General features: G+C 44.3%; 1 protein-coding gene across 11 annotated transcripts; it reads right to left on the reverse strand.

Annotated features, from left to right (window-relative positions):
* Window positions 1–689: 689 nt before the first annotated feature.
* LOC135373623 (uncharacterized) lies at window positions 690–31,985 on the reverse strand. 11 transcript variants are annotated; one of them, XR_010416526.1, is made up of 17 exons: window positions 24,603–24,823; window positions 17,187–17,259; window positions 17,067–17,117; window positions 16,588–16,638; window positions 13,821–13,857; window positions 10,805–12,612; window positions 9,300–9,514; window positions 9,080–9,235; window positions 8,997–9,029; window positions 8,910–8,939; window positions 8,740–8,802; window positions 8,597–8,674; window positions 8,462–8,524; window positions 8,319–8,396; window positions 8,184–8,246; window positions 6,079–6,222; window positions 690–2,469 (listed from the first exon to the last, which is right to left on the reverse strand). XR_010416526.1 is itself a non-coding variant. In XM_064606714.1 (16 exons), exons 7-16 carry the CDS (start codon window positions 9,505–9,507, stop codon window positions 2,405–2,407), a joined length of 786 nt encoding a protein of 261 aa, XP_064462784.1. In that variant the 5' UTR covers window positions 9,508–9,514; window positions 10,805–12,612; window positions 13,821–13,857; window positions 16,588–16,638; window positions 17,067–17,117; window positions 17,187–17,259; window positions 24,603–24,825; the 3' UTR covers window positions 690–2,404. The 11 variants fall into 11 exon arrangements, 10 of the variants coding, with proteins under 10 accessions (XP_064462784.1, XP_064462775.1, XP_064462782.1 ...); XM_064606714.1 differs by lacking the exon at window positions 6,079–6,222 and having other exon boundaries at window positions 9,080–9,184; window positions 24,603–24,825; XM_064606705.1 differs by lacking the exon at window positions 6,079–6,222 and having other exon boundaries at window positions 24,603–24,824.
* Between the last annotated feature and the right edge of the window lie 40,104 nt (window positions 31,986–72,089).

The raw sequence follows: 72,089 nt of genomic DNA on the forward strand, positions 1-72,089 counted from the left end.
TACCGGATTGTTCGATTTGAGATGGAACTAGCCAGTACAGTGGTTATGTCCAGAAAAGTTGTCCGAAGATTGAGGTTTAGTTGCGCATATTTCAGCAACGCATTAAGTCGGCCGCAAAATAGCGCAGTGAGAGGGTATACCACTCTCCTCCTGATCGACAGAGCAGCTGAAAAATAAGGCAACGGTAGCTTTCGCATCCAGCAATCACAAACCCGCTTATCTGCATATACACGGCGTCTCTTGTTCCCTTTCCTCCTTATCTGCAGCTGTTCTGTCAGGTGGATAGTGATATGCCTTCCTCATGCCGCTGTTTTGCGGCCGACTTAGTACGCTGCTGACAAACGTGCAAATAAAAACGTAAATTTTCGGACGACTTTTCTGGACATAACCGCCGTACTACATAACATATTTTGCGGTTGGTTTGGCTATTTCAACCACGGTCTATGTGATTTAGCAAGAAAAACGTTACATGACTAGGCAAATTTCCTAGTTCAATTTAAAAAATCCATGTATTTCAATTAAAAGTCATTAAAAGTAATTTTAGTAGGTGGAAAATGGAATGACTGGAAGGTAGCCGCTTACCCCATATTTTTCTGTTGAGCCGTTTTCTTACACGGGTCAAATGACACGTACATGACGCACCCTGTATATATATGCACGAAAAATAAAGCACATGAATACACTGGAAAGTAGGTATAGGTGATATATAAATCAAAGCATTTGACTAGGATATGACAAACATGTATGATAAAAATGATAAGGATCTACAAAGACACACATGTTGGCGAGCAGGGTTTGGATTCGGCAACAAGGAGCCTTGCTCGAGACCCCACAGTAATACATAAACTCTAAAACTGGAATAAAAGAAATGTAAAAGAATGCTTGGCCTAAGCACAGAATTGCTGCCGGAATTCCTGAGGGAAAACAATGTGGAGCAGAGACACAAGGCATATTGCAAAGACCACAACAAAAATGTGATTCTGACTACATCAACGATGCCAATGTACAGGGCGTCCCAGCTCACATGGACCAAACCTTAAAAAAGATGGAACGCATCTGCACGGACCAAACTTTTTGTAGGCTGTCCATAGACTGCCGTACACTGCCATACTTTATTAAATGTGCCAAGCTAATTAGTTATGGATAACTCATTTGCTAACTTAGTTCAAGTTTAGAGCCTAGGAATAAAGTTGTGGAGCCTGTGGAGAAACATCCAACAGAGTTGATTCCGCCAACGTATGTCTTGGTCAGACTTTTTGACAGCTTACGAAATTGGAAAATGTGCCATAGAACCACCCGCACACACAGCTCAAGTGCACTTCAGTCGTGCAGCCCTCAGTCATGTGGTGAGAAATGAACTGTCTTCAGCTTATATGGGCTTGGAGTGGAGAGACAGCTCCAATTTAATGGCTGACAACTCAATTAATCTTGATGGCTGTACAACCGAAACACAGCAGAGCTGTGCCTGGAGGTCGTTATGTGGTATGATTTTGTATCTTGAGCGCTTTATTCTAGCAGTAAAAAATATCTATGTCAGTAATTATTAAGAATTAATCAGTATTAATGAGTATCAGTATTCAGTATTAGTAATCATGTTTTTCAACACTCTCTACACCTTTGCAGTCTGCCCTAAATGAGTAATTAGAAAGTTAGCAAATTAACTGTGCATAACTAAGCGGCTGGGAACATAAAATAAAATTCAGAGGTTGTGACCAGAACTGTTCCCACAAACCGTAGCCCATCAACTGTTCGATCCATGTAGAGCTCTCCATATTTTTTAGGCTTGGCCTATGTTAGCTGGGACACGCTCTGTGTGCCTTGCACACGACAACAGGCAATGTAAAACACAAATTGCACAAGGTGGAATACGAATAGAAAATGAAGACTAGCCTGAGCACAAGGTGGCTACTGTAGAGTAAAACACAATTATGCAACATGAAGGTTACAGTGTTATAGTTACAGTGAACAAGTGAACCAGAAAATGTTAACGAAATAACCAAGTGAACCATTACTGTTGACCACGAAGACAAACCGCAAACCACATACATATGAATGCAAATGGGCAATGACACGCACATATGTGCGTGTCATTGCCCATTTGCAATTTGCCCAATTTGCCCAATTGCACATTCCCGAAGCGTAGAAGAATGTCATAACAAATTTCAAGGGGCTAAGAGGAAGCAAAATGGGTAAGGCACAGGAAACTGATTTTCGCCTCAAAATACAGGAATGTAAAAATAGTACAGTCCGAATGCAAACATTGCACACAGTGTGCCAAGGTCCAGATGCCACCGAAATGAGGCTGCACTCAGTGGTTTTGGTGTGGAGAGCGAAGGTGATGATGCTGAACAGAAGAGAATTAACTTTCGCTCAGAAGTGAACCCGAGAAGTGAGTCATGCCATTTCACCCTTGCAGTTGGAGTCCCCTTTTGAGTTTGAACCTGCACGTGACTACCAAGGATTGTCGACCTGAAAATAAAAACTAGTTTAAGAAAGCATAGAAGTCACCTGGAAAGAGCAATTTTATATTGCTTTTCTAATGCACTAATGGCTACTGTTTTTCGCTGCCAAGAGGTGGACACAGAGCTGCGCTATTGGGTGTTTCCTTAAGTGCTGCAGAATTTTTATGTTGAGACTATGAAAGTTGAGCGGATACTGTTCCCGCAGGTGGGTTCCATGGCCTTGCGTAAAACATCTGAGGGATATTTTGTGAGTGCAATTTACGAATCAAAGTTACGAATCGTTTTAGTTAGTGCTTTTCAGGGAAAGCTGACATCCTCATTTAACCACATCTCGTTTTCGAAAAGTTTTAATACCTGCTCATAGCCCGCGGGTTAGCCGTATCCCACATATAAGACCTAAACTATTGTGAAGCTGCACATATGCAGGAAGTGCAAGGCTCAGTGCCGGATGATCACGTGCGGTGACTCAACTATACTCGTGTTCAACTTAAGGAAAATAAATCTAGTCCGTCATCTACATACGCCGTTGGGGATAAGGAGACAATAGCGCGCCAGGAGAAACACTGCAGCGCCGCCATGAGGGAGGGCTCACGTAGTGTCATGCAGCCAGTTTTAACAGTCAATATGTAAGCAGAGTGATAGATTACATCATTTGGCAAAGGAGGGAGAGTGATGTCTCTGTGCCCTGCCATCCTATCTGCGGCGCAGTAATATTTGAGAGCCCCCTGACAGACTATATTTCTTTTCTTTCTTAAAGAAGCATGGAAGCATGGAAGTGACATTTAACATGACTCGAAGCCCTGCTTCATCTGTGAAGCTGTCCACAAGGAGTCACCATGCAAAATATGTTCGCTCTACAGCGTGTTGTCACTGTGCAATAAAATATACAAAAGACAGTCGGAAAAAGCAGTTGCGGACGAGAGACACGAGCCCCGTATGACGTAGAAGCTGCTCAGGGCCTTCTTTCTTCGTTTTTTCTTCCGGGTCACCCGCGGCTTACCCAGGCTTGAGCTGTGCCGTCGCACGTCACGTGGCGGAACCCGTGGTACTCCCGGAACTGGTACCGGAGCCCGTGGTACGTCACGTCGTCTTCTCCTTCGCCGATGCACTCTTTGGATGTGGAGAGAGCTTTTTAAAGGTGTGCAGAACACTGCCTTGCGCACGCTCTGTAGGTTACTTGCGCTCATCGTTCTTTCGCAGGAGCTCATTTTATTCGAAGACATCGCAGCGAAAAACAAAACATATTTCGGCAGTCACTTTCATGCTCCTTTAAGTTGAACATGACAAAGGAAAAAATGCTGCAGCTAAAACAGCATTCCGTATATGGCTTAACCAGCCAGGCTCCCTAGCCTTTCAAAATGACCATTACCAGATCAACAAGCAGCATGCACATTTCTTCACAGGTGAAGGCCAATTAACACAATCTTAAACAACAGCAAGGTAATTTCACGCAGAATCAGGTAGGGTGGTCCGGCTGCCCTCCCGGATTTATTCTTTCGAACATATATCGACACCTAGTCCCTATGAAGTATACTGGCATTGAAAGCAGTTGAATATAGTTCGTAGTTATTTTATTATTAATTATCGTTCATATCCGAAAGTGTCGACCACAGCGCATCCTAGGAAGTTTGACGCTATGTACCTTCATAACCACTCAACATATTCAGGTGATTTTCACATGCTGTCAGTGGTGTTTCGCATTGTATCCTATTTTCTGAAGATTCTGTGGTCTGCGTTTGTCCAGCTATGAAGTCGAAGCTTCCTCATTTGTAAAATTTTGCACTTTTTCGGCACCTCACTGATCTTTCAATTGTGATACCGAAAAGTAATTTGTATCATTATGTTTGTCTTGAAATGTCCGTTCTTCTCCTAGCAAGCACGTCATTGTGTGAGGGGCGGTCTACCGAAAATGTGTTAATTCAACAGCGTGCTTCCCATATACTGCCATGCGTGACGTCGTTCATATTTCTCACAAACGCTGCTCATGACGACTCAAAAGAGCACATCATATGGAAATCGCTTCAGAGATGGGCGAAGTGACGTTTCAGAGGTGCAAAGTACCCCGCAGTGTCATCTGAGTAAAGGCCGCAGCAACAGGTAATGCTGTTCTGCTTTTCCTGGAGCTAACTGAAAAGCGCACTCTTATGTGAAATTAAGGCAAAATAGGGCTTCGAGAGCAGTTACTGAATAAACCACATCAACTTTGAAGAGAAAAAATTACACACTGTACAGAAACATGATATGTGTGACTTCTGTGTGGGAGGAAGAGGGTAGAGTTTGATAAAGTCCGAAGAGGACTGCAGATGCGTCAAACAAATTTTAAGACTCTCTGCCAACGCCATTGAAACCTGTAAAAAGAATGAAGGGGACCTTTTTTCACGCTACGAAAAATTCTGGAGATATTTATGGTTGGAGGAAAATCGCTCCATTGCATCAGCAATTACCTACATGTCGGATAGGGCAGTTGCCCATTTCAAGAATCTGTACAGGCTGTACAAACTTTTAAATACAAACTATGGGACATAAAAGTGGGTGTTCACTGCAACTGGGCATGACTAGAGTGCATGCAACGGAGTCGGAGGGGTTATTAGGCAAAACGGCAAACGCTGCACAGTCTTTAGCTGTTGCTGCACCTTCTTCTGTGAATAAGTCGCTGCAGGGATACTTTGCACCTCTGAATCGTAACTTCGCCCATCTCTCAAGCAACTTTTTCTTTGATGTGCTATCTTGATTCATCAACAGCAAAGTTTGTGAGAAATATGAACGGCGCCACGAATGGGAATATACAGGGTGTTTATTTATATATAGTACAACAGAATGCTTTGTTGGGCTAGTTGGTAATTCATTGCTAGACCAGGAAAAAACACAGCGCGAAAACGACAACCACGGGAGGGACATAAGACACACACGGGCGCTTACTCCAACTAAACTTTACTGCACTGAAGGGTGCGCAGCTACAGGAAAGAGCAAAAAAGGAAAAGCAGGTAGATAAGAACAACCAAAACAACTTAAAAACTTTACTAGAGAATCTAGTTCTTCGCCTGTTCAAGTAACCGCCTCTCACCCGAGGCAAGCGAGATAGATGTATCGCTGATACAGAGAGAACCTTTCTTTCCGATAAACAACGCCTCCGAAAGTTCACGGGCAAACTTATCTCTGCTCCTGCCCAGAATCCTAATTGATTTAAAATCGGGGCCACATTTGCTTTTTTTACAGTGAGTGGGTAGGTGCAATTTGTCCATACTTTTTAACGATCTTTCGTGCTCCCTAGCTCTATCATTGATGCATCTACCTGTCTGTCCGATGTAAACTCTACCACAGGAGAGGGGAATTTCGTACACGACACTTACGCGACATTCCGCGTAAGGCGACAAACCTTTTGTCGCCTTACGTGGAATGTAAGCCTCGAGACGGCTGTGCCTCCAACACATGAGGGCCACTATAATTTCCCATTTGTACGGATCGATTTGTACGGATTTGTAGTCGTCCCGTAAACAATGCAGGCCTGGATGTGGAACACACACACGAAATCTGTACCTCGGCCAAGGCATACACCCATGGAAAAAGCAGAACCCAATACACAGCGTGACAGAGAACAAGGCCAGATAATGCGTACCGGCTTTTTCTCGGTTTCAGATGTGAGTCCGTTTTCAAATTCTTGCAGCTGCTCGATGGAGTCAAGTGGCTTCGGAACAACGAGGGCGTCGTCTGCCACTACTGCAGCAATCTTTGAAGGCACAAGGCTATGAAGAACGTCACCCTATTGAAAAAAGCACCAGAATCATTCTGGTGCTTTTAGTGGCTGTGATTTGGGACATTCCTAGTGTTTTCTTCTCTGATGTTAACATCAGAATTCCCTGGTGTTCCTAGTGCCTTTTCTCTGATGTTCCTCACGAGGATCCCTGATGTGTGTGCTTTGGAGTTGCACACCAGGATCCCTGGTGTTTTTGTGATGCTCCACTGTTGAACATTATGATGTCTCATGCACTCAATCCCGTGATGGACTTGGTTCCTCAGGACCCTCACGAGGCACTAAAAGCTGGGCATAGTTGAAGACTTCAGATAGAGACGGAGAGAAAAGAAAAACACACAGGACAGCACAAGCGTGGCACCACTACGAACACGGAATTTGTGCTGTCCTGTTTGTTTTTCTTTAAGCGTTCTCAACTACGCACCGCTTTTGGAGCCTCGTGAGGGTGCTGAAGAACCAAGTACCTCACGGGATCGAAAGCGTGAAAGAGCATAATGTTCAAGAGCCAAGCATTAGAAAACACAATGAATGGATCCTGGTTTGCAACATGCATGCATGAATGTGCAACATTCAACAAACACGCTTCGCTCGTTATTCCGTTGCTAAAGCTAATTGGGACGTACTCATTAAGGTTTGCGACTCATCGAATCAGTCAACAATACAACAAGAAATCAAAGGTTTGTTTCTACTACAAAGGTGCCCCAAGAACACAGACAAGTACGTGTAACAAAAACTGTCTATATTATGGCTACCATTGATGGTACACATTTAAGAGAAGCATGCACACCACAATATAAAAGTACAAAAAAGGATGCAATGTTATTTCTTCTGCATGTGCCAATGCACCACATGCGGCGCAGGTATAATTTAGAAGAACATACACGATCGATTCTTCGATCAGATTTTCCGTCGTCTCTCCTCGTCCATATACAATGAATAAACACAGACCACATGACGCCGGCCGAAACTCACATTCAAAGATGTCACATAAGCGGCCAGTCGTCACATCTGCCCCGAATGCATCGCTTGTACTTTCTCATACTTCCACTCGTGCACAGGTTGGAAAGCAAACTACGACACAATGGACAACCTCAGAAACACATATTCAAAGTTGCTCACATTTGTGCGCCGTTTTTATGTTGAAAATATGGACGGAACGCAACCCCAACCACATCGGCCAGCTCGGCGAGTTCAAAACAGACACTAATGCCGATGGCGCTGTCGCTGTCTTATGTGACAAGGGCAGCGTAAAGTTTCGTTTTCAAACTGGAGTGAAAGCCGCGAAAGCGTGTCAATTTTTACACCCAAGGGAATTATTTGCGAAGCGAATTATCGTTCATTTCGCTAACGACCTCATGATAATTGGGAATTGCAGTTTTCATGGTAACAACGCGTAGTGGTCGTACTCTGGCGCCTGTAGGTCTGGTGTCTGCGAACCACACCAGCCGCTCTAACGGTCACATTAAGACACCACGTCTGTCTAGTGCCACACCAAGCATTCTAGAAGGCACCAGAATCATTCTGGGATCGTAGTAGGCCACTCTAGTGTTGACATCAGGAGAATCCGACACCACCAGATCCACCCTGGTGTCGCACCAGACAATATTGATGTGCACGTTAGAAACACCAAACGAGTCTAGGGTTAACGCCAGGAACACCAGGAAACACCATAATAATTCTGGTGATTTTTTCAATCGGGCATCTTGTTGCTGCTGGTTGAGTCTAATAATGTTTAGCATAGGAGCACTTGACGTTGGAATTCTGCAAGCAGTGAAGTAGCCCACCTTACTGTGTAATAATTTCATCAAAAAACAAGAAATCACTAGCTGGCAGAATAAACCTGCCTGTACAGCTGCTGTTTTCTTACCACCATCGTATAATGTGAATTGTTCATGCAAAAACAGAAATTATAATGCGACAGTTGAAGACAGATTCACTGTGGTAAAGATTGTGCACAAACGAATATTTACCATGTAGGGGCATTGGTCTTTCCTCTATGGTGGGAACAACAGGCTGTACAGTCTCACTTCGAGCTGCAATGCAGAGTATGACAGGTGAAGATGAGAATTCACTATGCTAGAGAATGTCCACAAATGAATACATACAACGCCGGGGCAGTGGTCTCTCCTCCATGCTGGTCGCCAACCTGTGCATGGTCTCACTTTGTGCTGCAAGTGAATGTGCTGCCGAATATGACAAGTGAAGATGAAAATTCACTATACCAGAATGTCTACAAACGAATACATACCACGTAGGGGCATTGACCTTTCATCTATCCTGCGCACAGAGGGATGCACAGTCTCACTTCGAGCTGCAATGCAGAGTATGACAGGTGAAGATGAGAATTCACTATGCTAGAGAATGTCCACAAATGAATACATACAACGCCGGGGCAGTGGTCTCTCCTCCATGCTGGTCGCCAACGTGTGCATGGTCTCACTTTGTGCTGCAAGTGAATGTGCTGCCGAATATGACAAGTGAAGATGAAAATTCACTATACCAGAGTGTCTACAAACGAATACATACCACGTAGGGGCATTGACCTTTCATCTATCCTGCGAACAGAGGGATGCACAGTCTCACTTCGTGCTGCAATGCCGAAGATGAAAATTCGCTATACTAGAATGTCTACAAACAAATACATGCATACAACGTGTATGCCGCGAAGTTCACAGACTTATATTTGACAAACTTACCTGCAGTATCCTTCCATGGATGTGTGGTAGCTGTAATGATTTCTTTTTAAACTGATGCAAGACATGAAGATTGGCTGAGCAACTTACCAGGCAGATGTTCACCTTGCCTCGTCGTGGCCTCTGTAAGGTATTAGGTGTCACACTTGAAGCATGCACTGAGTAGCGAATACCTTTAGCAGCCAAGATAAAGCTCCCGGGCACAGGTGGGAAGTCGTCTTCACTTTCGATTACTTTTGACACTCTCCTTCTCTTCGCCGGAACATCCGAGTTCATGTCTGAGGTTAATTCAGAAATAGGGAGCTTCAACCTTGCATCACGGTACGACACTGAAATTTGATGACATGAGAACATTAACATCAACTGTACATCACTGCTAGGTGCTTAACCCACCGAATATTCCTTTAACTTGTGCGTTGTATTCGGCACAGTCCATTCCCGGGGGAGACCCCTTCTTAACCATTCGCACCACTTTATTTGATGGCCGATTTGGCCACAGGCACTTGTTCCCACGGATCCATGAACATGGGACGACTTCAACTTCCTTGGCTTCAACGAACTCAACAATAGCGTATTGCATCTGTAAGACAGTCCTCAACATGTGCGGACTGTATGCAAGTATGGATAAGCATGTAGTCTCCAATGCACAGGCTAGTCCTCAAATCATGTATAGCAATAGAACACGTTACAAATGAATCAGAGGCAGAATGACGCTTCCACTCATGGTGAGGGAGTTGAACAATCTTGCGGACTGTTTCTAATGGCCATGCTTTTAGCTTAGATGGATTAGATGCAATCACAAGTGATGATGATGGCAGTGGTTTATCAAACAGATCGCACCGTGTCATGAGTTCACGGCCAATCACGCAAGGTTGCCTGGATGACTGCAGTACTGCAAAGTTGACAATCTGAACTATTTTACCATCTATCATGCAACAGCTATCAGCTCCTGTGCATGTAAGCATGAAGTCAGAAACCTGAAGTACAGCACTATATTGCGGCGGAGAGCAGGATGCAAGCAGTGGACCGCGATTATGAAGCCCCCTGAACTCTGTGTTGTTACTGTTGTTTAGCGGCTGTGGAGTTCTATCAAGTTGCATTTCCTTCAAGCGATTGTACAGCTGACTCAGTGGCGCCCCTGGTTTCTTCAGCATTGGCTTCAGTGCTTGTATATTATTTTCGAATGGAAAAGCACTGAAGGAATCCAGGGGGCCATACTCTTTCACATCATCCGCAAGGTGTAGGAGGCAGTGTACATTGTAGGAGACAACATAGGAGACAACATGTGACAGAAGATCGCCCGTGGGGTGGGGGGATTTATTGGCACAAAAAAAAAAGAAAAGAGGGGAAAGGGGATGGGCATCGGATGCTGTTTGCTGGTTTCACATACCGTGTAATGTGCATCAGCGGCGCACAATGATTCGCAACTGCTCGCGACGCTGGATATTTATGGGACATAGTATAGACGTCCACGGCAGGGCACATTTTTTACGACTGAAAACAGACCTCCCAACGACACCTATGCGACATTCGGATGTCGGGGATGTCTGAGACGATTTCGGGACATCCGTAGGACATTGGTGGTGTACTGGGATGCCACTACTTTCTTCCGAATGACGTCTTTGATTGAAATAAATTAAACTTTCGTGTCCAGTCTGTCTTGTGTGTCAAATGACCACTTGTATTCACTCTTGGTATGATGCAATAACTTTCAAATTTTAAATGGGCTAAACTGGCGGTCAGTAACTACTACTGTGCGCGACGTCGTGGGAGTATGGTACGCTAAGAACAGGTTGCTCAGATGTAGATTGAACAGATGTGTTCCTTTTTAACGCCAGAAACGTTTAGCAATAGTTTGAACTTTCAGGCATGTACCCTGCAGAATAAAGACTGCTTACCCCAAGAACACACGCGGTCCTCAGGATGTCCTCAAAGTGTCATCACGTCCTCGTCCGTGATGGGATGAACGGAGGAGGTCCGCAGGCTGTCATCATAGGAGCTTCCAGTGATTGTCATTTGCGTACATCCTGCGGTCGTCAACTGAAGGACAAGCACAGGAGAAATAAATTATTTTAATACTGCGTTGTGCATTTTAATACCTGCTAGCCAGTAATCAACTTCCCGATTTATTTCTCGTTACCCAATACAATCAAAGAAGGAGTGCTCATGCATAAATTAAAAAAAACGAACAATAATATAAAATAAAAAGAGATATAGGGGCGCAAATACTGATCGTCGGATTTTAAAGGAATCCGTCCATGTGCAGCGTTTGACGTGCACTAAAATACAGTTTGCTAGACCTTTCACTGCGGTCTTGTTGCATGAGTGTCCGCAGAGGGTCCCTGGCAGGAGGTTGCGTGGAGCCTTTTATTTCCGAAGAGACAAAAAATAATAGCGTTTCACTGCTCAAGCTTCACTTACTATGCATGCATCAAACCAAAGCAGTAAGAAACACGGACACTACCTCGATAGCGATTTAATACTCCAAGGAATTTCTCACTTCATTGTTGGTTATGTGCGAAATCAAGTTAAACTAGATACCCCACCCTTTGTTTTGACTGAGATGCGAAGAGGACTCCCGAATCTGCTGAAGTTCGGAAGACAAGCAATAACTTGTATCTGTTCTGTCTTGGAAAGGAAATGCTGCTGCATCATATGCCTCTCTAAGTGGTTTTGCAGGTTTTAGTGACCTAGGGGCCTTTTATATATATCTCTTTTTTTTTGCCTTTTAAAACTGTGACACTCATTGTTTGTGATGAGAAATACGGTGAACGAAATACAGATGAGAAACCACGAATGGTAGCTGGTGACCGAGGTTTAAAATATATAAAAAACACACACACGCTGACTGGGTGCTGCAAATGTGCCCTCACTTCCCAAAATAAATAATTCACTAAGGTATATGCTTGCTCCCAGAACTGTACTACCCGCGTCATTTGGTAGCTCCCAGAGGAGGTCCTGAGGATATGACGGGGAGTCTCACTTTGTCACATTTCTAACAAATTGAGGACCTGGTAGGGAAGTCCTGGGGATGTTATCCCTGTCCACTGATGACTTTCCTCGGACATACTTAGGAGGTCATTGTGTTCTTGGGGTAGTGGGAATATTGTACGTGCTTTCTGCACACAGGCTAGAATTTGGAGAGAGAAGAGAAGGCAGGTTTCCCTATACTGTCCTTGGCCATTTTCTAATGATAGTTGTTGCAACGAGCTCGTCGTATAACACAGATGCCTTCTGGCCACATCCTTCCTCACAGCGCGACTTACGTCAAGTGGGTGACAGCGCGTCGTGTTCACAACACTTCAAATCGATGACTACTCCAGAATATGAGCGTCCCTTTGCAGAATAAAGCTGGCCGTACCCAAAACTTGTGGTTGCCTTCGGTGGTTCACGTGCACTGTCTCCGCGCTAAGTAAGGTTTCCCATCTCTAAATTTTAAGCAGGCGGCCTTAAAGGGCGTTGACCTCTCTATACCTGTGTTGCGTGTAGCAGTTCTATAAATAACACATCCATCGACATTCTATTGAGTTACAGTGTACACACACGGCAGTTGTCGCAGGCTGTACCTAGGCACTCAAATTAGCAACACTGAATTTAGTAATCTCTCCATGAGCTGTTTGCTTGTATGGTCCAGTCGACATGACGAAAAAGAGCAAAAATTCATTTCCAGCTTTATTACCAGGTGCTTTTATTGTCGGTTGTCACTCTGCAAGATAGAGGTTACAGGCTTTAGTTTGGACATGTCGTACAGTACATGGTTGTGATACAGTTATCATAGACGCAATATAAAAACACTCGTCGTAGTATTTCTACCACTCAATACTGAAAGATACAAAAGTTCGCAAAGAAATACAATTTCCGTTATACCGATGCCCCTGATGGCAGGATGCTTTGGCACTGACTGCAATCTTTGACGAATTGAAACTGGAAGCCTTTTCTTGTGTTTTCCAGCCCTTTATCTCGGAGTAGACGCACACACACACATTCTCTATCTCTTGACAGTACACCGTGCATAGTTGCCTCACGGTATCAGCAGGGCGGAATAACAAAAGAAGTAGCAGGAGTAGAAGCAGATAAACTATGGTAACTAGAGTCGTGTTCAACTTAAAGGAGCACTGAGGTGACCCCTTCGTTTCTTTTTCGATGCAGAGTGTTTTCCAAGGAATGAAATAAGTTGCCGCGAAAGAATAATGGGCGCGTGTGACCAACAGAGCGAGCGCAAGGACTCTGTGTCTCGCCCCACGTCGTGATGTATGCTACTCCCTTCACTTGACCAGTGACGTACAGCGGCACAGCTCAAGCCTGTATAGAGGTCGCGTGAGCTGCGAAACAAAAAGACAAAAAGCAAGGCACGGGGGCCTTCAATACGTCACGCGAGAATCGTGTCGGCTGTCTGCGGCTTCTGTTTTTTTTTTTTTTCATTCTTTTCTTGTAAATTTGATCGCACACCTATAACGCAGCGAGAAAATATTTTGCATGGTCACGCCTGGTGTGTAGCTGGACAGATGAGGCAGAATTTCGAGCGACATCAAGTGTCACCTCATTGCTAGAAGGAAATCTAGTCCGGGTCAACTACACACGCCTTGGAGATAAGGAGTCGCAATAGCGACCCAGGAGAAATACTGCAGCATCACCACGTGGTGTTGTGTCATGTGGCCTGTCGTAATAGCCAATACGGAAGCTGTATGAGCATAATCCCGCTGAAGCGCGAGCATGACTTCTCTGTGTCCAGCCATCCTATTTCCGGTACAGTAATATTTTGAGAGCTGACTGGCTAGATTTCTTTCCCTTCTCACATTGAACACGACTCTAGGTTCCGGCTGTAGGTGGCGCCCTCTTCTCGAGGAATATGACCTGTGCTTCCACATGGGCAGTCTCTGTTGCGTCTACTGAGGAGAAAAGGAATATGCTCACCTTTGTGGCGTCTTCTCTCAACACAGAAAGCAGCGACCTGCTCCCGCGAATGGAGTAAAAAAAGTGACTCATTATTTGTTCCCCGTACACGCGATACACTAATAATTCCCCAAATACGCCTACATTTCGAGGCGCTGCGAAAGAATGCACTTAAAATATTTCCTCACAACCCAACTAATAAAAAGTGAACTGCGGGGACATTAGTATTACAATTATATAGGGGGTCAGCTTTTCTTGGGAGAGATGTGCGAGGGAATAATTTCTAGCAGTATCGTCCTTGGTCAATAGGTGGAATCTGTAAGTTTAAAAGAAAACGGGAGGAAAAAACCCAGTGTGTCGGCGAGTTTAACCTAGGTCATGAACCTCGGCTGCGCACTGTGGACAAAATGGCTGGGTATTCGTTGATCGTGAACTGAAGTTTGTGGATTACATATGATTTACGCTGTTGTCTGCTGAGGTAGGAAGGGAAACTCGATTGTAAGATGAATCGGCTAACGTCTTTAAAAGAATGGCCAGATTCACAAGAGTCAGGAGAGGTGGAGAATTGGTTTGTCTGTTATGTTCGATTTATTGTTATTAAAACGAATCCTGAAAGCGGTTTCAGTTTGTTCAGTGCATTGTGCTTTACAGAGATTACATTGAATATAGTGCAAAGGCCGGGAACATTCGTGTACGTTACTAAAAAAGGCACACCCGCATTACAACATTAAAAGATGTAGAAATACTGTCAGGCAGACGATTGCCATCGTGATCATCGTATATCCCGCACGCTCGCTCGGTCCCGTTCTACTGGAAATTCCAGGACCAGCCCCAATAAACAGTATCTCCCTGCCAAACCTGTTTCCTTGCCACATTCGGTGGAGCTTCGTTATGGCCGCTCCATAGCCAGAATGCCGACCCACACCGTCGGTGGCGACGTTTGTCCCGTCATTGCGCCTGCTCTCCGTCAGCGGGACCCGCCATCATTCTCTGGTACGGATGACGCTGACATCGACGAGTGGCTCGACACTTATGAAAGGGTGAGCGCCTACAACGAGTGAGACGACGCTACCAAGCTCAACAATGTCATATTGCATCTGTTCGACTTAGCCAAGACATGGTTCTTTAACCACGAAGCTGATTTTACTAACTGAGTCGCATTCACCACCAGCGCCCGAGAGTTATTGGGTCGCCCAGCCTATCGGAGAGCGGATGCTTAGCATAAACTTCTCCGTCGCGTGCAAGCTCTCGAAGAACCCGTCGTACATCGAGGACGTTCAGTCCGTATATGCAAAGGTAGACCAGACGATGTTCTAGAGCGACAAAGTCAAAGGCGTTCGTGACGATGCATTTCAACTTCTTGTCAGCAAAGCTCCCACGACCATCGCTGACCTCGTGTCTCTTTCTCGTTCACTTCAGGACGCACACAATCTATGCCCCAATACTCTTTTTGTAACCTGTCTGTTTCCAATACCTGAATGAAGTGTCAGGGCTGAGCTACATGTTTATATTTAATGGCCAGTGACAATGCGAGATTACAACAACAGAGATTACATCCTAGTAAAAAACTACTTTGCTTGAGTTGCAGTCGAAATCGTCATTAACTTTAAACCGAAACTTTAACGGCACAGCACATGCGTACATTATATCTATCGCATCAGTCGCACCGTAGTCGTGATTTCAAGCACACCCCGGTATTCCTCGTGCAGCATACATTTGCAAAACTCCTCAACAATAAACATTTTTCCCAGTAACGACAGCACGCGTGCCATTGAGAAGTTCCCGAACAGCGTTAGCCGAAAAACGGTTAGCTTGTTGTTAGCTTTTTCGGAGTACAACCTTGTACAATTATTCTGACTCCCTTCACAGACTGAGAAGACTCCTTAATGGAGTGTAATTGTACACGTGCTTGTTTTGTCCACAGTGCGCAGCCCAGGTTCATAACCTATAGGTTAATCTCACCAACCCATGTCCGTTCTTTTGTGTTTACAGATTCCCCCTGATAACTCAGGACAAAGCTCCCGGCATGACAAGCGCCCTACAGCGTGCACAATTCTTATACTATGTACCCCTGGTGTTTATATACTGTATAACAGAGTCCTGCCAAAGATGACGCCATCGTCTGCTCCGTAATCGCTCTATGATCTGCTCCGAGAGTTGGAGCTCCCAAACTTGTCCTTTTTTTATTTCTCATATAATTGTTCCTGTGTTGATTGATTGATTGATTTGTTCGTTATCCACAGCTTACTTGCTACATTAGAGAGTTTTAGCAGATCGCAGCAATAGATAGCGCTGGCATTTCTGCGCACTGCGCGAAGCTCTGTCGCTGTTATGGGCATGCGCAGAAAAACGTGCGCGCGCGTTCAAAATCACTTACAGCATGGCGAACATTTGGACATGTTTCGGAAACGTTGACATGGATACTACGCGCGATGTAAATACACGGGATGTGAGTAGGAACAACATGGTCTAGTACAGCCTAGGACAGTCTAGATCCACATCGAGAAAACGCGAGACGATGCGGTATGACTGTTTTCCATTTTTTTTTAAATAGAGGAGTCCTCTGGGTAACTTCTTATGGAACAATCTGTACTGACTGACTACGCTCTCATGTTCTCGATCTAAAACCACTTTGAAATATTCCATCGATTATTATTCTTATTATTACCCAATGAGGGTCCTAGACCCTAATAAAGGTGGAGTCAGTCGATTGATGCTCTTTCATTAAAAGCTGTCCAGCATATTACTGGAGTTCATCGACGATCGATGCGTAAAATGATGCTCTTACCGGGATCAGCACTTTTACGTGTCCACCAAGGCGGGTAATCAGCTGCTGCCACTGCAACAGTATTATTACAGCATCGTAAACATTTGGACATGTTTCGGAAACGTTGACATGGATACTACGCGTGATGTAAATACACGGGATGTGAGTAGGAACAACATGGTCTAGTACAGCCTAGGACAGTCTAGATCCACATCGAGAAAACGCGAGACGATGCGGTATGACTGTTTTCCATTTTTTTTAAATAGAGGAGTCTTCTGGGTAACTTCTTATGGAACAATCTGTACTGACTGACTACGCTCTCATGTTCTCGATCTAAAACCACTTTGAAATATTTCATCGATTATTATTCTTATTATTACCCAATGAGGGTCCTAGACCCTAATAAACGTGGAGTCAGTCGATTGATGTCCTTTCATTAAAAGCTGTCCAGCATATTACTGGAATTCAGCGACGATCGATGTGTAAAACGATGTTCTTACCGGGATCAGCACTTCTACGTGTCCACCAAGGCGGGTAATCAGCTGCTGCCACTGCAACAGTATTATTACAGCATCGTAAACATTTGGACATGTTTCGGAAACGTTGACTTGGATACTCACATCCAATGACGAGGAATAACAGGAGAAGGACCTTCATGATTGGTTGATGCTCTTCACTGTGTCAGCTACAGCGCTGTATTGGAAAGACGGGCATGCTGGATATTACAATAATTTTATAATACGCCTGGCCACTGGGAAATAGGTTGTTCACCCACGTTTCTGTCTTGTTACGTCGAGACACAATTACAACTATGTATACCGAGGACAACAAGACGTGATTTCAGCAACACTGAGAGAACATGCTTTTGTTTTAAGAAGGGAGTTGCCTCAGGACAGGCTCCTGTCCTGAGGCAACTCCCTTCGTACATCTCTACCGGTTCGCTGGATTTCTACCCATCTATGCTGTTTTAGGTTTCTTCGCTGACTTATGAAGCAAGGGGGGCTGCAGAAGTAGTGTTCATTTATTTATTTATACTTGTACCGCCTTAGTCAGTTCTCAAGACTAGGCCAGCATAGAAAAACTTATTATTGCTGCTTACTCGATGTTATGCTAAAATTGTAAACCTCTTTAGAATGAAACTTGTGTTATTGGTCAGTGATATATCCAGACCCTCCTACAGCCCCTAACACCCCAAATGTTCCGTGACACCCCCTAACTCTTTCACCTGTGTACCCCCTGCAGGGGGTTCCGTTGCGATGTGAGCTCTAGACATATGTCGGAAATGTGTTAAAATGAGATGACCAGAATTCAGGGACACGACACAGAAAGCCGGCTTCGCGCGATAGCAAACAACCATGCAAGATAGGCAACTTGGCAGATTTGCACGAGGATATGGGAGGAGGAAATGGAAAAGATATAGAAAGGATTTGGAAAAGAAACATTACAGATATTTCATAGAATACGAAATACTTCATAAAGAGAGAGATAGAGAAATCCTTAAACGGCACAGAACAGATGTGGCCATCTGGAGATAAGAAACATTCCATATATAGTCTGTAGCGCGGGTGAGGATAACCACTCGCGACAGTAAGGTAGCAAGTAAACCAGCCAGCTGCTGTGGGAGTTCTTTTTCAATGTGGTCGCAGTTATGTCATTGTCTTCACCTATCTTTGAATGACTCGGTACCATACTTTTCTCGGCTTTTATCATCACTCTTATACAGTGTTTTATGAAGGCTTCCGGTTGAATTATTCGTAAACAAGTGGCGATATCCGGATATCTAAGAGATTTATTTTTCCTTGGCGTCCCTAAGAGGTCAGAACTCAACACCAAGCATAACAATCGGCATGCCCTCATTAATTAAATAAAAAGCCCGTCTTCGCTGGACGCTTTCGGAACATCTACTTTACCAAAATCACCGAAAAATATTCTAGGAAAAAAAAAAAAACGCGTCGACACCTTGGCGAGTTTCTCCAGTAATAATTGATTTCGATCTCGATATTTACGTATCTTTTGCGCGGGGCCAGCGTACCACCTCGCTCTTTGGGTGGGCTACACGGTTGCCAATTATATCTTCATTCGCTTATTCACACACCCGGTGGCTTCCATGGCCTAGTGGCAACGATGAGAGCATTCCAGCCTATAGACTGGAAAGTTACCGCAATGTACCCAATTTTTTTTTGCCAGTGGTGCTGTCTGTGTTTCTCCTGGTTTTCTCCACATGCTTCAAGCAAAATGATCCTTACAGTTGCCTGTGCAGAGACCCTTCGGTATGTCCCGTTAATCATTTGCGTAATCCTTTGGCTTGTTTATCAACTCGTTTCTCACTGAAGATAACCTGTACTACATTTGAGTCCCAAATTCTTGTCTGTTTGGATCTTACTTTCATCTCAAACAATACAATACGTCTATGGTAGAGGCTAGCGCTCCAGTACTCACAACGAAATAAAAGGACGGTAGTTTCGTTTTCCGAAACACACGGACTCGGACCGCGCATGAGCGCATTTGTTCTATGGCTATGCCAGTTGTCTCGCGACATAAACACCCAATTATTAAAAAAACTTTTAGTGCAATTTTGTTGACAACACTCGCTAAGCTTCTCTTAAACTCTTAAACTCTCTGCTGAGTCTTGACCAAGTCTGCCCTCACACAAATTTTGAGACATCAGACAGGACTTGACCGTAGGATGATTCCTCCAGTAATTCCCAACAGCGGATTCAAGAGCTGGATCGCACAACTCATCGATTCTATCACCTGCTCTCCACGACTTGAATCGACCGAGCTGCGGTCCGGAGGAGGTTCCGTCACATCACATGCCACCACATCCGGAGACAGCACCCCACGTTGAAGTATTTTTTCGACATCAGATACCATGAAAGGCGCATTCTTAAAACGGATCAGCGACCTCTGTACCATTGTCCAGCGACAGCGCAATCTACACAAACGCTCTAAGGCATGCACTAGCTGGTGGGCTATAGCCGACACACAGGAACTGCAAATACGCAAGTTAAGCTAGTTAACGAAAGAGTCATATTGGCGAATGTTCAACCGCTCTGCTTCTACAGCGACAGGCATGGACTAATCCGTACTTTCAGTTGTGGACGACACTGTGTGCAACACTCAGTATACTGTGCTATCTTATCGAAACTACTGAGTTACGTCGCGCCTACGGGAGTGATCTGCAGGTAGGGAAAGCCAATTTTATGAGCAAGTGTGTATGAATTCTAAGATTGTGCGTATTTTCCAAATGAAGGCATGTCCTCTCAGCTCAGCAAAAACATGCATTGTTGTGCTTTCGGGTTCTCCATATTTAGGGCTGTCCACTTTATTTCTAGCCGTGCTCACCATGTATTTAAATTGAACCAGAACATAATTGAACAAGTTGAACCCGAGTTAGGCTCAACAGGATCTCTCTTACATTCACCTATCCAGTATACAGTGCCCCATCCGATAATGGAGTGCTTTGTCATCGAATGTTGCTCATATATTCTTTCTTACGGTGATTTGTTAACCTCTGCGACTTGTACAAATCCCCTGATGTGGCGCGTATCAAGTACTTCAGGTATAATAAATGAAATGAAACTATATGAAATTGCATAAAAACAAAATTACCACACCAAGGATCGAACCCAAGAGCAACGCAAATGCGCAACTCGCTCACTGTACCACGTGCCCTGCAACGCAACAAGAAAGCGCGAATAATTTGGTTAGAGATGCTCTGAAAGCCATCGTATAGGCCTATCGTGTACTTTTTCGTCGTGGGAAAAAAAGGACCTGCTGCAACTGCGCATAAAGTTGCAGAGCGCACTCCAGTCTTTCATATCCAATGTGGACACTTTTTGGAGAAGCCCTTATTTTGACGTAATTAAAGGATGAAGACATGCCAATGTATTCTGCCATGAGGCCAACACGGCGAAAAGAAGTCTCTCAGGAAAAAAAAAAAAAACCGTGACGGTCTAGAGCTACCAATTCAGTTGTGGAGAATCCAGGAACCTTCTGCCGTCACTTCTAGATGTGGACAATTTTTTCAAGCCCTCAATGCTAATGGATATTCTATGGAAAGCAGACGCAATGCATTGTTTCAATGGAGGGCAACGAACTGAGAGACGTGAGGGACCATGAGAGAGACTCCTTGAGATTCTAGTTTAGTGTGTTTTTCCCCAGTCTCAGGGTTCGTTATGAAGATCAAATATAATAGTGACCCCCCCCCCCCCAATTCCCCAATTTTTTCCCATACCCCTTCATGCTTGGGATTCTGGATAAACCACTGTTATTAGTAGACTGCAACAAGCAAAAAAGAAAAGTCAGCTGAGGGAAGCTTTAGTCATTTAGTCGTCAGGGCATATCGCGCCACTGAAGAATCTGTTATGGTTTATCCGCCCTTGAAGCTGCCCTTGGTTTCTGCATGACGTCCCCGTTTTCCCACTGTCTGTACTCGCATAACAATTTATGTGGTCTTTTGAGTAAGAGTCATTCGCGGACTTGAGCTGCTTGATGTTCGTCTTTTGTCACTCCATGTAAGCCCAAGCTCATGTCCATTAAATCTGAAAGTTCCTCTAGGGCCCTGAAACAATCCAGCAGTCTACTAGGATTCCTGACGGACACGGACTGGGTTTCTCTTGTCTGACTGCTACTTTTTCACTACGGCACCACCAGAATCCCAGCTGCGCATGTGTCTCAGTGGCAGCTGCCTCCAACAGCTACCACCCCCTACAAATTAATGGGGGGGTGGCAAGTCCTCATAATTGCGTCATAAACTGCAGGATGGGAAGTACCGGGCTTCGAGCCCCGGTGCCGGCTGTGCTGTCCGGGGTTTTCCTGGGTTTTCCTCGGACTCTTTCAGACATACCACATATGTCGGTACAGTTCCCTTAGAAGTCGGCCCAGGACGTTGTCCACCTCTGTGAGGCGGACAACGGCGAGCCCTCTCACCACCACCTCATAGCTGCGACCAACCTGGATCTTGGCGTTTTTTGGCCAAACATATCTCCCCAAATGGCAACATCATCTTAAGTCGATTTCGTCCACCAGCCACCCTGTCTCTATCGATGCCGTTTTTTTTTGTTTTTTTTTTGTTTTTATCAGTCGCACTTTGAAAATTGTCAGAAACATGCGTACTGCTTATGACCTCCACATCCGCCACACGTGCACATCCGAGAAGAGTCGTTGGCTTACGAATGCTCGATGCAAGAGGACTCCGTACCAAGCACGATTAACTTATAGGTTTCTGGCTCCGGCCAATTTGTAGCCTACCCAGTTGGACCCAGTGAAGCGGACCGTAAAAGTTGACCGTGGCTAGCAAAAAGTGGGCTTAGACAGGCTTGAGCTCGATCTACACGGGGGCGATTTACGTGCCCGATCCGAAAAGAGAAAGGGGGGCCGGATGTACCCGAACGCCCGTGCAGTGCTCCAGGGTGGCCTGCTTAGACCAAGCTCTTCTGCGCCCTCCATGCTACTCGTTGCAGCTTGACAATCATGGAGACAAACTATCACGCTCATATAGGCTCCTTCGGATACGGGCCCCTTCCCGTTCTCCAAGGGTGCTGCTTTTAACTTTATCCAACTCTTCCAGTCCGTCCATGTTCAAAAGAACATGGACTGTAACTAGCAAATCAGCTGTTAAGTCGCCGCTGACCCGCATAACCAGGGATTCACTTTCTTTTTTTTCTTTTTTCGGGGGACTGTTCATTTTCTTCTGCGCCATACTTAGCAAATTGCCGCCACTGAGCGCCGTAACTTCTACATTGTGAGCAAAATAGGAACATGCTTCACTGCAGAGGCTGTGCTTCACTATCAGCACCACGAACAGATCGTCAACACCGTACGCTTAAAGATTTTCATGAAGATTATTTGGCACCTGTCTCCCCAGTCAACGCTCTTAACACGGTTCGGAAAACGGGAAAATGTAGTATTTGCAGTCCTTCAATACTGCGGCTAATTTGGTCCACTGTTTTTGCCTGCCTAATGACGTGTAGGACGGTAGCAAAATGCCCACGAATAAATTGCGGTGCGGATTCATTTCATATTGGCTGTGGGTGCATTTTGGCGCTATAAGCTTTTGCTCCATGGTTAACGCTGTAATTCGGCGTCTCCTTTTAAAACCAGTCATGTGATTGTCCTCCTGCTGCGCAATTGGCTGAGAGAGCCGCGTCTCGTTCCCGGAATGTATCAACTCTGCATCCAAGTCGTACAATCTCGAGCGCGCCATCGTTAAAGCGCAATATCAAAATTACGCGTATCACTGCTGGTGGTCGTAATCCCTCTCTCCCGCTACTTCTCTTCCGACAATGTCGGTGGCACGTAAAAAATCCCCGGGGTTTAGACACGTAGGTTAAAAAAGAAGAGAAATTCTTATTTCCAAATTTGGCCCTGGCCGGATTGCACACTTACACTTTTTACAGTTTTTTTGTGTAAATGGCTTGTCCCATGGCGCACACCTTTTTGGTGTTGCCGTTACACTCAAACCATGGGTGTTTTCTAATATACCTTTCATTTAGGTGTATTCCTAATCAAACACTCTTATAATGGGCGTTTAAAAAAACACCCTTCTGGAGTATTCTACTGAAAACACCTTTTATGCTGGAATTGTTTGCTGGCAAATATTCCCTCGCAAATAGCTAGCGAGACCAGTTGCCGAGACATACATGTTCTTGCTTCTATGGCAAGCACCACCGTGAACACGGCCAGCCGTTGTCCCATTGTAGAACCTAAACCGGAGTTTTTGCAATTAACACCCACGCTTGCAGCGAGTCAAAGATATCAGCTAAGTTCCTAACATTCGTCACTGTCAAATACTGTGTTTTTAACTCAGGTTATCGTCTATAATGTGGTTTGAAACCAGCATATATTTTTCTCTCACGAAATAAAACACAATTTTTAACGCCATATTCCCAATTCAAATGGGGTGTAAAAAAGGTATATCGTACGATAAACACTTGTTTCAACACCCCACATTCCACCCTTAATGATCGACATTGGATAAAACGTGGTGTATGTCGATATTACACCTTTAGTAATGCTCTTCTTGCACCCTTTGCAGAATAGGAAATGGTGTTTTTATCAGAATACACCTTTTTTGAGCAAATAAAGGTGTAAAATGATTTACTGTGTCGTAAAGAATGTAGAGAAACAACTGTGACGAACTACACTAATGTTTATTCGGAGTTTTCGCCACCTACGCGAAAGCAGGCACTAACGCCGGCATTTATAGGCACTATGAAAACGACCCAATTTGTGCTCCAGGTTGTACAAGGCATTATTAAAACCACACGAAAACATTGGGCATTTTTCCAGGAATCCGGGCTCTACTCAGACTCTAAAAACGGAACTTGACCGCATAGTACGCTGTGCGCCAACCATTGCTGCAAATGATAGGGTTATCGCTTTTGATTCGAGGAGAGAAATCTGCGTACGTATATGAAAATTGTATAAGTATATGAAAATTGCCATAAAAGGGCGTACTCCCCCCTCTCTCTTCGAATCAGAAGCGATAATCCTATCATTCTTGGGAATGGTTGGAGCACAGCGTGCTATGCGGTCAAGTTCTGTTTTTAGAGTACGTAGCATTGACACTGGCTGTGCGGTTGTAATTACCGAATATGAATAGGGCTCCCGTGTTCTATACCGTTTCTGCTGAGTGGGAGATTGTGATTGATCAGTACGTCACACGGAAACTGCATATGCCACATATCTTACTCTCTTACTCTTTCACATCGGACAACTAGGTTGCGAGATAGTTATGTGTGCTACTTAAGCCACTCATTGTCAGTCAAAAATATTTTTATTCACACCCAACCTGTTATCGTTATCCTATCCAGCGATATATCATAACCCATTGCAGTTATGATCCTACACATTTGAGCCATATCTGCAAATCATTACGCGCAATTTAAACATTATCTCCGCATTTTCTAACAAGATGAACGAAATTACTCCCCGTTGCACCACCAGGAAGACCTCTAATTTTTTTTAGATGGTCATAACCATAGCCAAATCGATAGCCAAGACATGTAGACAAGGAGCAGAATAGTACTTACTACTTGCAGAAGACAGCACAAGCTTCGCAGACGACCGTTGTTTCTGCCCTTTATAAACCCTCGATACATCCGAGAGGAAGTTTGCGCACGCTGAGCTGATTAGTTAGAGAATGCCAACTCTTACCACACTCTAAAAACAGAGTTTCACAGCATAGCGCGCTGTGCGCCAACCATTGCCGCGAATGATAGGGTTATCCCTTTTGATTCGAGGTGCTATGCGGCGAAGCTCTGTTTTTAGAGTGCGTATCTGTACTGATACGCTTGTGAACACTACGCCTGTTTATTCCTAACCACTATGCCACGGAAGCTCGTGATTTTATTGGACATGAATCTCCTCAGGTCAGCAATACAAGGTATCGATAAGAAGTACCTCGTGGAACAGCGGTCCATTCTAAGTCCTGTCCCCAAAAACAACCGCAATGACTTCGGTAAAGAACGCAAAAATTGTTACTGGAATGTTACTTATGTAATCCTACAGTTGGCAATACAAAATAATATCCGACGTGCATTGAAAAACTTGCAGACGAAAAAATCCGAAAACATCTCTCGCCACAGTGGTATTTTGTAGCTTAACCAATCTCCACAATATACTCAGTAGTAACGAGTAGTGTGCAAAACTTGTGAATTGGATGACTGGTGCACTGCAATCGAATGTATAGTCAACAGTTTTCCTGCCAATATTCGGAAATCACTCGTTTGTCAGACTATAAATTTTCGCTTATTTCCTGGCAGCAATAAACGACACAATCAAGATATCACGTGTGAAATATACGTGTAGAAAAAAAATTCAGCCAACACAGGTGAAGCTATTGTCTCTGTTGAATTTAATTTATTTAGTTAGAATATCAATAATTTACTTAATTTAGTTACTTCCAGTAGCTTTTAGCTTTACCATGTAATAGGGTAAACCAATAAATTGAATTGAATTGAATAATCACTTGGGATTAACAGTGCTTTGGGCCGCGCGCACTTGAGTTGAGACGTGTACAAAATGCCGCACAAAATAACATACCAAATACTAAGAGCAGATTGTAATTAAATTACAGATTTTATTATTATTACAGAAATTTATTATTATTATTATTATTCATTGCTTTCTTCCTTTCGTTTCTGTGTTACAGATGATGTGTCGTAAAGGTGCCTTTTCTTCTCTTTACTTATATATAAAAGGACAATTTATTACATTAGCCATATGATATGTACAGTGTAAGCAGTGAATAACAGTGGTATATGCAGAGAAACTAGTTAACATACAATCAATAACAGTGGTATATACAGAGAAACCAGTTAACCACATACAGTGAATAACAGTGGTATATACAGTGAAACCAGTTAATAACATACAACGAATGACAGTGATATAGTCAGAGAAACCCGTTTATAACATATAATGAATAACAGTGGCATATTCAGAGAAACGTGTTAATGACATACAATGAATAGCGGAGCTGCATAAAAAGACAACGAAGAACAGTGCGTACAATGAAACAGTGAAGAAGATTACATAGAATGAACCCAATTTCAATGAATGAAATAGAATGAAAGTGTCAAATTCCCCCATAACTTTTTTTTTTGCCTTCAGTTCTATAATACAGAGATACGGGTGTTGGCAATAAAAGCCTGACAAAGCATCCGGACCGTTATAGCACTATTCATGTAACCCACAGATATGTTGTACAAGCCTGTAGCAGAAAAAAACAACGAACGGGAACGAATAGAGGGGAAAATAAAGTACCAAATACGCTATATAGTATTTAAGATACGTGAGTAGCTCGCCTCGGTCGCCGATAATAATGCTCCATTGGCGACATGGCAATGTAGACGTCTCGAGAGACCCCCGTCCTGAAACCTGCATGACGGTGTCCTTATAGCACTCAAAGGCACTATGGACAAGGAGTTTGCCACGGGTCACTCAACCCATGCGCCATCGCTCTCACGATACGACTAGTGCTTTCTATTTTTGACGACTACCGTTTTCTGAAAATTGGGTAGTCCCTGCTGTGTTTTGCTCAAGAGAGGAATTGAGAAAAGAAAAGTATCCAGGCTCAAAGAGAATTGACCATTTACAAAAAAAAGTATGTCTACTGTCTATACAATTTCTATAGAAGGTGCTGATAAAATGTGTATAGATATCCAGGCTGTTTCCTAAAGAATTTTGAATTGACATTCTGTACAGAACTGGCCGACCACATTCTATAGAACGTCTCTTCAACTAGCAAAAACAGACATTATGTACAAAATGTGCAGATGTACTTTCGACAGTGTATATGTAGTTGACAGTAAGTAGCAAAAGTGTGTTCAAAGTAGCAAAAGAAAATACTAAAGAATCAGTTCCCATCCGATGGAATATCCATCACAGCCAATAAACTACATGTTTTCAGTAGAAATCGCCGTTCTTCCGTCTGCCATTTCTTCTTCTTTTTTTTTAACCTCTGCCACCATGCATTTCATTTTCTCATGCAGATTTTCTTTTGGTTGGTTTAGCGGACTCCCAGTAAAAGACAATGTGCTTTAAAAAGAAAATGGTTCCAGTCCAAAAAGTGCACATGTAAAGGCAGTGACGTCTTCTTCCTAATAGCAAACTGATAGAATATTGTGCCTGTCTTGAGAGCTTCCGCGAATTCGAACGTCCTGCTTGCTTCCAAGCCAGATTGAAGGGTGAGGTATCTAAGATTAATTCATTTACGCATACAAACAACGCTCCAGTAACGAATTGCTTGGAGTATTAGTTCACCATCAACATATAGCAGGTATGTGTTTCTTATTGCTTTTGATTTGAGACATTCACTATGTCCACCGAAAGTCAAGCATGCGCGACCTCTCTCTCTCTCTCTCTTATCCTCTCGCAATAAATGATCCATATACCATTCCGCCACGGGCTTGATTGGGGGAGTTGTCAATGGAAATTATAAATCAACTGTATAGGTTTCCTATTGACGAGCTCCGAATTTTCTAAGCGGTGCTGCTTTCTACTTTCTATACGTGAGATGTAAAAGAATTCTATACAATTTCTACAGGCACACGTATACTAAGTTGCGTACATAAATGTGTCTGTAGACCTTGCATAGAATACCTATGCATCTCACGTATTGAAAGTAGAAAGATCCACTGGTTAATAAAATCACAGCTTGTCAGTAGGAACTTTATACAGTTTATTTAGATTAACTGGCTGGAAAGTAGAAGTGGGCATATACTAGATAAGAGTCTATAACATGCAGAGTTCGACGTAACCCGTTACTGTAACTAAGTTCATTTTTTGGTAACTTGTAACTTAACTCGGTACTTTTGCGCCGTGGTAACTTTCAAAGGAACTCGTTCCTTTTTCAGGTAACTTTGCCAAAGTAACTTAAGTTAAGTTCCAAGTTACTTTTAACTCGCTTTTCACTCACGTCCACATATTTTCTTGCTTTCTCTCCGGTTCCTTCATGGCATTTTTTCCCATAAAACGTGATATTCACTCAATGATAGTCTTTTATTAAGACGAGAAGCGCATTAATTAAGAAGGGAGAGTCGAAGACAAAGGACACGGCACAACTTATACTCCTGTTTCACGGCAGGCTTCAATGATCGTTGAAACCAATGACCATTGAAAATGCGTGTAGTGACACCAAGCGTGTGACGTGTCAACTTCCCAAAGAGTATTGGATTCAATGTTCCCCGACAGGTTGACACGTTACAGGCAAGGTGGCGCTACACGCATTTTCAATGACGATTGGTTTCAATCATAATTGAAGACTGCCTGTGTGACAGGGTTATTATGTTACTGGGGCAGCATGGGAGGGCGGGTTGGCGAGTGTCTCAGGAACAAGAAGAAGGGGGGGGGGGGGCAACAAGGACAAGAGAGAATAAAACTGCGAAAGGCCAAGTGGCAGCACTGCAATGACAAATGACAAAGTAATTTAAGTAAACCGGCGAAAATAGAGATAAAAGTATTTTAGACAGAGTGCTCCTAGTAAGGTTCTAATTACTGAAAAAAGTATATAACCCACAGTACCTTAAATACAGTACTTGTACAAGTCTTCTTGAGTCCGACCAGGCGAAATACTCACGAGTTCTAGAAAATGCCGATCATTGTCACATGCTGGAATTCATATATTTCGTGGCTACTTGTTGCGTATTCTCAAAGACGTGTTAAAAGTTAACGACACTATTTTTTTCTCGCATCAGAACATTGTCCGATGTTCCTAAATCAAAACCTAATGGAATGGAGGTGGACCCCGATAGACTGTTCCAACAGAGAATGATCTTTTGTTCAAAATATACTGACGCACTTTCCTATACATTCCCTTACCGGTTCGTTGGGGTTTCTACGCTTAAAATCTCGTCGTTGGTTGTTGATGCATTTGATCCAATTCTAATCTCACTGCTAATACACTGCTCCGCCGTCTGCAGGACATAGAGGTAACCAGTCTATTTCTCAAGAAGGTCCTTGTGTCCTTCCCTCAACACATGGCTGACAATATATAGTTAACTCGTGTCAATAACAAACGCTCGTGCTAATGATTTCTTCATTAACAATAACGCGTAAATGTGGTTCCCTTCTCTCGAACGCATTCAAGTGAAATATTTTGATCCCGCTTAGCGCGATCCTTCGTTACATTTATTTTCAATGCAAGATTTGTTCCCTTTATGAGCATGTAGTACGTACGACGCGTGAACTAGGCAAATCGCATCCGGGAAGTCCTCGCTCAGATGCTGAATGTCCTCGAAATATCAACGCGTCGTTTTCCTTTCGGAGGGTTTCGGAAACAATTTGCGCAAAGTCTCGTCTGCATCCGTTTCCTACGTCTCCCATTATTACTGTAGAAGGTCATGTATTGGAAGGACATCTTGTGCTAGATCTGAACGAGAAGCAGTGTGCATTTAAAGAAAACAGATTGTACACTCCCATTACCGCTGTTCAGATCACTGGCGCACAATGGTGCAATGATTGCCTCGTGTGCTGTTTAGAGAGAGCTCCTACACCGGGACCCTCCGGCTTTGCTGTCTTATTCAAAACTATCGCCGCATTTTAGAACACGTAATGTCCCACGTTCAATATTGCCGGTGCATTAAACTTTGCCACGTTTACGGTCCAATTTTACAGAACGCCACAAGAGCCATGCTGCAGTAAAATCTAGGCGGCAAGACACATGAGCAGCTAGAGCATCATTGCTATGAAACAAGTATCCCGCAACGTAACACAGGAAACATTCATCATCTGTGATGCTTGATTTCAGCCACAAAAAAGCTGCATCAGAATTGCGAGCATACGTGACAAGGCTTGCACGTATCTTGAGTGCGCGCTCAAAGCACGGTATTTTAAATACTTTTCCGGTATCTAATAGTATCTACTCCATACTTTTTGCAACAAGTATTCTTAAGGTATTTAAATTACTTTCTTCGATACTCAAAATACTTTCCTCGCTCATCATGCCGTATCCCGCCGTGTTTTCAGTTCCACCAAAGCAATAAACAGGCGCCAGAAATCAGAACATATCACCAAAGTTCAACATACGTTACTTGACAGTTGACATCGAGGCCTTGCAAAAAAAGAAAGACAGGAACGTTCCATTCGTTTTTATCGGCCACGTTCAGAATATGCGTTTCGCTTACTGCTAATGCTGAAACATTAAACACTAAATCTTAAATATCCCTTAGAGTATTTAGTACTTACTCAAATAGCTTTTGGTGGTAGCGTTGGGTAGACGAGCTTTCAGTTTTGAGTATTCTCTACTCTAATTTAAATACTCTTTACGTGGAGTATTTACGATGTGTTATTTTAAATAATTTTCCGCAGTATATTTTGTACATGTCTGCATAGATCGAGGAGCTCACTGTGAATCAGCAGTCAATTAGCTCTGGGAATCAGCGTCGGGTGTCTTCCCATTTGTTCTCCGGGGCCCTCCGCTCTGAATCCCACCCGCGGAAGACTCCGACCCTCAGACTACTAACCGCCTCGCCAAGTGAAGGAGGGTAACATAGCCTCGATTTGAGCAGCAGCAGCAGAGCTGCACGACACGAGCGGTCCCATAGCACTGGGCGAGAGCAACAGCGCCGCCGAGCAACAGAAATTTCCTGCTGCTCCCGTATCCGAATTTTTGGTTGCTGCGCTGCCCTGTTGCTCAGTAGTCTTCACAGTAAACTTTTCTACACTTTTTTTGAGTAAATGGCTTGTCTCATGGCGCACACCTTTTTGGTCTTGCCTTTACACTCAAATGATGGGTGTTTTTTAATACATCGTTTACTTAAGTGTATTCCTAATAAAACACTGTTATAATGGCTGTTATAAACACTGTTATAACGGCTTCTGTCCTGAGGCAACTCCCTTCCTACTGTTATAATGGGTGTTTAAAAACAAAAACACCCTTAAAAGGGGAGTATTCTATTGAAAACACCTTTTCTGATGGAATTGTTTGCTGGTAAATGTTCCCTGGCAAATAGCTAGTAGCAGTAACAGAAGCTTCTAACAGAAGCTTCTGTGGCAGCATGCCGAGACCAGTGGCCGAGACACACAGTTCGACGTTCTTGCTTCTATGGCAAGCACCTCCCCGAACACGGTAGACTTCCAGCCACGGTTCCATCGTAGAACCTAAACCGGAGCGCGATGCATCGCAGGCACGCCTTGTTAGCTTGGTAACACTGTGCCGAGGCTTGAAGAGCCCTCAATGCCGAGGCTTGAAGAGACCTCGGGCACCCTCAGTAGCCTATATTGGCGTGTCGGATGGATCATATACTGAAATACAATTTTGTTGGGGCACGTTCGTTACATGTGGTGGGGCGGGAAACGTTTGTAACGGTGACGGCAGTGCGTTTTTGCAATTAACACCCACGCTTGCAACGAGTCAAAGATATCAGCCAAATACCTAACACCCTAACCTGTCAAATACTGTGTTTTTAACTCAGGTTATTGTCTATAATGTGATTACTTGCTGAGCGGAGCTGTGAAACCATCATAATTTTTCTCTCACGAAATAAAACACCATTTTTAACACTATATTCCCAATTCAAATGGGGTGTAAAAGGTGTATTAAATGGTAAACACCTGTTTCAACACTTTACACCCTCACTTTACATCCTCACTTTACACCCTCAATGATCGACAATGGATAAAACGTGGTGTATGTCGATATTACACCATTAGTAATGCTCTTCTTGCACCCTTTGTGGAATAGAAAATTGTGTTTTTATAAGAATACACCCGTTTTGGGCAAATAAAGGTGTCAAATGATTTACTCTGTTCGCAGCAGGTCTCGAGAGCCAATCGGGAGGTTCGTCGGCGTTGGTTTGGCGGTGTTTAGGGTTAGCAGGGCGGTGACGGCTGAGGGTTTGTGCCTGGTTGTTCTTGGATTTGCTTCCGAAGGTTGAACACGCTTGTGATACTCTGTCGTTGACTCGAAAACGTGTTCTGAAATGTTTTAGAAATAAACAAGATATTTACATTTGAAAAAAAAAATATTTATTAAATGAGGCAACTTGAAGTCTTTTTTTTGTGTGTGTGTGTTACGAATACAGAGGCGGCGTTTTCGAAAAATAATATATTTTGAGTGAGTGGACGATTTTGCTGTGAGGCGAAACCCTTCTAAATCCGTAATATTTAATGTCTAAATAAACACTCAGTAGATCTGAAGTCACTGAGAAAGTGAGTTTTTTTTTAATCAAAACAACAGGAGAAGTGTCATATGTCTGACAGGAGCAGGCAGTTTCGGTTTCGCTGTACCCATTTGTTTACCCTCCAAAATGGTACTGCTCGCACTGAAAATACCCTCATGGTATAGCATATCCCTTCTTTCGACCCCATGCTTCAGTGGTTTTGACAAAGTCCCTGCAAAAAGCAAGAACGCGGGTGAGAATCGGCAAGTTATGTTTTCCACTTAGGTTCCTTGGCAGGGAAAATGTCTCCACGGAAGAAATGCTTCTGCTTCCTGTGACTATAAGTGTGTGTTAAAGTTACAATAGGTTGCCTGCTGTTACGTAAAAATAAATATAGAAAGAAAACAGTTCAGTAATAAAATAAAAGTCTGCCCCACAGGTGAGCTCGTGTCGGTATTCAATTGATGCATGAGCAACCTTACTAACCGGCACAAGTTCTGCCAGGATTCTCGGGTAACTGTCACTCATTAAAATAAATAAATACAAACAACAACAACATTAGGGATCTTCGTACGCAGGTGATTATGTGTTCCGTAAAAGATAAATACTTATTTCACTTATAAGGTGATGTTGGGTTAACTCGGGTATTGCCAAATTGCATGCCAAGTTTTTGTCAAGTGTGTCAGGTGCAAAGACCGCTATAATTAAAAATGCGAAAGATCCTACTGTCTGAAAATGTTTTTCTTTTTTTTAACGTGCTCCGTTCAGGCCCGTTCCGTTGTTTTTAAGAAGAGTGATCTACTTTCCGTCACAGGTATAATAATTGCATAAAATAGGCATTGTTGTTCATGACTCAGGAACTCGTCTTGGAAGGGAGATATTTATTGCGGGAATCTACCTTGTAGACATCTGTGGGTGGGAAAAAAAGACAAAGAGGCTAGGATGAGTATGAATGCAGGGCGTACATATTCTTACGTTTTATCAATTCAGGGTTGGCACCTGTCCGGGTTTCACCCGTACAGCTCGGAAATTAATGGCTTGCGTTCGGTGTCATGGTGACGGTGTAATCCGGACATAAAATGCCCGTCAATTTGGCCAAGTCGTATAAAAAGATTACGGCTTCGAGTTCTTCGTTTGCGTGACCGTCATCAAAGATTGAGCGACAGCTAAATTGAGCAATCAAAGCTGCGTTGATACCGTAGATACACGAAGGTACCGTAAAGAGCCTATTATCAGAACCCTCTGTGCCCAGTGCTCATTTTTCCAGACTAAATAATAGTAAATACTAAATATTATAAATATATAATAACAGCTCCCCATGGAACACATAGTTTGAGACAGTTCACACAGCACTGGGCACAACGCAAATAGAATGAACAGGACGAATAAAAATGCAACGTTATGCATTCCAGCTGTCCAATCAGGTGCCTTCCTGCTTGTGTCGCCTTTCAGCGTGACCGGGCTAGCAGCCGTCGACTTCTGCTCGTTTCCCGCATGACGCCCACATTATTGTAGCGTTAGATAACTAAAGCAACGTTTGTCTTAAGACGGAAAGCTGTTCAGACGCAGTATTGATTTCAAAAGGCGTATGTACACAAAGTCCGTTGCGTTGGTACCACTCCGGGCACCATCTCAAAGCGAAAATCGTCTTTTGCTCCGATGCTTGTTCTGTGTTCCAAACAAAGGGGTATGCAAGTAACGAGATCAAACAAAGAAGCAAACTGCGGATAACCATCGATGCAAAAGCGCGCGAAAACTGGAGTAACCTGGACCGCACGCGCGTACTAGTCTCTGCAGATGGCGGGCCTACCTGCGCGAGCAAGATGTGGAGGGGAAAAGATGTGTGTTTTTCGTGGACTTCGTGGCGAGCAATGTGTCTGCCTCATTCTTTCAGAGAATGGTGTTGTCGTTCCTTTCTGCAACTTTCTTCGAGTTCATTACCACGAGGAATCTTGCTAGGTCTTCGAGGAATTGTTGGTAGTGCCTTCCGTTGTCCCTGCTTGCGATGAGATTCATTTGTGTCTCTGCGGCCAGTACTCGCGATGAAAAGGTGTTGTGAACCACGAACAAAGTCAACGGATACATCCACTCACGGGTAAGAGAGTAATTGCTCTTCACTACAGCACTTCTGTCACAAAATTATACATTTTAGTACGGATAAAATAATGGGAATTACTCGAGAACTGGTTCGCGTTAACTTACTGCCGCAGGAGTATTGTGGTTTCATTGGGGGTGTAATGCTGATAGACGTCTGTTCCTTGCTTTGGGATATTGTGTGCATAGATTGAGAAATTACCACTGAAAAAGAACTCATTACACGTTAGGTTACCATGTGCAAAATATCACTAAGTTAATGACAAAGTTCTTCAGCCTAAAATGTAACTCGCAGTAAGTGAATTACTTAAAAAAAAGAACGAGTTACTTCCAAGTTACTTCGGACACAAAATAGCATTACGCAGGTGCAGCGCGCGTGAGCAGTTGAGTTAGACCTTGAGCTGGCTGCGCAGGAGTGCAACATGCTTAGATCGTTTTCCGCTTATGTCCAACAAAAGTCCTCTCCCTGTCTGTAAACAAATGACGTCATAGTGTTCGACAGCGCCACAAATTTGGTAGAATTGAACTACGCTCGGAGCTAGAGGTGAACAAGATCGCGTCCGAAAGCCACGGTCTTGAGGGGATTACGATATGCTCCCTTAAAGGGATGCGACCCTCGGTCCTGCTTTTGGTTCAGTGGGAGGCAGTGAACAAGTGCCTGTACGTGGAACCCAGTCCTCTCTTTGCCATTTGTTTCGGTTTCAGTCTGTCTACCAATATCATGATGACGTTTATCTGGTAGAGTTCTATTCGAACGTTTTGCATCTTACTCCATGTGGCGCACAATGGTTCAGCTTCATTTCAATGGCAGCGGTTCTTACTTCTCGAATAAAATACTGCCATTGATTGAATATCACGTTTTATGACAAAAAAAAAAAACATGAAGGAACCGGAGAGAAAGCAAGAAAATATGTGGACGTGAGTGAAAAGCAAGTGAAAAGTAACTTGGAACTTAAGTTACTTTGGCAAAGTTATCTCAAAAAAGAACGAGTTCCTCTGAAAGTAACTCGTTACTTGTAACGAGTATTTTTACTTGTAACGAGTTACCTCGAGCTCTGATTCTGTGTTTGAATCAATGTATAATATCACGCGTCAAGATGACATTTTGGGTGATGTGAAACTGTTCTAAAACCTCTTCGAATCAAACCATTTTTCCCTAGTGCATTACACCGTTCATTTTTACCACTTTTTAGAAAACGTTCTAGTTTTGGTTGTTTCTATATGTGAACGCGTCAGTAGTCCGTGTACATCTCGAATTCATACGGGGAGTGTACTGCATGCAGGGTGTTTCAGTAACTGTGGGAAAAGAAATGAGATGAAGGTACGCTACGGAAAATCCTGTGTTTTTCCGCGTTTCTGTGATTAGCAGGTATGTTTCAATACAGCGAGTATGTTTCAACCAGCACGCCCTTTTGGTTTTATTTCCGCTATGCGATCAACAACATTTATTCGTAGAGAGCTATTGCCATGCATTATAATTAATTTTATGACGTCTTACTTGAAAGAAATTGAATTTCTTCAATGTAACTACGAAATTTGCCAAAGTTATGTAACGTTCTTTGCCAGAAAGGGGAAATATTTCGTGTCAAATTTACCCCATTTCATTACGAAGTACATTCCCTACTACAATGGTATTGAAGTTGGTAATACAATGATAAGTACAATGGTAATTTGTCTGTATCTTTACCGAATCTGCGAGTTTCTCTCTGTCCGACGATTTTGTTCAGCGATTACCATTGTATCAGGTGAAGTCGGGAACAGCCCAGTAGAATGAGATAAATGTTAGATGCGCTTTCTGTCTATCAGAAAAAATGTTACATTCACTTTACACACTTCGGAGTTGAGTTGACGCGGTTGAAGATATTCCTTAAAATGGATGAAACGAACTCTATGGCGAAAGTTCTCTAAAGATGAATATATTCCTGCATATTTTCCCCGCTGTTCCCTTTATTTTTACATGATTACTACTATATCCCTTTGCCGTGAAATGTTAATTGCCTTCACACAACTGCCATACTTGCATAGCAAAGCCGTAATTTAGATAGGAGACGTAATTTTTTTCAAACTTCAAGGTTCAGTGTCGACGGTATTCACTTTGAAGTTGCGTACCTCCCATCGTGAGAACGCACGTCAACATAAGAACGATGCGCACAAACAATGTCCTGTTGTTTGTGCTTTCTCGCACCCAGACTCGGATTTTTGTTTCTGTAGGTATACTAATAGGTCCTTTCTAAGCACTCTATCAAGAAACTGAAACAGACATCGTCATGAGGCCCACCGATATTTCGGGCGTTTCGCAGAAAATGTAATTTTCGAAAAGCGCGGGAGTTGTGATCACGCAGCCACCGCCGGCGATACCAGCGTAACGCCGAATTGCGCCGATTCACACCGCCACCGACGACGAAAAACGGGCCCAACGCCGCCGCCGACAAAAATAGCATCGTGCACATCTCTATGGAAAACTGCCGAAGGGGCCGCTCCATGCGTGAAGGGGCCGGTATTTTCGTCATTCACGAATTAATTGCTCGCAAAAAAATGAATGCGAATGTTGTATTCGGTACCAAGGGAGCGGTTCGCGTTCGGTATGATGCTCACCTATTTTTTTTCGAATCCTTCCGAAGCCTTCCTTTAAGCGGTAATAGGTAAACGGCCATTCTCTGATCTCCCGCCTGTTATATATCCCTCTGCGGAGTCAGGAGGACAGCCTACTGAACTTCCACCTATAGTCCTGAAAACAAAAGAACACAACAATTCCTTTCAGTGGAATGTCGTTTCAGTGTTGTGTTTTCGGTATTCCGTGCTTTCGAACTGCTTTGAATTTCAGCGAAAGTGTCGGGCATAGTACCGGGTTACTTCTTGTTATATAACGGTAGCGGTACATCGTTAGGTTACTCGACAGTATCGATATCGGTATTTCGCTTTTTTGTTACTCAAGTAACGAGCATCAGTAACTCTATACCGTTCTTTTTTATCGGGTACAACAATGCCTCTCGCGTGCAAGGCCTGATATTCCTGTTAATGAAGGCGGCCGCTGAAACTGAGCTCAGACACAGTGTTGATTTTTCTCTTACTGATTGTAACATACCGCACTCGTTATTGCGACCCTGCATCGCAACCACTAATTGGGCACCATGTCCCCGCTACGACTTCAGAAGCAGGAAGCAGAGTAGCCGTCCAGAACACAGACTACAACGTTCCGGCTGTATCGATAAGCTCTCAACCCAGCTTATGAGAATGAGCAGTCCTAAAATAGGCGTCCACTTCCGTGAAATAACGAGCAACGTTCAAGCGTATTCGATATCAAAACGGCGGATGTCTGGCCACGTTCTGTGCATCCTGTTTAACAGGGCGAGCTGCCTTAGTTTCGCATTGCCTTCGTCGCGTTACTTGATAGATTCGTGGCTTTAAGTGGCGAGACTACCGTGAACGCGAGAAGAGGCAGATAAATTTGCAGTAAAGACTCCCGAAATTAAATGTGGTATAGACTCGATTGCTCCTGCACTAGTACACATTTATAAGTTATCCCTCCAAACAGGAACTTTGTCCGCAGAATTGAAATAAGCTAAGGTCTCAGTTATTTATAAAAGTGGGGATAAAAACCATCTATCAAATTATAGACCAATACCAATTCTTCCTGTATATTCAAAATACCTCGACAGGCTTATTCACACCCGACTGCAGAAATTTTTAGACAAACAACGAATAATGACTGACTAGCAGTTCGATTTTCAAGAAAATAATTCTACAGAGAGTATTCTATTGAGACTAAAGCATATTATAATGCATGGTTTCAAAAGAAAAAGTACCTAACGTCAGCCATATTAGTAGACTAGCGTAAAACATTTAACTGCTTAAACCATGAAATACTGACGAAGATTAGAATGCTATGGAATTCGGGAAGCTGCACTATACCTAATGCAATCTTATTTATCATTAAGTGAGCAAGCTGTCGTTGTAGTTAATATTATACCTGATTTTGCCTCTGTCAAGTCAACTATGCTCCAGGGCAGTATTTTAGGACATTTATTTCTCAAGTTAGACATAAATGACGTGGTAAATATTTATGCAATAGCTTCTAGCACAGTAAAATTTAACTTTCTGATATATCCGGACGACACTACGCTACTTTTGTCCGAGTAATCAGTTATAGAATTTGAAAGACTGGCAAACCACACTTTAGAAAAAGTCAAAATGTGGTCAGATTGTAATTGAGTTAATATTAAGAAAACGAAAACAATGTTGTTTTGTCTTTGAAATGTGTCTATTGAGAATGATGCTAAACTTTATTATGACGGCCAAGAACTTGAGGGCGTATCTTCTTTTAGGACATTGGCGTCATATTTCTGGAACATTAACGTGAAATTTGCAGTGTAATTCTTTTGTCAAAAGTTAGCAATGGTGACTGGAATGTTATACAGACATCGTTATCTGCGGCCAGAAAACGTAAAGTTGCAAATATATAATTCACTGTTTGTTTCTAAATATAGTTATTGTTTTATGGTGTGGGGTACTACCAGTGCCAGGAACATCACTGTACTATCTGTCCTGCAAAGAAGAGCCTCGAAAATTATTGCTGGCTCGCGTTCTCTTGTGCATTCCAGATAGTTTTTAAAGTGCTATAACACTATGCCAATTTCACAGTTTTTTTTAAATTATAAATTGACGCTAACGTATTCTCTAAGTATTCGTAATAATGGTGCCGAATTCTTGCATTTGTGTAATCTTCGGAAACGTTCCTGTTCCTATCAACTTCGAGACGTGCAATTTGATGTACCGATATCTAGTACTAACTACAAGAAACAGTCAATGCAGTACATGTCGGCGTCTTTGTTTAATCAGTTTATAGGTACGTTTGTAGAAACTTCCTTGTTTTCTATAAGGGAATGTTCCTATTTCTTTATATCAAGGGATTAAGTAAATTTCTATTGTGCATGTGCTTCTTCTGTGTAATTTCTCCGTAATAGTGTTGTATGATGTATTCTTGGGAGCAGACTCTTCGTCGAGCCTTCTGGTTTTTTACTCACTTCCATCCGAAAGGAAAGGAAAGGAAGGAAAGTAGAAATTATGTTGAAATTGAAATATACCTATCAAAGATTCCAGCAGGCCAGAAGCTGATGGACCAGTAGACACCTAATTTGGGACCTGGACCAGCAGAAATCCTGCTGGAGCAATGGACCAGCAGAAATGCTACTGGAGCTGTGGACCAGCAGAAATCCTGCAGGAGCTATGAATCAGTAGAAATCCTGCTGGTGCAGTGGGCCAGCAGAAATCGTGCTGGAGCAGAAGACCTACCTGCCTGAGCTACACTACAGAACCAGAGTCGCCACTCTTTGTCCACAGGAGCGCGGACTGTACGTGCCAATGGCGTACAGAAAAGTAGTTGGTAGCTAAAAGTATGAGAATCGAAATACTGAGCATTCAAAGATTATAGATACCTTTATTTCTCATCAGTTACATACAATCACTTCTGCAGTCTTCCGATGTCCGAAATTTAGTTGCGAAAGGTAGTGTAGGACGTCATACAACGTTCAATGGATAATGCAGTCGCATGGGTGAAGTGTATGCACCACCTGTTTCGGAATAAATACAAGTCAGTAAGGAGGTCTGCAACGCACTTCAGCTTAACTTACCTGATCTCTTTCAACATCCCCACGACGTATCTGTTCATTTTCCCACGTCTTGTGTGTGGTGACTCGAGAGATTAATTTCGGTGAACAACACAGATGATTATCTGTGTTGTTCACCGAAATTAATCTCTCAAAATCGTCTGCAATTGGTAGTTTCCACATTAGTAACACTGTCACTGGAGCATCGCACGTGATATTTTCCCCCTGATGCTAGGTGATGATAAGAGGTTAACCAGCAGCGAAACCAGCACACTGAGATAACACATAAAGGATAAGATAATATGGATCAATATGGTAATAACCATACTGAGCAGATACAGTTATTGGAACCCACATGCTAGGAAGATTACGAAGCAAAAGGTTCACGAAACACAGCACTACAGGCACACAACTAACCTTCAATTCACGAAGTCCAACGGCTTCCGGAGGTATCTTCCATGGTGCACACACAAGCAGATATCACTAGGAAGGCACAATAAACAGTCACGGCACCGGGGCAGCAAAACCACAACGAAAGACGATTTCCGAGCGAGAGCCCTAAACATTCGTCCGAACGCGTCCAAGGGGTGTACCCTGTTACCCACTCTTAATAATAAAACTTTTGAAATCCACGCTAATAAATCCACCCTTCAAATTCCAATCCTTTGAAATTCAAGCTGTCAAAATGAATCACAATTGGTCTATGGAGTCCAGGGTCAAGCATGGTTTAACGTGAGAAAATCAGTGTTTAAGGTCACACTCCAGAATAACGAGTCTTTATGCAATTCTGTGTCGTATTCAGCTTATGTATCCCTCAATTATTCGCTAATTTAATTAAGTTAGAGGCGTCAATAACTACGCGTACGAATACTAGGAAAACAACACTTCAGCGGTTCGGCCGTTCGGCTACCACGAGGCGACATTGGCGACGAGGCTATTTGAGAAAATGGAGTAACCACGGAGCCGTATAGTGTTGCGGGATGTGCAGCATAAAAAGGATAATCACTGTAAGCTCTAATAAAGCATATGTTTTTTTCTGCCGATTTCGTCAAGTATTTTTCAGACGTGTAACGACTTGGTGTGCTAACACGCGCGTGCAACACATGAAGGAATTCATGGGTGAAGTGACATTGATGCAGTCGTAGCTGTTTTGGACAGGAAATCGGGTAGCGAAAAATGTCCTGGATGAGCAACATATAAAACGTACCGCAAAACTGCTGTGTCGACCATTTGTCACGAAGGTAATCACGTTAACATCATGTAAACGTCTCTTGCTTTCCTCGGCCTCAGCCTACGAAGAACCGCTAATGTTATGTTTGATAAGAGCCGCGAAAAGTGGTTCAGCAAGATAAAACTGTGCCGTAAAACTGGAACACCGTCACATGAGGGAGGTGTTTAATTAAATCACAGTGAAAGATAGCAAAGGACTGTTAGTGGTCATGTAAACAGCAGATGTCGTTCACCAACACATCAATGGATTGTATAAATAGTCTTCCTGTCAATGGACAACTGACATATTTTCCTCCCGTCTATACTGAGCAATTTGACCCAGAGCTTGATTTTTGGATGCCACAAAACACTTCTCGCCAAGTAGGTGCACTGTGACTCATGGACTGTGACTAAATGGGGCATTTACAGCTCGGTGTCATTACCCTCTGGGGCAAGTTGACTCTTTCAGTTACTATCACTGCAGTGCTGTAGAAGACCCAGAGTATATTCTGTGTCACTGCCCACACTACCAAACTTTCCAAACTGCTATTTTCAGATAAAATTGCTTGGCTTATGGCTAAATCGAGACCACGAATGCCTGCTCTCAAAGCTCTTTTGGCAATTTTGGACTCCACGGGACATTATTTCCTTCCTCACACCACAAGCAGCTATGGGGTAGAGTATCGCCCCAGGCAATGAAACTCCCTGTCCATCTCAAAGTAAAGTTGATGAACATCTGCAACTTCTGCGAGGTGGTTTAAACCACTCGTATAACTACATGTTACATAAAAAAATACAGAAACCGACACTGAAGATTTTTGTTTAAGTTTAATTTGTAGAAGCTTTCGCTTGGAGGTCCACGCTTCCTCAGGTCCTACCTGAGGAAGCGTGGACCTCCACGCGAAAGCTTCTACAAATTAAACCCAAACAAAAATCTTCAGTGTCGGTTTCTGTATGTTGTTTATGTGATCTACAGGACTCCCCTCTTCGCAGCATACACTTCAACTACATGTTATGTGTAACCTAGGAATGCCGGTATGTGGGTGGAGTGGCTAGTTTGCCACAGTACCACAAATAGGAACACAAATGACTGATAAATCTGCTGCAGAATCTGGGCCAAGAGGATGAGCACTTGGAATCATCACAGTTTTTAGTACCATGCAGAGGAAGATAGAGTAGAGTACCCTCAAATTTTGTACTACTTTTTCTGAATAACTTGTAATTATGCTGCAGCTACATAGGCAGAGGTTCAAATGCTACTCACAATTGCCAAAACTTCATGCTAGCATTCAATTCTTTTGACAAACTTTGGTTAGTGATGTGTTCAATGTTTCGGTGACTTCCATAGGCACGGTTTCACCAACTCTGGTTAACTGAACCAATATCAAGGGTTGCCAATTCTTGAACTTAACATACACTTCTTTTTTTCCATCGGTGATGTGGTGAATACTTCAGTGATGACTCCTTTAGTGAAGCAGGTAGTTTAATGACCGTTAATCTTAGTTGAGATGCTGAAAAGGTTGGTGAAACTGGGTCATTATGTAGCCTTTGTGTTCTGGTGCTGTGCAATGGTTTTTCGAGGGATTCAAACTACAAAAAAGGTTAATAATAAAAAGAAATTCTTGGGATACCTACCTACATACATGTCCCGGACATCACGTAAGAAACACAACAGAATATAAATGTCATCATGACATTGGTAGACAGACTGATACCGAAACAAATCGGAAGGGGAGGGCTGGGATCCACGAATGGGCACTTGTTCGCTGCCTCCTCTTGAAATAAAAGTAGGACCGAAAGTCGCGTGCTCTCTTAGAGACCACCGTAACCCCTTCAAGACCGTGCCTTTTTGATGCGAACTCGTCCCCCTAGCTTTGAGCGTATCTCAGCTGTACCAAATTTGTGGCTCTGTTGAACAGTGCGATGTCATTTGTTTTTGTGATGAAAAGTATGATGTCATTTATACCGTTTGTAAGGCACTTTGTACGAGGGCTTTGTATGCCAGCAGCGTACTGTCTGCGAAAGATAGTTTTCGTGTCCACTAAATATCAGAAGAGAGGTGCACACCTAAATACCGGAAACCCTCAACTCAATTAATTGTAGGATCAAAATTACATGGGAATATATTGAGGTTTGTCTTGTTCACAAAAGATACCATTGCACAATCTGCAAAGTTCATTGGTAATTGCCATGGCCTGCATCAATCATAAACACTGCAAACCACTCACTGAGCATAGTCAGTCCGCGGTACGCAAAGTGAAAAGCGTCATTGCCCATTGTGAACATGGCCATGCAACAGTGCTTGCTGCTCCGCATATCTCACTAGTATATTTCATCACTTGGTTATGAGATCGACTAATGCTTTGCCAATTCAACACGAACATGCTTTGTAACAACTACTTGGAACTTTGGAACAACTTTGCAAAGCATATGTACTCGTATGCACTTACTTTCATCGTTTCAGGAGTATATCTCCCGTAACATATCTCAGCAGATGCAGCATGTCATGTAGGTAACACAATTTTGGCACAGTATTTTCTTCATATGTCCAACAAGCAGAGATATCAAATCGTTGTGCCAAAATGGTGTGCCACCCCTAGTGAAAATGTATCTGAGAGGCCTCTCAGGATTTTTTAAGAGGTCTGAGAGGACCTTTTAAGAAATTCTGAGACGTCTGAGAGGACCTCTCAAGCACTCCTAAGAGGTCTGAGAGGACCTTTTAAGAAATCTTGAAAGGTCTGGTAGGACCTTTCAGGCAGCACAGAGGGGTCTGAGAGGACCTCTTAGAGAAAATCTGGAAGACGTTGTATAATCATTCATGTAGCCCTGAGAGGTTTGGGGGGACCTCTCAGACAGCTTTGCGACAGTGCGTCGTGCAACACCTCTCAGAGCAAGTTGCTACGTGTTTTCCGCGCCGCGGAACATGCTACCTCGTCCGCTTTGGAAAATAGATCGCAAGATTTCACGTGTTTGTGCATTATTCCTTCAAGGAACACGTGCCGTGATAACCTTGTATTGCCTTCCCCCCTTGAAGCTATTGTACTTGCAATCCGTGCATTATTGCACTGCACGTAAGTGGAAGCGTTTCGGCCAGTCAGTCTGTTTTGAAACGTTGAAGTGTGAGGACGTCGGCCGCGGATCTCAAGTAATTTGCATTTTGTCTTCGGGATTGTAACTGTTTTTGAGGTATGTAGACGATGTCTCAAATATGCTTTTGTGATTGACAGCCATTCCTCTTCACTTTAGGCTTTTACTACTGTTCGCAGACACGCATTATGAGCGCCGATAGGAAGATTACCAACCACGTAACGTTACCAACGGCGCTGGGTGCCAAACGGTGTGTTATATATTTCGATGCCTACACACTGACTTACACTGACATTTTGAAGTTGTATTTCTTACAGATGAATCTCGTACGAAGTGACAGGTGGTGAGAACACAAGGTGGTGAGAACCCAATCTCTCCAGTTAGTTGGTGGCTTACGCAAGCGAGGGAAACTAGACGTTGCATCGCAAGTCCCGAAGTATACGTAAAATTGATGAACTTGATCACCGAGAAGCAGAGTTCCTCAATAATATTTTTCATCGCCGCTGTACGGACATTGTGAATATGTGTCCCATGAGTTCACGCTTTGTGGAATACGACAGTATGTGTTGATGATGACTCGCACGCTTTCGTAGACATGTAAGTGCTAAATCTAGTTTCTGTTGGTGCAATTTAGCGTTTCGTGTAGTTTCTTGCGAGCGATCCTTCAACAAATATTAGATATTCACAATTCTTTAAGACATTTGAAATAACTGTTACATAATCAGATAGCAGTGTGCATGCCTTGAGTGTATCTGTACAATCGAAGGAACTCAATATATGTGGAGTTTTGTGACATGTACTTGTCTGTATCTATGTCTGGTGTATCATAGCACTGTATGATTATACCACTCCGACGACAGGTGCAGCGTAGACGGCGAAATTGAACATTGATGTTCCGATGTCAGATCTGGGCATTAGCTTCTGAGAGGTCCTCTCAACCTGAGATGTCAGCCTGAGAGGTCCACCAGCCTGAGAGGACCTCTCAGCCTGAGAGGTCCACAGGCCTGAGAGGACCTCTCAGCCTGAGAGGTCCTCTCAGTCCCATAACATATTAGACCTGAGAGGCCTCTCAGATACATTTTCACTAGGGTACGTGTCCCTGTAAAGACGAGTCGCTTAGATGGAATAGGTATAGCATCTTGATGTTGAATGCAAGAAGTTAATGATTGACAACATATATGTCATGGGTTAAATAGGGCAGCATATCGTACACCATCAGAAGAATGACAACACTTCAGTGCTTTACCTTTACCTGTTATTCCAATGTTTACTTCTCCCTTCTATTGGAATTATTTATTTTAGAATCATTTTTGTATTATTGAATTTTAATTTGGCAGTCCTTTCACATGTCTTGTGATAGACAGGTTAGCAATGTAAGCAGTGTTTATGTGCCTCTCACAACCCGCATCTTTATGCAAAAATACTCCAAAAGCCGGGAGATGACATAACTAGACAAAAAAGTAGAGAACTACGGCCTAACATAACAAAATGACAAGGTTTACGCAGGCGTTTCATCCGTCATGCGACCGACATCATCAGCGCCAAACTGAATGAGAGATTGCACAACCGGTCGCTATTGTTTCCTAAGCTATTCACCTAAGTTCACCTAAGCTATTGTTCGGGGAGGGGCCACGGTTTTTGTTACAAACCGAGGGGTCACCGCGACTCTAGAAGATTCCTGTGTCCCCATATTTGTTCTCTCTTGTTATGTTAAGCTGGAGTTCTCTACCTTTTTGTCTGCATTTTTTTGTCTGAGGCTGTTTTTGTGACAAGAATGCAAGGGTGCCGGCAACATGGCACATGTTCACAAAAATGCAGTTCCAGAGAGAGAGAGACACACACACACACACACACACACAAATTTATAGCATAGCACAGTCCCAGTCATTTTGTCATGTCCTTTTTGCTATGTCGTCTGTTCTACATTTGTTTTTCGTTTTTTTTTTTCGTGTGTAGTTTGTAGATTTTAAGCCCAAGAGCAGTTGCTGTAGAGGATGCTGACAACATGTGAAGCGTACATTTTCTCATTCTCACATTATGCTGTAAGCAGTGTGAAGTCTCAAAAGGAATTTAATGAGAGAGAACTTGTCACCAAGGTTAATGTGGGGACATTGCAAAGGGAAAATAATTCTAAACCATAATGGACACCTATCCTATTTAATGGTACAGTACCAGATGAAAGTTATTCACATAATATTAAAGAAGTAACCGTGCAAATTATCAGTCAAACAGTGAAGCTGGCTGCAGTACACTACAATGTGTCACATGTAACAATATCAGTGTTACCAAAACTGACTTATAAACCTTAGGGAGGCCGCAAGAGTCAAAGCGGGGGTTACACCACTTGGCGAAAAAAAAAAGCAGGTGAAGTGACCGCAATATGCGACAAAACCAAGGAAACTATCTCGCTACCACTGCAATGTATTTAAGTTGTTTTTAAGAAATGGAAGCTCAGTTCAGCGCACAACCACTCGGGAACCGAGATAACGTGCTTTCGGTCACGTCTGTCGCATTATTTCTCACTCTGTCATGACGGACCCCCTAACCTACAGCATGCGTCACTTGCGCACAGTAGTATAACATTTATATTATTGTATATGTGTGTATATGTGTCGCACACACAGCCATCCCGAAAACTAGGCCCATCTTCGTTGATGCACCCACGAATCCACAGGAAGACCGCCGAGGCTTTCCCACTTGGATTAAGTATCTGTACCTTGAACTGTAAACAGTTTGGTGTACACTCCAGAAAACTAGAACAGCGCATTGCCGATTTCATGGCCGCGGCCATGCGAGCCGACAAGGACAGTTGAACAGAGGAGCAATTTGAACGCGAATGTGGCGCCAATGGTAGGCGCAACAATTTGCACTTCAAACGACGTAAAACACCAAAAAGTGAGCAGCGAGGATGCTGGCTTGCTCATTTGTCATTATTTGGGCCTGTAATCCACATCAGGTTTCAGAACGGCTGCTAAATGCCGATGGCCGCCACCAGAAAAACGTGTTAGCAATGTTTTTTGTCCCGTTGCGTTTCAAGCGAATATACCTTTTTTGTGCTTCCTTCCTCTCTTTTCTTTCTTTTCTTTATCGTTTTTTACTGTTGTCGGTCCGTTCCGGAGCCGTAGCTTGGAAAGCTGCTCCTGTTTAGTTTCGGTATAAATCGGAATGTGGTGGCAGGGGGAACAGTCCACCGCCCCTCGAGTTTTCACGGTGTTGGCTCTGCCCCCTCCCCCCTCTCCCGAGCCTCTTTGTATATGCCGTACTTCTCAATCTCTAACTCCATGTCCTGTAGTGCTCTCCTTCAGGTTAGGCTTGGTTAGGTTAGGGCTCGCTCCCCCTTGCCGACTTCCGAGTTAGTGCGAGCGAGGCATCTCCATAATGGAAAACCTGAAGCGGTGCACTATAAACAAATGTCACCTCTGTGGATAATAATTTGAAGCATACAGATGAAGGATTCATCTCATATCTGATTGCCAGCGATTCTGGTCTTTCTGTTTCTCGAAAAACAGAAAAACAGCTTCATCAAAAACAACAAAAAAAAACAACATTATTTGTGTCCGAGAATCAGAGGAACTGGGATACTCTGGTTCCCCTCTTCCTTCTGTCGTACAGGACAGCGCTCCACGAGGCTACAGGGGAAACACCAGCGATGATGGCGACCGGACGCAACCTCCGCCTTCCAACCGAGCTGGCTCTTGGTCCAACACCAGATGCTGACCACGCTGCAGGCAACGTCTCCGGCTACCTACGGACATTGCGCACACGCCTCGAGACTGTGCAATAATAATAATAATAAAGAAAAATACATCTTAGTGAATTATGGAAATTAGAATCCCAAAATACCTTGCAGATAAGGTTTTCCTCCACTCGCATACGCGTACGTGCGAAACTAATGTAGGCGTAGTCCTAGTTGTTTTATTTAAAAAATCTCTATTAAAAATAGCTACGACCACGAAGTATGCCTTTGTGGCACCCCGTTTATTTTGTGTATGTACGTTTCAGCTTGGAAAAATTTTTATAAAAAAGTCACGAGAGCACGTCATTTTCACAGTTGAGTTCTACGGGCGCGTATCTTTTCCAAGAAAGGCTACACTGACTAATAAGGATGGCTAATCAATGAAATTCATTATTTACTCTAATAAGGACGTCTTGAACAAAAGCCAGATACCGATATGGGAGACTGTCCTAGTTAAAATCCACACCACGTTTAAATATTTTGAAACACGTACATGTATTAAATATCCATCCCTGAATTTTGACATGCAAATGGGCCAAAACCGAAACCGTGGCAAGCACTTTTGGGGTGGTGGTCTTCACGGTACGAGATCTGTATGCACTTCTGTATGCCAACTGCGCTCGCAACTATATTGTCTTGGCTCGGAAACCGTATGTTTCTGGAACGTAGAGAGAGAAAAAAAGAATCACAAAACACATTTTTTTTTTTTTTACTCGGTGTCAGCGGCAGCACGGCATTGTTCACGAACAGCGTGTCTTACTTTCACCTTTGTGTTTTGCAGTGTTCTGAACCTTGCTGTCAATTGTGACTTATCGTGTAGACACAACTTCCACGTTTGGTACTACCACCGGTTTTGAAACGTGCTGCACTCAGCGTTATCTCATCAGCGCATTGTGGAACCTGGTAACCAGCCAGTTCTGTCATCCCTACTAGTCGGCTTGGGTCACCGTCATCGCCACGACTGACTGTTAAAAGGAACCTGCCACCGTCGAGCTCTTTTACTCGGTGTCAGCGGCAGCACGGCATTGTTCACGAACAGCGTGTCTTACTTTCACCTTTGTGTTTTGCAGGTGAGCATTGCTATCTTACCTCGTTACCTGTTTTTGCTAGCGTATTGCTGCTGCTGCTGCCACTGACACCTGTGTACTATTTTACTGAAGTGTCATGTCTAGGGATAAGGATATGGCGAAACTAAGTGAAGAACTTAAGCGGGAAATGAAACTAGGTTTTAAAGAAATACAGGACACACTCGAGCGCGACTACCGCAGGGAAATGCGTGAAATGAAATCCGCCATGGAGCATATAAGTAATGTCTTCAATGATATGAACGGAAAGTTCACGGCACTGCTCGATGAGCAAAAGAAATTAAAATCCGAAAACGAAGCACTTCAGAAGGGAAATAACGAACTAAAGGCGTCCCTGAAGGCAGCAGAAAAAAGGGTTACTGAATGTGAACAGTACATGAGAAACAGGAACATTGAGATTAAAGGTGTGCCTTTGAATGAGCAACAGGACGTGGGAGCTATGATCTCCAGTCTTTGGAGCGCGATTGGTGAGCCTTCGTTAGCGCAACGTGTTGATATCATGCACTCGGTGCCTATTCCCAATTCTGACACAATGAACATTATTCTTCAGTTTAAGGATAGACAAACGCGCGACTTTACACTCACCAAATGCAAAGGGAAATGCCTATCTACCTTAGACCTTGGCTTAACAACAAAAACCCCAGTTTTTGTGAACGAGCACCTATGCCCTACACTTAAGCGTACTCTTGGCGTCGCAATTTCAAAAAAGAAGGAGTCCAAACTGGCATTCGCATGGGTTAAAAATGGCAGAGTCTATGTTCGTAAGTCAGAGGGTGAACCTTCTGTATATGTCTGCCATCCCGACGATGTTATCAAGGTATCTGGATAGATACACATGCACGAGCCATACTTTCTGATGTTGACGTTTTTGACTTATGTATGATACGCCTGAAACACTGACTAAGCCACGTAATGCTCTCACGTTCTTTCACCTAAATGTTCGTGCAGCGTACAATAAATCCGATGATCTTATAGCATTGTTCCAATCCATGAAATTTTCCTTCGATGTAATCATGTTCTCTGAAACGTGGTTTGATGATGATCATGTATTTGTTGTACCAGGATATCAGAATATTTGTCTGAGTAGGAGCAATAGAAAAGGAGGTGGCTTAGCTTTGCAGATGGCGGGAAGTCTTCTTTATGAACAAATAGATGAGTTCTCTTTTATTTCACAAGACGTAGAAATGTTATGTGTAAAAAATGACTCCCGCATTTTTGTTGTCGTATACCGTCCTCCTTCAGGAAATGTTCCCATCTTTCTTAACCTGATAGATAAGTTACTTGATTTTGCATCTGAAAACAGGTACACGCTCTACATGAGTGGAGACATAAACATAGACCTACTCAGTAATTCCACTGCGGCTATTGAACTATGTTTGCTCCTTGACGCCTCCGGGTTTGTGAATGTGATAAGAGTTCCGACAAGAATCACTGTTTGTACATCCACACTGATTGATGTCTTCATTACTAACAAGAACGAATCTGATATAGTTGCTGGTGCCCTCTCATGCGACATTAGTGACCATCTTCCGATTTATGCATTTGTTGCGCCCGCGTACAGACGCAGGGAGATGCCTGTTTACTACACTTCACAATTAATTACTGCCGAATCGCTTGGGAAATTTCGAAATGATATTCAGAGCGTCGACTGGTCCTTCGTCACCACGAAGCAATGTGTGAACGAAGCCTATGACGAATTCCTCTGCCTGTTTAAACGTATTTACGATGCTAACTTTCCAGTTAGGGCTAAAAAAATAAACCGCCGCGTACGCAAACCCTGGGTGACCCCAGCATTACTGAAACTTATTGCAGAAAAAAATAAACTCTATCATGACTTTCTTAGTTCTAGGGACAGCAATGTCTTTAAAACTTTTAAGAGCTTTCGTAATCGCGTCACAGCATGCGTCAAACGTGCAAAGGCGATCTATTTCAGGAACTTATTTGCAAATGCACATGACTCAGCAGCTACATGGAAAGCGATAAGAAACATCACAAAAATAGATCGCCGTGAGGTTACTCACGTAAGCGTTGGTGGCGTAACCTTAACTGGTGAGAGCCTATGCACAGAATTCAATCAACACTTTGTAAATGTTTCCAGACAATATTCCGCCCCATCTCTTTCTGGCACAAACTATTACAGAACTACCCCGAGGAATATGGACTCCGTCTTCCTTGAGCCAACGACTGAAAGTGAGGTCTTTACACTATTCATGAATAGTAAAAACAGTAAGGCATCTGATTACGAATCCTTCCAAATTGGTCCTGTTAAATTTGTTATTGACATCCTTGCTCCTGTGCTAACCCACATATACAACCTCTCCCTCTCAACTGGTATCTACCCGCAAAAAATGAAAATATCCAAAGTCATCATTTTACGGAAATAGGGTAAACGACATGATGAGCTTGGGAACTTTAGGCCAATATCAATATTGCCTGTTTTCTCCAAAGTGCTAGAAAAAATAATTCATTCTCGAATAACGAAGTTCTTCTCCATACATAACGTCATTTCAGATTCACAGTTCGGTTTTCGTAAGAAATACTCAACCGAGGCTGCACTTTTATATCAAAAAGAATTAATCATTCAAAATCTTGAAAATAAGTTCTATACATTAGGTATCTACATTGATTTTACAAAGGCCTTTGACCTTCTAGACCATGGCATACTGTTAGAAAAACTCGAACATTGCGGCATACGTGGGGTGGCACTGTCTCTTCTGAGGTCCTACCTGGAAAACAGATACCAATATGTGTATAATAATAACTGTCATTCTGACATGTTACAGCTAATCGCGGGTGTACCCCAGGGTAGTAGCTTAGGGCCGCTTTTATTTAACACGTATGTAAATGACATTACCACAGTCACTGAACTCGGGCAATTTTTCATCTACGCCGATGACACTACCTTATTTTTCTCGGGAAATGTAATTGACGACCTTATTAGGAAGGCGAACAGAGCCCTGGCAGATATCGGCACTTGGTGCGCAAAAAATCGTTTAATCATAAATGCGGCTAAAACAAAGGCGATACTTTACAGGCCGAGAAATAAGCCAGAACACCACTCGCTTAACATTTCCCTGGGAGATGAGGCTATTGAAATAGTCAAAACTGTAAAGATACTGGGAGTGTTTTTCTCCGAACACCTCTCCTGGGATGCCCATGTAAGCTATCTAAAGGGAAAGATAAGCAAAGCGATAGGAATCTTGAGTAGGCACAGATACTTATTACCTAAGTCTGTTAAGTTATTGATACTTAATTCCCTAATCATGTCTCACTTCAACTATTGTCATCTCGTATGGGGCACGACAACACAACAAAACCTAACTACTCTTCTCCTACAGCAAAAACGTGCAATACGGTATATTGCTTGTGTACCAGCTCTTTCGCATACTGCTGACATCTTCCGTAGCCTCCATATCATTAAAATAGACCATTACTATGACTATCATCTTATCAAAGCCTACCTCACTGCAGTTAGACATGATAACCAGTTAATCTTATCACTGTTCAAACTAAAACAAAATCTTACCCAAAAAACTCGACAGGCCCAGCTTTGGCAAGTGCCTCGATCGCGTACAACCTATGGTGACCAAACTGTATCGTATCATATCTCGTCGCTTCTTAACAAATATACACTGCATGGGCTAGACATACAGAGCTTCTCATTGAAAGATCTGCGATTCTATGTTTGTCACCTGACTTCACCTGCTTAGAGTCTATGGTTTCCATTTGTACTTTGACTCACTTGTTGTTCATGTTGTATATTCTTGGGTTTCTTTTTTTTTTTCAATTAATATTTTTTGCTCAAAGTTACATTGCACGAATCATATCATATTGTGTATTGTCGTCACGTGTGTATTGCTTGTATGTACTTTACTGCCGTTGTGCCGAGTATCCTCTTGGGGGTGTGCCCTCGTCAAGCAGCAGTCTTGTTGCTTTTAGGCCATCCCTTGTACATAGCCAGTGTAAGTTACATTCCCATCTCTTGAATAAATTCAATTCAATTCAATTCAATATACTTCAAGTATTCTTCTCCTTAGAAAAACGAGATATTTATTTACTCTACGTTGCACAAGTGTCAGCGCGCTGAGCGTTTGAGCTAGAATTGGAATTAGAATTGGAAATTAATCAGAAATAATAATAAATAATACTAAAAAGAAAAAGAATGAAAAAGCGTTATCTGAGCTGTTTGAGGTCGGTTCACTCCGGAAATTGTTGCACCGACGACTAGCGCCACGTTCACCTAAAATTGCTCCTCTGTTGAAATGTCCTTCTCGGTTCGCATGGCCGCGTTCATGAAATCAGCAATCAGCTGTTCTCGTTTTGTGGAGTGTGCACCAAACTGTTTGTAGTTCAAGCTACAGGTACTTAATACGAGTGGGAGAGCTTCGGCAGTCCTCCTGTGGATTCGTGGGTGCATCAACAAAAATGGGCATAGCTTTCGGGATGGCGACAGCCGGTGTCTTTCTCCGTCTGTTACGTCGCGAGACAACTGAGATCACCGTCTGTGCGCACTCAAGAAGCTTCAACTCTGCTCTGATACATATACAGTGATATATACCTTCAATATACCCTGATACATATACGGTCAATAAATTGGGACCTGCTCCACTGCAATCCGTCCCGGAGTTCACAAGAGACACTGTTTGTGGATTTATGCCTTACATTTAATCTATCGCAGGTCGTTCCACATCCTACCCGAATAACTCATGCCACACAGCAAACCCTTGACTGGATTTTAATTTCCCATCCTGAGCACATCACTTCTTTGCATGTCACTGATGGTCTTAGTGACCACAAGGCCATTTTCTTCGATATCTCTTCCACTCGTCCAAGTGTTCGTAAATTCAACGATAAAACCATATACGACTACGCTCGAACTATCTTCCAAGCCATCAACGAGGGTCTTGAAGCTCCGTGTGAAAATTCCTTTCCTGGCACCTCGCTTCGTTCCATTCAGGGTAACTGGTCCCTCTTTCGTGGCAACATAAACTACCTTACCGGGTACCATGTTCCAAAGATATTAGTGAAATCTTATGATCACAATCCTTGGTTCACGAAGTGTCTCAAAATCTTGCTAACCGAGAAAAAGCGTTTATTCAGGAAGGCAAAGCGTCTTGGCGACGACGTATCGTGGGCTAAGTTTCACTACTGTGAACGGGAATACAGGCGCTCGATCAAGGAAGTGAAACATAAGTTCTTTACCATCGACCTCCCGTCTCTCTTGACAAATAAACCAAAACAATTTTGGAAAATTTTATCTCCGCCAAAATCTCACCTTATCGGTCTAACTGACACCATCGGTTCCAACAAGTTGCTCGATGACACTGGGAGGCCGACGGAGGTAATGGCCAATCAAAAGGCGAGAGGAATATGCTGCTCGTGACCAGCGCTCGACAGAATGTGCTGCCGCAAACTGGTCCCAGAGACGTAATCTCAGAGATGCTAGCCCTCCCTAGCACGCCCTGTATGGCTTGATCATTGCCTGGGCCTCGCGACCCAGGATGGCGCAAAATAGATAGAACTTGCCGGAGGTGCACAAATTCCTCCCGGCTCTCCCTTGCACGCCTAGCTCTCCACTGACGAAAAAGATTCACGGCTCCAAATCTGGTCTCTTCCCACCATTCCGGTGAGACTAAGATGTCACCACAGCGATCAACAAGGAGCGCTTTGACGTCGTTACGAATTTCTGTGTCTCGCAGTAGCTTCCAACAGCCTGATCCGGAGCGAGAACCTCGCAACCCAGTGAGCAAGAAACGCACACCCTCGTGGTCAGAAATATCTCCAGAGGGAAGCACATCACATTTCAAAACATGGCTACTCAAACAAGGAGAAATGTACAACCGGTCAAGTCGGCTATGTGCACCCCGCGCCTTGCACCACGTGTATTGGTAAACTCCAGGAGATATGTGAGAAAATGCACCTATAAGTTCTAGGCCGCCAACTAATTGCAACAGGCCCTGGTTTACAGGCCTGCTTCCACTCCCATGACCGTCAATAGTGCAGTTAAGGTCCCCCGCAACCACAAGGTTTGAGTTACCCACCATGAAATAATCGCATGAAAATGAAAATTCTGTACGGACACCCCGGCGGACCGGAGCATTCAAGTTCACAATTCTGAGAACTGTGCCCGCTAGGTCCAACTCAACCGAAATAACGCGACCATCCCAATCGCGATCAAACCACTTTACCACGCCGCGACAAGATGGAAAAATTATAATGCCAACTCCTGACCGACGAGGTGAGCCATGACTAAAAAAGACCATAACATGACGGTTCGCCTCAAAATTCTTGACAGCTTTTGCTGAAAGAAAATGAGTTTCCTGCAACAAAAGAATATCAATGCTAGAAGCCCACTGTAATGCAGAAAATTGCTTTGTACAGCGAGTAAACCCCCTACAATTCAGCGTAGCCACAGAAAGCGAATCTAGAAGCATAGTGTAATGCAGAAAATTGCTTTGTACAGCGAGTAAACCCCCTACAATTCAGCGTAGCCACAGAAAGCGAAACTAGAAGCCCAGTGTAATGCAGAAAATTGCTTTCTGCAGCGATTAAATCCGCGAGTAAACAATTGTGCGTAGCCACAGAAAGCGCCATTATTTCAAATAATGCCTCACAAAAATTACCATTACACTGCTTCCTCTGGGTCAACAGCCAATGAGTCAATGTCGCCATCATTTTGACCAGGGATAGGGGGTTGTATTGCCAACTGTAGGATGGGACAAACGAAATGGGGGTTTACCAATGTGACTGCGAATACCGCTGCAAGGATGGAGTTACGGACTGACCACGGCTCCATATAATCACTGGCAGTTATCCAAATTTGCCGGTGTCACATAAGCTTTAAGAAGGATAGTGTTCGCCACTCCCGACGCTTAGCGGCACGCAGCGATGACGACGACGACGATTCAGTTTTAAAACCATAGAGCTAATATAGGAAGACTCTAGACAACGTACTTGGCGCGCCGTCAATGGTATTCTCCTAGCCCCGAGCGTGACCTTCCGGGCGCAGCCATCCGTTGGTCATGGACAGTGTTAGTGGACGAATTTCTGCCCCCAACTACTGCGGAGCTGCTCCGTTTGTTGCCAACCTTGTGTAGTCACGTGGGATAACAAACGGGGAAACAAGCCGATGGAGGGAACAACGTCCAGAGTAAGAAGCGAGGCAAGCCGTGTAATTGCGTTGAGTATGTACGAACCTTCGGAATACGTGCAGAATTCAGTAGCGCTACCCGAATCGCAAGGTAAACGTTGTCATATCAAACGTGAATCATATTTTATCTGTGAGATTACATGCGACACCGCCATCCCTTTGCTTTCGACTAACACACATGACACATGAAGATGTTTACCGCCTATGACGTGTTGAAGTGGCGTTTGTATGCTTTGAGAGCGAAATCAATAAATCGTTATCCATCGTAACAAATGTTGGCATGTATTTCCGAAGACAACACTAATCCAAAGATGAATACACACAGTAAGCCGACACCTCCATGCTGCTCTGCGAGCCAACGGGAACCGGAAATGGCAAAAATGAAACCACCCGTCATTCCATGCTCTTGTCTGTCGAGTTTCGTGATAATAACGTGACGAACGAACGACAGCACACAAGCGAGTAATGTAGTGGGAAAATATTCACTGCCTATTTGTTTAACAAAGACATATGAGATATCCACATAGTGCTCTGAATTTAGATAGCGAGTGATAAATTTAGGAAAACGAACGCGTCAAGTTTAGCGGAATGAAGAAGTCAACAGAAGGCAACGTCTTCCATGACCAATGGATGGCAGCTGCCTTGTGGTCACGCTTTTTTTTGAGCGAGTCCAACCCCACTGTTTAAAACTGAAATAAATGTCGACGACGGTGATATCGCATTGTAATGGCGTATTATCAGTCAACTGCTGAACTATTGATACTGTGAAGCTGTTAATTATGTAAACGACCATTTTAACTCCGCTTCCTAGTAAAGTGGCGTAAAAGTCTATATGCAAGGAAAGGGTAATTATATCACGATACAATCAAGAGTTGAGACGTTAACCGACGCCTCTAAGAAAGTGACCCACTGACACCAGAGTATTCCAGTGTGTGTCATGAGAAGCCAAAATGAAGATGTAAAGAAACTACTAAAAATTTGGTGAAATGATGACGACAATATGTTTCATGTCATGAAGGTGGTCTGAATGTGAACGACAGGGGGAATGTACCCACAGTCAGCACCGCCTACGCACAGAAGACTGAAACATGGTGCGTTAAACTTATTTATTCAAAATCACAAATCAATGTCCCGCGAAGATTCAGAATATAAAAATCCGTCACTGAAAAACGCGCCCTTGCACGAGTTTTCCAAGGGAGCCGCAAAATTCCACAGATTGGGATTTTCGAAGTATAGGTGACGTCATTGAGAGTAGCTGTTTGTCTCCTAGTAACAGCGTGAGCGTTCTCGCCCTTTGTTTGAGGACTTGACTTCCGAAATTGACTACACTCATGTTTTTTGTAGTTGAATAACGCTTTCTTTGACACAATGGAACTACCCTCGAGTATTACCTGGACGACGAATTAGACTGTACAATTCAGAGCCCAAGGTCTCGAGATGTGAAAATTCGGGAAGGAGGTGCCGGCAACCTAGTGGCAAAGCACTATAGGTCGCGAACAAATCCGGAGACATACCACAAGTTTCGGGAGGCGCATCCCGAAGTCAAAATGACCCTGACAAAGTTCTATTCCCTTCGCCTGTCACATGTCTTTATGAGCCCCTATATGGAAGAGTACGTTTGCACTTGCTGTGCCAACTACGACTTATGTCTGAATGCACTGAATCTTGTCTCGGACAAGTGTTTTACGCTTGAGGACCTCAAATCATTGTGCTTGTGCCCAACGCAAACATGAGAGTGCAAACTGGGTAGGTGCACATCGTGTCCAGGTGAGAGTGCATTGACGGCGGAATCTTTGGAGATGTGCGCCGATGCCGAGGAGGTCGAGGTCGTCATGTGGGAATCAAGCACACTTCAGAAGTTAGTCCTCAACATTGATCAATTTATTCATCTTCTGAGAAAGTGGCTAGCCCGCTACGTAACTCATGACTACGTGCGCAACATTCAACGGAATGCGATAGGTATAGTGAGAAGACATTCTCAGATACTAAAAGGGCTGTCCTCCACTTTGACTATGCGGAAAATTGGACGGTCGTTCTTCCTTCTGTAATACAGGGTTACCATTGGAAGAAAGACCAAATAACAGTATTCACTTGCGTGGTGAACCATTTGTCCGGTCCCCGATGCTACGCCGTTGTGTCGGACGACATGCGTCATGACACGGCGCTAACGCTTCTGGCCATCAGAACTATTGATGAACACATGGATGAAGTCGGACCTTTGTACGGTGTATGTACGTATGTGTCAGATGGGGCTGCAGCACACTTTAAAAATTGATACCAGTTTCACGAGCTGCAGAGAAGCCCCCATGTCATCAAATGGCTGTTCAGTGCGCCTGGCCACGGGAAGAATGCCTGCGACGGGGTCGGTGGAGTGGTCAAGCATCATTCTTCACTGCACAATCTCCGTTGGCCCCCAGGAGAAGCCATTCAGACTGCAGAAGATCTTGCGCGCAAACTAACGCCCAGGTTACTGAACGTTACGCTGCTGCATGTGCCACGTGAGGACGCCGAAGCGTTCAGAGAAGCGGAAAAGGAGAGCTACTGGTCCGCTGTGCATCCCGTTCCCAGACTGCGATCTTCATACACCTGGGCAAGAGTTGGTGGTGTCGTGCGTTGCGAACAGCTCTAATTGCGGCAGTCTTTTGGGACAGATTCAATAAAAAAAAAACATTCAGTGCCGCCTGGGACTGGTGTTTATTGTAAGCGGTTGGTGCTGGGGCTTCCGCTGTAAGAGTGCAACAATAAATATATGTTTCCAGTTACTATCCTTGATCGATCCTTGGGTCCACGTTAACCAACCTTATCAGCCCGTAATGTCATACCATTCAGCAAGAAGAAGAAAAAAAGGGCACCATTGTGAATGCCATTCTCCGGCACTTAAAATTAAAAGCGAACAGGGTGCGGAAAAAGAATTTGCGCGCCCTGAAGAAATAAAATAAGTAGAAATTGTATTTTATAATATCAAAGAGCGATGCCCAAGACATGTCTCCACAAAATATAAACAAAATTGAAGATGGCCTTTTTGAGAAAAACGGTCCTGAAAACAGCGATTTTTTGGCACACTTTCGCGATTACTGCGTCACTGTGGACGGATTTCTGAAGGTATGCTAACGCGCTCTATACTAAACGAAAGAGTAAAAAAAGCCCTTTCATCTCATATACGTTTCGTCATATTCGAAAATTACGGGACCACATAAGAAATTGGCAAAGTTGCGCTACGAACGTCCTCGGAGGCGTTTTCGCGACTTTTTTTCGAAATGTTTTCGGGATTTGCCACCGAATTTAATTGTCTTAAGCAAATCTTCACCACCCATTCTGCCAGTGAAAAAAATTGCTTTCAGAAGAAAGCAGCCGTTCGGAGGATCCAGCGCGCCAAATTTGGAAAAGCTGGAACTGCCCAAATCGCGCTCATTTACTTGGAGCCTCGCCGATCGAGAACGAAATGTCGCAAAGAACTGCGACTAGGTTTGTTTTGTTTCTTTTTCGATTAGGAATAACATATATTTTTACTTTAAGAAAGTAAGAATGTCACCGGTGCCCCTTGGTCGATTATAAATGAAACTACAAAGAGGGAACCATAATAGAAAGTTGCCACTGGGAGTTGAACCCTGTTTGTTGGATTCATCGCAAAGCAATGATCGATAGAAAAAAAGATTCCGGGACGAAAAGTGGCCAGGGTAAGAGAAGAAGAGGGAACCATAATAGAAAGTTGCCACTGGGAGTTGAACCCTGTTTGTTGGATTCATCGCAAAGCAATGATCGAAAGAAGAAAAAAAAGCTACCGCGACGAAAGTGGCCAGGGTAAGAAGAAGCAGAGGGAACCATAATAGAAAGTTGCCACTGGGAGTTGAGCCCTGTTTGTTGGATTCATCGCAAGCAATGATCGATAGAAAAAGATTCCGGGACGAAAAGTGGCCAGGGTAAGAATTAGCAGAGGGAACCATAAGAGAAAGTGCCACTGGGAGTTGAACCCTGTTTGTTGGATTCATCGCAAAGCAATGATCGATAGAAAAAAGCTACCGGGACGCAAAGTGGCCAGGGTAAGAAGAAGCAGAGGGAACCATAATATAAAGTTGCTGTTTAACATTTTGATGAGTTCCCTGCCTCTCGACCCGGGCATCCTCACTCTGACCTATGCGGACGATATTGCCTTCTTCTCCAGCTCTCTATCGCTGCATACGCTACGTGAGAAACTGCAAGAATATCTCCTCGCGCTGTCGTCCTGGATGCGTTCCGTCCACCTCACGTTGAACGTCCAGAAATCTGCAGTCCTGGTGTTCCCCCAGACCAACTGGACTGGAGGAGCTGTGACCATCATTCTGGATGTTGCCGGCCAGACCATTCGTCAGACCAACCTGCTGCGCTACCTAGGCGTCTGGTATGATCACATGCTCCACTGGGACCATCATGTGGAAGTCATAAGCCAGAAGGCTTCGAAAGCAATTGGCACAATCCTCCCGCAGCGCGAGCGCCCGCTGATGGTATGCGCAGGAGCACCCTGCTCTTCCTGTACAAGTGCTACGTACGGCCAATTCTTGAGTTTGGGTGTGTCGTCTTCTCGCACCTCCCCGACTACCGTCTGAGCAGGCTATTCGCCGTAGAAAGGAGAGCCCTCCGCCTGTGCATGGGCCTCCCCAAGTACACGGCCAACCAGGCGCTGTATGCCGAAGTCCGCATTCCCCCTCTGATGACTCGTTCCACTACTCACTGTGAACACCTTCCCTCGCTCTGCCAGAGCCCATTAGCCTCCAGACAGAACCAGTCTCTCAGGGATCGGGCCCAGTGGATCGCCCGGAGGTGGCGAAAATCCAACACCCCGCAGCTCGTCTTTGTCGAATCCCTTCTGGCCTCGCTGAATACTTCTCTGACTGCCCCTCCTGCGCCCATCTGTCCGGTCCTCGTCCATGGCTCTGCGAGTTGTCGACGCGTTCCAGCCCGGCGTTGCCTACGCTCCGTCTCCCCGGCTTGAAACCCTCCTCTCGGCGCACATCAACCAGTTCCCATCTCACGCTGTTGTCGCGACAGATGCCTCGGTCTCGGCTCAGCTAGCGGGTGCCGGCGTCGTCTTCCCTCAGCTCGACTGTCATTGCCCATCCGCCTCCCTGACTACACTCCCGTGTTCGAGAGCGAACTCCTCGCCATGATACTGGCTCTCAGAATGGCGCCCCTTACATTTCCCAGGATCCTGCTTTTGTCCGACTCCCTGTCGGTCATCACTGCCCTAGCCAGCCCCCCCCCCCCCCAGCGAGTGGCTCGAGCTCCTGCAGGCCCTGAGTCCTAGCCACATCACGGAGGTGGTCCTGACATGGGTTCCTGGTCACTGTGGCCTATCTCCCAACGAGTTGGCGGACAACCTTGCAAAAATTTCCCTCTCCGGCCCTATCATTGACGTCCTTCCGCCCCTGCCCTCTATCACGCGGGCCAGGTACAGAAGGCTGCTGGAGCTGACCGCTCTCCGCTCACTGCCAGCCCGGTACGCCCATCTCTCCCACGCTTGCAGGCTGACCGCTGCGTCTCCCGTCATGTAGAAGTCTTGCTGACTCGACTGCGCTGTCTAGCCCTTCCACTGAACTTTTACCTGCACCGCGCGGGTTGTCAGCCGCTCTCCTGCGTGCGTCCACTGCGGTCAAGAGGAAACTGTGGAGCACTTTCTCCTGCACTGCCCCCCCTCTACGACCGCTCCCGCCTTAGCTACCTTGCCCAGCCGCTGGCTAGACAAGGGGTTCCCCTCTCCCTGGACGCCATCCTGTCATTTGGAGCCCTCCCACACCGAAAAATGGCGGTTTGAAATAGCTTCGAGAGCGCCGCCTTTCTGACCATCTGCGGCCGCTTCTGAAACATCTTGTACCTCCCGCTTCCTCCCTCCCCTCTGCTATGGCTTCCTTCTACTAACATGTCACCGTGGGTCTCATGAGCCTCTAGAGATTACTCCGCACCAACCCTGGCCAATCGCCCTGTGTGGCTGGTGGCCACTGCTCCTAGTGGTGGAAGAAGAACAAGTTGCCACTGGGAGTTGAACCCTGTTTGTTGGATTCATCGCAAAGCAATGATCGATAGAAAAAAAGCTACCGGGACGAAAAGTGGCCAGGGTAAGAAGAAGCAGAGGGAACCATAATAGAAAGTTGCCACTGGGAGTTGAACCCTGTTTGTTGGATTCATCGCAAAGCAATGATCGATAGAAAAAAAGCTACCGGGACGAAAAGTGGCCACGGTAAGAAGAAGCAGAGGAACCATAATAGAAAGTTGCCACTGGGAGTTGAACCCTGTTTGTTGGATTCATCGCAAAGCAATGATCGATAGAAAAAAGCTACCGGACGAAAAGTGGCCAGGGTAAGAAGAAGCAGAGGGAACCATAATAGAAAGTTGCCACTGGGAGTTGAACCCTGTTTGTTGGATTCATCGCAAAGCAATGATCGATAGAAAAAAAGATACCGGGACGAAAAGTGGCCAGGGTAAGAAGAAGCAGAGGGAACCATAATAGAAAGTTGCCACCGGGAGTTGAACCCTGTTTGTTGGATTCATCGCAAAGCAATGATCGATAGAAAAAAAGATACCGGGACGAAAAGTGGCCAGGGTAAGAAGAAGCAGAGGGAACCATAATAGAAAGTTGCCACTGGGAGTTGAACCCTGTTTGTTGGATTCATCGCAAAGCAATGATCGATAGAAAAAAGCTACCGGGACGAAAAGTGGCCAGGGTAAGAAGAAGCAGAGGGAACCATAATAGAAAGTTGCCACTGGGAGTTGAACCCTGTTTGTTGATTCATCGCAAAGCAATGATCGATAGAAAAAAGCTACCGGGACGAAAAGTGGCCAGGGTAAGAAGAAGCAGAGGGAACCATAATAGAAAGTTGCCACTGGGAGTTGAACCCTGTTTGTTGGATTCATCGCAAAGCAATGATCGATAGAAAAAAGCTACCGGGACGAAAAGTGGCCAGGGTAAGAAGAAGCAGAGGAACCATAATAGAAAGTTGCCACTGGGAGTTGAACCCTGTTTGTTGGATTCATCGCAAAGCAATGATCGATAGAAAAAAGCTACCGGGGACGAAAAGTGGCCAGGGTAAGAAGAAGCAGAGGGAACCATAATAGAAAGTTGCCACTGGGAGTTGAACCCTGTTTGTTGGATTCATCGCAAAGCAATGATCGATAGAAAAAAAGCTACCGGGACGAAAAGTGGCCAGGGTAAGAAGAAGCAGAGGGAACCATAATAGAAAGTTGCCACTGGGAGTTGAACCCTGTTTGTTGGATTCATCGCAAAGCAATGATCGATAGAAAAAAAGCTACCGGGACGAAAAGTGGCCAGGGTAAGAAGAAGCAGAGGGAACCATAATAGAAAGTTGCCACTGGGAGTTGAACCCTGTTTGTTGGATTCATCGCAAAGCAATGATCGATGAAAAAAAGATTCCGGGACGAAAAGTGGCCAGGGTAAGAAGAAGCAGAGGGAACCATAATAGAAAGTTGCCACTGGGAGTTGAACCCTGTTTGTTGGATTCATCGCAAAGCAATGATCGATGAAAAAAAGCTACCGGGACGAAAAGTGGCCAGGGTAAGAAGAAGCAGAGGGAACCATAATAGAAAGTTGCCACTGGGAGTTGAACCCTGTTTGTTGGATTCATCGCAAAGCAATGATCGATAGAAAAAAAAGATACCGGGACGAAAAGTGGCCACGGTAAGAGAAGCAGAGGGAACCATAATAGAAAGTTGCTACTGGGACTTGAACCCTCTTTGTTGGATTCATCGCAAAGCAATGATCGATAGAAAAAAGCTACCGGGAAGAAAAGTGGCCAGGGTAAGAAGAAGCAGCGGGAACCATAATAGAAAGTTGCCACTGGGAGTTGAACTCTGTTTGATGGATTCATCGCAAAGCAATGATCGATAGACAAAAAGCTACCAGGACGAAAAGTGGCCAGGATAAGAAGAAGCAGAGGGAACCATAATAGAAGGTTGCCACTGGGAGTTGAACCCTGTTTGTTGGATTCATCGCAAAGCAATGATCGATTGAAAAAAAGCTACCGGGACGAAAAGTGGCCAGGGTACGAAGAAGCAGAGGGAACCATAATAGAAAGTTGCTGCTGGGAGTTGAGCCCTGTTTGTTGGATTCATCGCAAAGCAATGATCGATTTAAAAAAAGCTACCGGGACGAAAAGTGGCCAGGGTAAGAAGAAGCAGAGGGAACCATAATAGAAGGTTGCCACTGGGAGTTGAACCCTGTTTGTTGGATTCATCGCAAAGCAATGATCGATAGAAAAAAGCTACCGGGACGAAAAGTGGCCAGGGTACGAAGAAGCAGAGGGAACCATAATAGAAAGTTGCCACTGGGAGTTGAACCCTGTTTGTTGGATTCATCGCAAAGCAATGATCGATTAAAAAAAAGCTACCGGGACGAAAAGTGGCCAGGGTAAGAAGAAGCAGAGGGAACCATAATAGAAAGTTGCCACTGGGAGTTGAACCCTGTTTGTTGGATTCATCGCAAAGCAATGATCGATAGAAAAAAGCTACCGGGACGAAAAGTGGCCAGGGTAAGAAGAAGAAGAGGGAACCATAATAGAAAGTTGCCACTGGGAGTTGAACCCTGTTTGTTGGATTCATCGCAAGGCAATGATCGATAGAAAAAAGCTACCGGGACGAAAAGTGGCCAGGGTAAGAAGAAGCAGAGGGAACCATAATAGAAAGTTGCCACTGGGAGTTGAACCCTGTTTGTTGTATTCATCGCAAAGCAATGATCGATAGAAAAAAAGCTACCGGGACGAAAAGTGGCCAGGGTAAGAAGAAGCAGAGGGAACCATAATAGAAAGTTGCCACTGGGAGTTGAACCCTGTTTGTTGGATTCATCGCAAAGCAATGATCGATAGAAAAAAAAAGATACCGGGGGGAAAAGTGGTCCAGGGTAAGAAGAAGCAGAGGGAACCATAATAGAAAGTTGCCACTGGGAGTTGAACCCTGTTTGTTGGATTCATCGCAAAGCAATGATCGATAGAAAAAAAAGATACCGGGCGAAAAATGGTCAGGGTAAGAAGAAGCAGAGGGAACCATAATAGAAAGTTGCCACTGGGAGTTGAACCCTGTTTGTTGTATTCATCGCAAAGCAATGATCGATAGAAAAAAAGCTACCGGGACGAAAAGTGGCCAGGGTAAGAAGAAGCAGAGGGAACCATAATAGAAAGTTGCCACTGGGAGTTGAACCCTGTTTGTTGGATTCATCGCAAAGGCAATGATCGATAGAAAAAAAGCTACCGGGACGAAAAGTGGCCAGGGTAAGAAGAAGCAGAGGGAACCATAATAGAAAGTTGCCACTGGGAATTGAACCCTGTTTGTTGGATTCATCGCAAAGCAACGATCGATAGAAAAAAGCTACCGGGACGAAAAGTGGCCAGGGTAAGAAGAAGCAGAGGGAACCATAATAGAAAGTTGCCACTGGGAGTTGAACCCTGTTTGTTGGATTCATCGCAAAGCAATGATCGATAGAAAAAAAAAGATACCGGGGCGAAAAGTGGTCAGGGTAAGAAGAAGCAGAGGGAACCATAATAGAAAGTTGCCACTGGGAGTTGAACCCTGTTTGTTGGATTCATCGCAAAGCAATGATCGATAGAAGAAAAAAAAGCTACCGGGACGAAAAGTGGCCACGGTAAGAAGAAGCAGAGGGAACCATAATAGAAAGTTGCTACTGGGAGTTGAACCCTCTTTGTTGGATTCATCGCAAAGCAATGATAGATAGACAAAAAGCTACCAGGACGAAAAGAGGCCAGGGTAAGAAGAAGCAGAGGGAACCATAATAGAAGGTTGCCACTGGGAGTTGAACCCTGTTTGTTGGATTCATCGCAAAGCAATGATCGATTGAAAAAAGCTACCGGGACGAAAAGTGGCCAGGGTAAGAAGAAGCAGAGGGAACCATAATAGAAAGTTGCTGCTGGGAGTTGAACCCTGTTTGTTGGATTCATCGCAAAGCAATGATCGATAGAAAAAAAGCTACCGGGACGAAAAGTGGCCAGGGTAAGAAGAAGCAGAGGGAACCATAATAGAAGTTGCCACTGGGAGTTGAACCCTGTTTGTTGGATTCATCGCAAAGCAATGATCGATTAAAAAAAGCTACCGGGGCGAAAAGTGGCCAGGGTAAGAAGAAGCAGAAGGAACCATAATAGAAAGTTGCCACTGGGAGTTGAACCCTGTTTGTTGGATTCATGGCAAAGCAATGATCGATAGAAAAAAGCTACCGGGACGAAAAGTGGCCACGGTAAGAAGAAGCACAGGGAACCATAATAGAAAGTTGCCACTGGGAGTTGAACCCTGTTTGTTGGATTCATCGCAAAGCAACGATAGATAGAAAAAAAGCTACCGGGACGAAAAGTGGCCAGGGCAAGAAGAAGCAGAGGGAACCATAATAGAAAGTTGCCACTGGGAGTTGAACCCTGTTTGTTGGATTCATCGCAAAGCAATGATTGATAGAAAGAAAAAAAAAGATACCGGGACGAAAAGTGGCCACGGTAAGAAGAAGCAGAGGGAACCATAATATAAAGTTGCTACTGGGAGTTGAACCCTGTTTGTTGGATTCATCGCAAAGCAATGATCGATAGACAAAAAGCTATCAGGACGAAAAGTGGCCAGGGTAAGAAGAAGCAGAGGGAACCATAATAGAAAGTTGCCACTGGAGTTGAACCTTGTTTGTTGGATTCATCGCAAAGCAATGATCGATAGACAAAAAGCTATCAGGACGAAAAGTGGCCAGGGTAAGAAGAAGCAGAGGGAACCATAATAGAAAGTTGCCACTGGGAGTTGAACCTTGTTTGTTGGATTCATCGCAAAGCAATGATCGATAGACAAACAGCTATCAGGACGAAAAGTGGCCAGGGTAAGAAGAAGCAGAGGGAACCATAATAGAAAGTTGCCACTGGGAGTTGAACCCTGTTTGTTGGATTCATCGCAAAGCAATGATCGATAGAAAGAAAAAAAAAGATACCGGGACGAAAAGTGGCCACGGTAAGAAGAAGCAGAGGGAACCATAATAGAAAGTTGCCACTGGGAGTTGAACCCTGTTTGTTGGATTCATGGCAAAGCAATGATCGATTAAAAAAAAGCTACCGGGACGAAAAGTGGCCAGGGTCAGAAGAAGCAGAAGGAACCATAATAGAAAGTTGCCACTGGGAGTTGAACCCTGTTTGTTGGATTCATGGCAAAGCAATGATCGATAGAAAAAAGCTACCGGGACGAAAAGTGGCCAGGGTAAGAAGAAGCAGAGGGAACCATAATAGAAAGTTGCTGCTGGGAGTTGAACCCTGTTTGTTGGATTCATCGCAAAGCAATGATCGATAGAAAAAAAGCTACCGGGACGAAAAGTGGCCAGGGTAAGAAGAAGCAGAGGGAACCATAATAGAAAGCTGCCACTGGGAGTTGAATCCTGTTTGTTGCATTCATCGCAAAGCAACGATAGATAGAAAAAAAGCTACCGGGACGAAAAATGGCAAGGGTTAGAAGATGCAGAGGGAACCATAATAGAAAGTTGCTGCTGGGAGTTGAACCCTGTTTGTTGGATTCATCGCAAAGCAATGATCGATAGAAAAAAAGCTACCGGGACGAAAAGTGGCCAGGGTAAGAAGAAGCAGAGGGAACCATAATAGAAAGCTGCCACTGGGAGTTGAATCCTGTTTGTTGCATTCATCGCAAAGCAACGATAGATAGAAAAAAAGCTACCGGGACGAAAAATGGCAAGGGTTAGAAGATGCAGAGGGAACCATAATAGAAAGTTGCTGCTGGGAGTTGAACCCTGTTTGTTGGATTCATCGCAAAGCAATGATCAATAGAAAAAAAGCTACCGGGACGAAAATGGCAAGGGTTAGAAGATGCAGAGGGAACCATAATAGAAAGTTGCTGCTGGGAGTTGAACCCTGTTTGTTGGATTCATCGCAAAGCAATGATCGATAGAAAAAAAGCTACCGGGACGAAAAGTGGCCAGGGTAAGAAGAAGCAGAGGGAACCATAATAGAAAGTTGCCACTGGGAGTTGAACCCTGTTTGTTGGATTCATCGCAAAGCAATGATCGATTAAAAAAAAGCTACCGGGACGAAAAGTGGCCAGGGTAAGAAGAAGCAGAAGGAACCATAATAGAAAGTTGCCACTGGGAGTTGAACCCTGTTTGTTGGATTCATGGCAAAGCAATGATCGATAGAAAAAAGCTACCGGGACGAAAAGTGGCCACAGTAAGAAGAAGAACAGGGAACCGTAATAGAAAGTTGCCACTGGGAGTTGAACCCTGTTTGTTGGATTCATCGGAAAGCAACGATCGATAGATAGAAAAAAAGCTACCGGGACGAAAAGTGGCCAGGGCAAGAAGAAGCAGAGGGAACCATAATAGAAAGTTGCCACTGGGAGTTGAACCCTGTTTGTTGGATTCATCGCCAAGCAATGATCGATAGAAAGAAAAAAAAGATACCGGGACGAAAAGTGGCCACGGTAAGAAGAAGCAGAGGGAACCATAATAGAAAGTTGCTACTGGGAGTTGAACCCTCATTGTTGGATTCATCGCAAAGCAATGATCGATAGAAAAAAGCTACCGGGAAGAAAAGTGGTCAGGGTAAGAAGAAGCAGAAGGAACCATAATAGAAAGTTGCCACTGGGAGTTGTACCCTGTTTGTTGGATTCATGGCAAAGCAATGATCGATAGAAAAAAGCTACGGGGACGAAAAGTGGCCACGGTAAGAAGAAGCAGAGGGAACCATAATAGAAAGCTGCCACTGGGAGTTGAACCCTGTTTGTTGGATTCATCGCAAAGCAATGATCGATAGAAAAAAAGCTACCGGGACGAAAAGTGGCCAGGGTAAGAAGAAGCAGAAGGAACCATAATAGAAAGTTGCCACTGGGAGTTGAACCCTGTTTGTTGGATTCATGGCAAAGCAATGATCGATTAAAAAAAAAGCTACCGGGACGAAAAGTGGCCAGGGTAAGAAGAAGCAGAAGGAACCATAATAGAAAGTTGCCACTGGGAGTTGAACCCTGTTTGTTGGATTCATGGCAAAGCAATGATCGATAGAAAAAAGCTACCGGGACGAAAAGTGGCCACGGTAAGAAGAAGCAGAGGGAACCATAATAGAAAGTTGCCACTGGGAGTTGAATCCTGTTTGTTGGATTCATCGCAAAGCAACGATAGATAGAAAAAAAGCTACCGGGACGAAAAGTGGCCAGGGCAAGAAGAAGCAGAGGGAACCATAAAAGAAAGCTGCCACTGGGAGTTGAATCCTGTTTGTTGGATTCATCGCAAAGCAACGATAGATAGAAAAAAAAGCTACCGGGTCGAAAAGTGGCCAGGGTAAGAAGAAGCAGAGGGAACCATAATAGAAAGTTGCCACTGGGAGTTGAACCCTGTTTGTTGGATTCATCGCAAAGCAATGATCGATAGAAAAAAGCTACCGGGACGAAAAGTGGCCAGGGTAAGAAGAAGCAGAGGGAACCATAATAGAAAGTTGCCACTGGGAGTTGAACCCTGTTTGTTGGATTCATCGCAAAGCAATGATCGATAGAAAAAGCTACCGGGACGAAAAGTGGCCAAGGTAAGAAGAAGCAGAGAGAACCATAATAGAAAGTTGCCACTGGGAGTTGAACCCTGTTTGTTGGATTCATCGCAAAGCAATGATCGATAGAAAAAAGCTACCGGGACGAAAAGTGGCCAGGGTAAGAAGAAGCAGAGGGAACCATAATAGAAAGTTGCCACTGGGAGTTGAACCCTGTTTGTTGGATTCATCGCAAAGCAATGATCGATAGAAAAAAAGCTACAAGCTATCTGCTGATTTTCTTTGTGTGGTCTATGCGGTCGGAAACGTAGTCCGGGGAAGAGAGTTTACTTTACAAACTTAACTTCTAACACTATTCTACGTCTAATGGAGAGAAGAGAAATATTAAAGTGCGACTTCAGACGCTAACCTCCCACGAGTAGGATGAAAAGATGATGCGGATAGCTCTGCTCTGAATGGACTCTAGTGGAGCGATCAGGTAATGTTGGTGGGGACTCGAAATGGCATAAGCATATTCGATCTACCTTCGATCTAACCTTCGAACCTTCGATCTAACAAAGGTTTCAAAAGCCCTCTGAGGTATATGCGAAGCGCAAAGGTCAAGATTATGCTTTAGGTAATCCAGGGTTTTGTTGGCTTCGGAGGGTACGTTATGTATATGCGTTGACCATTTCAAGTCTGATTTGAAAAGATACCAGAGAGATACCTTTCAGGTACCGGTGTAGCTACGCTCTCTCCACTACCCGACGTCTCGTCTTTCCACCGAGGAGACGCACACAGCGTTGTCGTGGTTGATGAATCCGACATATTCCCACGGTCACACTAGAGCGATTTTCGAGCACCTCAACCATTCTTGGTGTCCGCCCTACAACAGCGTTCCATATCCTCCGGCTCCTCCTCTAACCTGCTTTTCGTCATCCTCAGCTTGTTCTGATGCTAAACCTTACGGCATCTTGTATGGAGCGCTGCTTGGCATCCTGACAGTCAGGATCAGATAAGATCGGCTGCGGCCGTCACAGGGGCGGTGTTTTTGCTACTTAAGCAGGTCCTCCTGCTAGCTTTGCTCCCTTTTTCCTGTTGCTTGTCCTGGAGAGGACTGGGTGCTCTTGTCAGAGGTGAATAAACCTATGTTGTTTGTTTGAATCTGCTTTTGTGCTGCTTGTTCCTTTGCGTACGGAACGGACGGGCTGACGCCCCGAGATTGTGGAAACTGGCGCCCACTGGGGGGGGGGGGGGGGGGGGGGGGGGGTTCGAGCTCGTCCGTCCCGTCGCGGGGAACACGCGGCACTGTTCGCTTGCGTTGTGTGTACTAGTGTTTAGGTTAATTCATAGTAGTTGTTTTAGTTCGCGGTTCAATTGTTTGTGTTTCATTGCTGTTTCTTTTTTGTGTTTGCGCGTGTGTTTTCTCTTCGAGGTTTTCAGCTCCCACCCGGTGGACAAGCTCTCGGGACTGATGGCTGACAAGGCGCAGGTGCGCACGCCGCACTCAGACGCCATCGCAACGGCAGAACTCCTGTCACGCATGACGGAGTTGTGCTCGTTGGTGGTTCAACGCCTGGATGCCGGGTCGGTTTTGCCGCCGCAGGCACAAGCACCTCTACGACTCAACTCACCGGTGCCTACGTTCTCAGGTTATACCGATAAGAAGTTTGTTGCCGATTTCCTGGACGACCTTACCGCCTATCAGAGGGGTATGGGAATTTCGGACGAAGTTGTAGCACAACGCATCCCGCAGGTTGCTTTGGTCGGAGACGCCGCCCGCTGGCTTCGGTTGCAATCGGAGTTTACGTCCTTTCAGGACTTCCAGAAGCGGTTCGAAAACGAATTTCTTCCCCCGGATTACGATTACCGTGTCCTAGAGGAATTGAATAAGCGTAGTCAACATTCTGAGTAAAGCTTATCTGAATTCGTTCGGGCATTGCAAGATCTGTACAGCAGAGCGGATCCCACTGCTACGGAAGAGGAGCGCGTTGCACGGGCTATCCGTCAGTGCCACCCGCGCTTCCGGCCCTACTTTAGCCCATCAAGCCCAAGAGCCCATCGCTTTAAAACCCTTGAGGCGTTGGCCCAGAAGGCTCGTTCAATACAAGGCGACCTCCTGGCTGAGCTCGAGTACCGGCCCCCTCCACCCCCGGAGCTAGCGTTGGAACCGCGCTGCGCGTGGTCGGGAGGAGCCGCCTCGGCCGAACGCTGCATGGAACACATTTGGGTGACGACCCCCGCAATTCATACAATGTGGATTCATCCCACCGAGCCCTAGATCCCTTCCTCTATGACCAGAGGACGATCCCCGCAGGAACGAGCCTTGACAGACCCGTTCCGACCCGAAGTCGCGGTCAACCTGGCCTTTGAGCTAGCGAAACCCCACGGCAGCGGGAGCGGCACCATCCTGCGCCCCCCGCAGCCACGAGCGCCGAACGGCTGTTGGAATTGCGGCAGCCCTGACCATTTT

The sequence above is a fragment of the Ornithodoros turicata genome, unplaced genomic scaffold (genome assembly GCF_037126465.1).
Source record: "Ornithodoros turicata isolate Travis unplaced genomic scaffold, ASM3712646v1 Chromosome28, whole genome shotgun sequence".
NCBI lineage: Eukaryota > Metazoa > Arthropoda > Arachnida > Ixodida > Argasidae > Ornithodoros > Ornithodoros turicata.

What these genes read in the sequence shown, in the direction of transcription:
- LOC135373623 (XM_064606710.1), bottom strand. Translation starts at nt 9,507, where the DNA reads ATGTTGAGGACTGTCTTACAGATGCAATACGCTATTGTTGAGTTCGTT. An exon ending in AAGGTCAATGCCCCTACGTG is followed by an intron (nt 8,675 to 8,739) that starts GTATGTATTCGT and finishes CATATTCGGCAG; the next exon opens with CACATTCACTTGCAGCACAA. An exon ending in AAGACCAATGCCCCTACATG is followed by an intron (nt 2,470 to 8,183) that starts GTAAATATTCGT and finishes TTTTATTTTCAG; the next exon opens with GTCGACAATCCTTGGTAGTC.